The following is a 71,348-nucleotide window of genomic DNA, read 5'->3' as shown; positions in this document are numbered from 1 at the left end:
AAAAATATTATGTTAAAAAATAACACTAAAACTCAGGGTCATTTTTAATGGTTTAATTTATTGTTTTATTTTATATGAGATAGGGTCTGATGTAACTAACCCAGGCTAGATTCAAACCTGTTGAGTAGACGAGGCTGGAATTCTCATCCGTATATTCCCACTTCTCAAATGCTAGGATTATAAGTGTGCACCACCGTGCCTGGCATATGTGTGCTGGGGAGGGAATTTTTTGCAGGGCTTAGCACAGACTTAGTCAGGGACCAGCTGGGCTCTATCCCCAGACCTCTTCTTGGCCATGAAAGGCTTGGATTTGTCACAGAGATCCCAGCTATGCTAAATTCTTCTTTGTCCTTGTCCCTCCAAAAGTTTAGAATCCCAACAGAGTCTGGTAATGTCAATCTGTAATCCCAGGTACTCAGAGGCAGGAGGATTACCAGGAGTTTGAGGTCAGTCTCAAACTCAAGATGAGTCTGGGATGTGCAATGAAACCCTAGCTCAAAGGACAAAACTAACTAAATCACTGATTAATTAAAAAGTCAGAAGATAATAAAAGATACAGTTAAGAAGTAATATAATCGCCTGACATGCTGGAAGCCTTAGAAATCAGCTTGCAGGACAAAAATAAAATACATTTTAAAAGCCCAGACTTCGTTCTGGTTCTTCAAGGGTTTGGTGAGTCTTTCCTCATTTGTGTGCTATTTGGACTGAAGCTGCCCTCGCTCCTTTCCTAGAAGTTGTGCTGGTTAGTTTATGTCGACTCCATACAAGCTAGTGTCTTGGAGAGAGGGGAGCCTCAGTTGAGAAGATGCCCTGGAAGATCTAGCTATAGGGAATTTTCTTAGTGATTGTTGGGGGACTCCGAGACCATGGTGGGTGGTGTCATCCCTCGGCTGGTGGTCCTGGGTTCTGTAAGAAAGCGGGCTGAGCAGGCCATGGTGAGCAAGCTAGTAAGGAGCACCCCTCCGTGGGCTCTGCATCAGCGCCTGCCTCCAGGTTCCTGCCCTGCTTGAGTTCCAGTCCTGACTTCCTTCCATGCAGAACAGTGATGTAGAAGTGTGAGCCATACACACCCTTTCCTCCCCAGCTTTTGATTGCGGTGGCTCGACGCAGCAACAGACACCCAAAGACAGGCATGGATCTCAGTGTAGAAGGGGTACCTTCCATCTAGAAGCTGCACCATGGTGTTTTCCTATGTCTTGAAGCATTTCCCTTTTATAAAAACAACACATATACACTTCAAAATGTTTTAAGCGTAGCGGGAAAAAAAATCAAAAGATAATTTCTGTTTATAAGATAATTTTATCATATTTCTCCTGGGGATATTTTCCACATGAATAGATGTTTATTTCCTATTTTTAAATAAAGATTATTCCAGAATAGTGTTTCAATGTTAAGACAAAGCTTTTTATCTATATAATTCTTCTTTTGTGTGTGTGAAATGATAGACTGAAGCCAGTGACCTGAGCATGCTAAGCAGATCCTCTCCCCCTAAGCTACACCCCAGCATCACAAATATTTACAAATCTCGAATCTAATTTAGGTCCTTCCATTTTTTTCTCCAATCTAATTTAGGTCCTTCCATTGTTTTCTCTTTTCTTACTCACCTCTACCATTTGAATACATTTTTCTAATTTCTTATATTAAGCTAAGACCGTGGTGGACTTCTTATGCATACAGATTTCCTGAATTTAGGGTTTTGCCATTGCCAGGGATTCCTGAGGGAACTCCCGAGTCAAAGGCTGTGAAGAATTAAGAAGCTCTGGGTATCCACACTCTCCCTCGCTCCTTGGAGGTGTTTGTTTCTCTTAAACTTCTTTGGATACCAGGAATCACTCGGGAAGGACAGCTGTGAGAAATACACAGAGCAGGAATCCAAGAAACAGGCCAGGGAGGAACCTGAAGGGTGAGCTGGCTAAACTGCACAGGCTGCCTTGGAGGAGGCTCCCCAGTGTAGCATCTCAGAGGCACTTTCCAGACTGGGCATTGAAACTGCTCTGCTTTCTTTCCTGTTCCCATCACCAACTCCACTGCATGGCTTTAGCGCATTTTCCCTACAGGATTGATCTCATTGACTCATACCTGTTTGAAATCAATTATATTTCATTAGTCACTTGTGCAGACTGTTTGGCTCTATGCCCACTTCTGTCTCAATTCTCTGCGGAATTAGGAGAATTTAACCCGGACCTCTCATGTTGAAATATGATAATCTGCTAATAATGATTTAAAATATTTAACCACTAACACCAGAGGCACTAAATGCTGCATCCCAGCTAAAGTGCCAGATACTCAAATGATGCCACAGGGACTGGTCCCTCCAGAGCTACTCACAAGCATTAGAAGGGTAAGATATTATAGCAGTACCATTTACAGTAGCCAAAGACAGAAGTAACCAAAATACCCCGCAGAGGATGAATAGACGTACGAATCACAGAAGAGAGAGAACAGGGCTTTATTCAGCAACAGACAGGAACAACGTGCTGCTATGGAGATGCTCTGGGAACAGATTATGTTTAGCGATGGAGGCACAAAAGACGCAGACTGCCCCATTGCAGGTAAATCCACAGACCCAGGAATCAGGTTGGTTAGTGCTGGGGCTTGGGATGCCAGAACCGGAAGGGTTCTGATGAGTTCTGGGTTTTCTTTGCAGAGTGGTGAAAATGTCTTGGGACCAGAGATGATTGGCCATCCCTATGATGTACTAAATACTATTGCAGTTTTGGAGAGTTGTGAACCACTATGTGTGCTAGGAAGCAAGCCTGGGTCCTCTGGAAGAACAGCCAGCATTCTTAACCACTGAGTCATCTCTCCAGCCCCAGAATGGGTCATTTTATGCTCTATAGGTGTTACCTTGATTTAAAGGAAAAGGCATAGAGAAAGGTTTCTGTACTCCCATTCCCGGCACCTCCAAGCCCCCCACTTTCCCACTTCCTCACCGCCCCACTCCCCCATGCCATTCCACCCACTACCCCCGCTAATGACAGGTAGACATTGGCCTTCCTTCTTTTTAAAATCTTTGGAAATTTAGAGGTCTAATTGGTGTCTGGTTTCTCTAAGGTTTATGTCTTCTTTCGTCGGTAACAGTCAACAAATGTGTACCAAGGTCCTTCCAGGTTGCAGATGCTGTTCAAGGTGCTGGGGTCATGGGGATGAGCAATCTGCTGGGTAAAGTCTAGGGAAGGCCTAGCCTGACCACTTCTCACACAGTGAGAAATAGAAGAGATCTCGTGGGTGAACTGGGGGTGAGTGGAGATGGGAATATGAGGGACTGGGTTGAGGGTGGGTGGAGAGGGAGAGTACTGAAAGAAATGACAGGAAGAGGGGAGGCATTCCAGGATCAGGTAGAAACCTGGTGCAAGAGAAACTCCCAGGAATTTATAAGGATGACCCCAGCTCAGATTTTTAGCAATGGTGGATGTGTAGCCTGAATTGGCCATCTCCTGTGAATGGGCAGACTGGGACACTGGCCCATCCATACAACCTTTGACCTACAATCTGTCTATGGAGACTGTGGGAGTGGCCAGCTAATGACTGGTCTAGCCTTAGACCCATACCACGTGAGTGAGCCCATCCCCAAAGCTGCGTGCCAGGACCCAGGTGCTAGCAAACACACTGGGGAAAAAAGTCAATGTAATGATGCCTAACGATATTCCGCTATACTCATAGATGGGTGACCATGGTTGTTGTCCGGAGAGGCGTCATCCAGTAACCGATGGAAATAGATACAGAGATCTGCAGCCAAGCACTGGGCTGAGCTCAGAGAATCCTACTGAAGAGAAGGAGGAAGGATTGTACAATCCAGGCAGTTCAAGGACATTACAAGAAATCCCACAGAAACAACTAACCTGAGCTCATAGGAGCTCGCAGAATCTGGACGGATAGTCAGTTAGCTTGCATGGGACCAACCTTGGCCCTCTACATATGGGTGACAGTTGTGTGTCTTGGTTTACTGTGGGACCCACAGCAGGAGCTGGTGATGTCCCTAATGCTTTGGCTGGCTTTGAGGAGCCGATTCCTCATACTGCTAGCCTTAACAAGGCTTGACACAAAGGGAAAAGCTTAGTCCTACTGCAACTTGATATGCCATGCCACCCATGAGCGACCAGGCCCCTTTATGAACAGACACAGAGGAGGAATGGATTGGTGTGGGGGACAAAGGGGAAGTAGAGGGAGGGAATGGGAGGAGAGGAGGGACAGGATGTAAAGTAAATAAATAATTTTTTAAAAAGTATTTGAGTGTAGTAGTTTATACCAGATCTAATTGCTTCTCCCTCCTGGGATGAGGTTTCACTAATGTTCGACATCACTCTGATAATTTTTAATTTTTTCTTTCTTTCTTTCTTTCTTTCTTTCTTTCTTTCTTTCTTTCTTTCCTTCTTTTTTCCTTCCTTCCTTCCTTCTTCCCTCCTTCACTCCCTTCCTTTCTTTCTTTCTTTCTTTCTTTTTTTTTTTTGGTTTTTCGAGACAGGGTTTCTCTGCAGCTCTTTTAGAGCCTGTCCTGGAACTAGCTCTTGTAGACCAGGCTGGCCTCGAACTCACAGAGATCCGCCTGCCTCTGCCTCCCGAGTGCTGGGATTAAAGGCGTGCGCCACCACCGCCCGGCTCCTTTCTTTCTTTTTTAATGAGGTCTCTTTACATAGCCCTGGCTGTCCTGAAACTCACTCCGTAGACCAGGTTGGTCTTAAACTCACAGGAATCCTCTTGCCTCTGGTTCTCAAGTGCTGGGATTAAAGGTGTGAGCCACCATGTCTTCTTTGCTTTTTTTTAATACTGGGAATTTATTTTAGAGCCCCCTTTCTTCTAGGCAAGTTGCTTTGTTGCTGAGTTATGAATTGCCCAGCCAATTCTCAACCTTTTTTGCATCCTTATATGAAGTGAGAGATCAGTGAAATTCACCCACAAGGAACGATGAAATCCTGCCATTTGGATGGATGCATCAAATTTGTTCAGTGAAAGTAAGCCAGGCACCAAAAAAAAAAAAAAAAACCAAAACCACAAAAACCCAGACATACACGGAATCTAAAAACACTTATCTTGGGATTGGCGTGAAGCTCAGTGGTAGAATGATTGTTTGACATGGGATTGATCTCCAACCATGCAAAATAATCAAATCATTAAATAATTAAAATTGAAAGTTTATCACAAAGGAGTTGACTGTGGAATGGTATTCACCAGAGACTGGGGAGAGAAGAGGGTAAGGAAAGAAAGATGAGGAAAGCTAAGTCAGCATTTAGGTGAGAGAAGTCCTGGTGAGCACAGTAGGGTGACAATAATTAATATACTGTACCTTTAAAAATAACCATGTTTCGCTCATGCCACAAAGAAACGACAGCTTGAAGTGATGGATATGCTTAGTGCTCTCATTCATTTGGCCATTATGTCATACAGAGCTATTGTGGCTTGTCACCTTGTCACCCTGCACACCATAAAACATGTACGATTGTTGTGTCAAGTAAAATCAAAACAAAAATTTAAAATGCCTGAGTTCTCAACAGTGTAAAGAATGCAAAGTAAAGAGCCAAAGGGAAGAGGAAAGCAGTACCTCGTCTTTTTTTTTTTTTTTTAAGGTTCTACTCCTTACTTTAGTGTATGTATAGGTGTGTGTGTCTATGTCATACATGGCATGTGCCCCAGTGCCTGTGGGGGTCAGGATACTCTCAGCTGCTGAACTCTCTCTCCAGCCTTCCTAGTCCTCCTGTAAGTGAGAAATTTTTCTATATTTATTGCATGCAGTGTGTTTTGAAATCTGCATACGTTGTGGAGTGGCTGACATTAATTCACCTGCCTTTTTTGTAGTGAGAAGACAATCTAGTCTTCCACCACGTTCAAACCCCCAACACGTTATTAACTAGAGTCACTAGACTGTAGCTAAATCTCATGAACTCAGTCCCCCACCTAAGGAACGTTCTATGCTCTTTAATCAACATCTCTTCAGCCCCTGCCACCAGCCCCTGACGGCCATCATTTTCCCTGACAGCCATGCTTTTGTCTCTATTTAAAATTATTTTATTGTTTTACTTGTTATTAAACACACACACCATTTATTTGGGGCTAGGGGAAGAGAACTTGCTCAGAGTTCTTCCATCACTGGATCCTAGGGATCAGACTCAGGCCTGCAGGTTGCGGCAGGTGCCACTTCATGAGGCTTTTCCCTGCCTTGCCAGCTTACTTCCCCTGTCCTTCAGTCTGTAAAGACGGGAGCCCACACTGCAACCGGGACAGGGAGGGTGCATCCCTGCGTCACTCCTCCTGACTCAGTTTTCCAAATGCTGGATTTTGAGTGCAAGCTGCCAGGCAGCCTCTCTCACTAGTTCAAGTTTTTAAGATTGCATTCATGAGCGAGATCGTGCAGCATTTGTGTCTCCATACCTGGGTTGTTTCAACGAATAAAATATTCTCCAGGTTCTTTCACACTGTCACAGACGGCAGGACTTCATCCTTTTATATTGGATAGTATTCCTTTGTGTGTGTGAATGTACCCGTGTGTACATGTATCTGCATATCACATTTTCTGTATCTCTAGCTGTTGATAACCATCTAGGTTGATTTCATGTCTTGCTTATCAAGTAGAACAGCAATAAAATAGGAATTCTGGTATCTTTTCTACATGATGATGTTTTCCCTTTGGATATATACCCACTAGTAGGATTGCTTGATCATATATCAGCTCTTTTTTATTATTAGGTATACGTGTCTGTGTGGGGATATGTACCTGTGGACATATGGCCTTCAGAGGCCAAGAGGTGCTGGGTTGCCCTGGAGTTGAAGTCATTCACTGATGTGAGCCACCTGACATGGGGGATGAGAACGGAATGCTGATCCTCTGCCGTAGCAGTACATGTTCTCAACCATGGAAACATCTCTCCAGGCCCCTGCTTCTAGCTGTTTTCCATAACCATGGTGATGAAGAACACGATCGGCATCCCCATCAGCGATGCACAAGGGTTCCCTTCTTCCCATCAGTAGCAACGCCAGTTCCCTTTCATCAGTGGATAATACCAACTCTAATTGTCTCGAGGCTGCCATTTGAAGACTTCCAATGATCATAGCAACACCGAATGTCCCTGAATACCTGGTCCTGAATCCTGAAGCTGAAACGGACATTCAGAGATCTGTCACAGAGGGGATGTCTCTAGTCAAAAGTGACCACCGAATAAAAGAGGATCCTCTATGATCGGGATTCAGAGGAGGAGGAGGGAGAATGTGAATGTAAAAATGCCAAGTGCAATTGAAAACTTGCCGCTGTTATCTAACTGGAAAAATGTATGGTGGGATCCTGTTAATTAGGTTAGCATCAGGGGCTCATGGGTAGGAAATCAGAGTGGCCTTTGAACAGTATTGAGACTATGAACAGTTAGGGGGATACTGGACTGTGAGCTAAATACAGTTTTCACTGAGATGGCCATGAGCTTTCTTAGGCCAGGGCTGGAACAGCATGTCTTAGTGGGATTTGTTGGCGTGTTAAGTTCACCAGGGGGTTGGGGGGTGGACTTGCAATGGTGAATCGTCACTATTGGTGGGACTTGGTTTGGAATCACCTAGGAGACACATGTTGCATGTTGTGTCTATGATGATGTTTCCAGAGAGGTTTAACTGTGGGGGAAAGGACCCACCCTGAACATGGGTGGTACCATCCCATGGCTTGGAGGCCCAGACTGAATGCAAGGACAAGGAGTCTGATGAGTATGGGCATCGTCTGACTGACGACACAGTGTGACCAATGGGACCCACGCTCCTGTCGCTGTGCCTTCCTGCCACGACAGACTGAATCCCTTCAAAACTCAAGTCAGAGGCGCCTTCTGCCCTCCTCTAAAGTCAGAACAACGTTGGCTGCTTTCAAGTTGTGTCCTGGAACTTCCGACTTCTGGCGAATTCCATTTTACACAATTCTCATTAAAATTATAAATGTAAGGTACATGTATAACTAGCGCGCCCCTCTTGCGAGGCTGAGGCACCTATTAGGATGTGATACTTGTGAACTTGAAACATGCTGCTTGCAATTTTGCATGCCTCGTGTTTAAATGGCCTTGCAAAGACTGCCTTTTACCCCTGTACTTGAAGCAGTCTTTCTTCCCTGCTATGTACAGTCTGTTGAAGCACTATAAAGCACGTTCGTCTTTCAATGTGACCTCTGGCTCTGCACCTTCTGCTTAGAACAGCAGGTGGTTGGCATTGCGTTTCTAGGTATCATTCCTACCCCCACAGGTACCATAAGCAATAACCTGGCTGTACGTGCGGTAACTGCGCACCACATAAATATATCCTCGGAAACCCAAACTTAATTTCTCTTCAAATTTAAAGTGCCCAGTGTCCCTATGATGGCACACTTTTCAGGGGAGAGACTGGTAGAGGGACAGCCAAGTGGAAAGGGAGTAGTGGTGTCAACCAGATGTGATTGAAATTATTTATTTTACGATATTTAAAAATATATGTTGGAAAACTATGGAAGTGTCTGCCAGAGTCTTGAGAAGGGTTTTCACAGAGGAGGGCCCCCAAATCTTAGGCTTCAGCGTCTTAAGCTAAATCTCTTCCACTATGTATGTGTTGATAGATGTTTCTAAGCTAGTCCCAACAGAGGGTACCCACCCATAATGCTGGCTTCCCTTCTGAGGTCTGGCCTGCAGAACATGCTATCATGTTGTAGACTTGTGCCAACCTGACGGGTAGCGCAGAGCAGCCTGGCAAAGGTGGTCATCGCCTCTCTCGAGTTCCCAAGGGCATCCCGGGCTTAAGAGCTTTATCTCATTTTCTCTGAACTCTCGGTTTGTTTTCTTTGCTCTTTTTAGAGCATGAAGTGCCCCTTTCTTATTGATTGCGAGGTACATTTTATATATTGGTAGATTAGCCTTGTTATCTTGATAAGCCTTGCCAGGCTCCTTTTATCTCTTTGGCAATTGAACGTGATGGGCTCTCAGGAAATGAGAGAAGACAGCTGTGTTCCCTGTCCCTGGGGAGAAGACACTGGGAGTGACAGTGAACCCATGCTCCCCCTAGCAGTGAAAGCTTGGGGGATTAGCTGGGGAGCTTATACACACTCACATAGGGAAGGACAAGGGGTGTGGGTGTGGGGGGGGTGCGAGCACACGTATGCGGTGGGGATTTCTGGGCATGCTCACTTCAAGGCAAGTGGCATACTTCAAAATGGACAGATGGCAAGCCCGAAGGCATTGCGACAGAGGATTTAGCATTATAGGAAGCAAAGTTTACCCTCGGCAGCCTGAAAGAATGTGTCACCGTGACTCAGTGACCTTGGTTGATTTCCTCTTAAGTTTTTCCAAAGGGTTTTAGCTAAAACAAAAAGAAAAAGTAACTTGGAGGACCCATTAAAGGTCTTTAAAAGAGGTAGCGGATTTTTCTGTTATAAACATAAACATTTACGCCTAAAGCGCCTAACACCTGCCTCACTTTGGGGAATAATGTATATTTTACTCATATATATAAATATGTTTTATTCATATATAAATATTATATATGAAATATTTTATTACTTATGGAGAAGTACTGCTTTGGTGGTAGAAAAGAGGTCTTCCCTCCTTCAAGACTGTAAATAAATTCTTTCACATTTTCCTAATGTATTCATATTTCATACAATTATATCAAATATTTCATATTTTATCTCTGAATCTTTGATCCATGGGTTGGAAAGCTCTTTGACAGTGGTGGTTTATTTGAAGATTTTAAGACCTGAAGAAACTGGAATTTTTCAAAGAAAAGCTCTTCTTCTTAATCCTTACCCTTAAAATAAAACAAACTGCCAGGCAGTGGTGGTACACGCCTTAAATCCCAGCACTCAAAAGGCAGAGGCAAGTGGATCTCTGTGAGTTCGGGGCCAGCCTGGTCTACAAGAGCTAGTCCCAGGACAGGCTCCAAAGCTACAGAGAAACACTGTCTCGAAAAATCAAAATAAAATAAAATAAATAAAAATAAAACAAACTGCTGGTTAGGGCATAAGACATGCAGACGAAGACACCACGATGAAACCCATTACTTTGCATGCAAACCTAAAAAGTTCGTTGAAAAACTTAATCTTCTCTTCTAAGCAAGCTAATATTTACGGAACACCCACTGTGTCCTGAGCCATGAACTGTCTCTGTGTGGAGAAACACAGCCACAGAAAAGAACGAGCCCCAAGTAAAGATGAGTCCACTCTTAGAAGGAAAAGATTAAATGGAGTCCTCGGTACAACCCAGAGTAAAAATGCCTGCGTCTCCCAGAAATCTTGGGACTTACAGCACTACAGAGGGTTGTTCTGCCTTCACAGTGGAGGCCACACACCCTCTGGGGAGGAGCTCTCTCCTGGACACCAGCAGCCTTCCTTTGTAGTGCAGGTACTTATTTTCCACAGAAAGATCAAATGTTCTTCCCGGCTGGAAACACCCACCAGGCCCTGGCGTTTCAAAGAGCTGCTCTGCCGGCGTCCCAGACGTGTCCAAACCGAACCTTGCCCAGAGAAGTTGCCCTGACTTCCAATGCAACCCGTCTGTTCCTCTAGGGTTAAGAAAACATGCCAAGTGGGGGGCTGGTAGGGGAAGACACAAAGCAAAGGGTTAAGAGGATGAGCAGTTCTGGGTCTAATGGATTCAATGACGCTACAGGGGCATTGATATCATGCTGTAATGAGGAGTTTGGCTAAAAGTAGACTCCGGGGACTCTGCTTATCCCTGTGTGGGTAACTCAGATGTTCATTGACTTGGTCTCAGGACTATTTTCTCTAACTCTGTATCAAAACACCCCATTGTACACCCGAGACACATACAATAAAATGTCAATTCCCCAAAACCTATTTGCAACGGTCATGTAATAGTTGTGTGAGATTTTGGCTTCAATATTTATCACGAGTAAGAGTTCACTCTTTGCTGATGTCAGCGACATGATCCCTGGCTCATCCTTTGCTATTCAGCGGAGCTCTTGGAGCGGCTTCAGGACCACAAACCAACTTGCTCCTGAAGACATCCAGTGTCTCTGAGGCAAGATCAAGAACTTAAAGTTATGAGAGAGCTGAAAGGCACCTTTGAGATCTGTGGGTTCAGCCCCTTATTTAGAAGATAAGGTAGCGGCCCGGAGGACTTGGAACTTAACATGTTATCCATGTTTATCTCCTTATCATACTCGTATTCTTTCTTAATTTTGTTTACCTCACATATTTACTATTTAGTTTTGGTTCTATTTAGTCATTAGAAATTATGTGTATACTATAAATGTGATAACACCCTGTACATTTTTGTAGTATGTAATATTGTTGTTGTTGTTGTTTTGAGACAGGGTTTCTACGTGTAATCCTTGCTGACCTAGGACTAGCTCTGTAGACCAGGCTGGCCTCGAACTCGCATACTTTTTCACTCATACACACTTCTGAAGTTATCACAGACAGTTTATTTTTAAGGTCACAGTCACCCCTGTAGAGAAATAAGAGGTTTACTTTCAACTGCACAGCGGTAGACACCTTCTCCCCAACAGGGGCCTGGAGGAGCTGAATCAGCAGTTCCAACAAAGGGAAAGGAAACGAGTTAATTTAGGGGAGTCACTTGAGAATAAACAGCTAGATTTACAAGGTGTATCTCCGAGAACACTTTGATGCCTGCATTTAGAGAGTGAGGGTATGGAGTAATTGGTGGCTGCATTGGCAGATCAAAGTATTGCAAGCATTGCAGGCTGGGCAATGAAACCCTTCTCACTTTTCCTGCATTCAGTGTGCATATTTTGTAAGCATAATAATAATTTGTCCCTGCTCAGGGCCTTTCATCTGGGGAGGACCTCAGGGCGCTTTGAAGATGTTAATAAGAAAAAGACCTGTTAATTAAAAGTCGCTTAAGAATAAAAACTCTCCAGGTTGGCGGGGGTTGGGGGTGGGGGTGGAAGAGGGCATCGGGGTGAGGAAGAGCACAGCAAAATGACATCTACGCATGAAAATGCCCAATGAAACCTGGGACTCTGTGACCCAGAGATTGGCTGCTGCTGTTTGGTGCGATTTCTGTAACATGCTGTTGGATTTCATGGGCTGATTAAGTGGCTTTCTCTAGAAATCGCAACAGATGTTAACAAGAATAATTCAACATTCTGTGGCAATCTTGACTTGAAGAGCACACATTGACCCAGAAGCTTTCTGTAGAAAACAAAGAGGGGGGCTAAGTGGGGCATAGTTGATGAATTTTAACATTACCCGGAAAAGTTGTAGCGTGAACCCAGAAAAGCAAGCTTAAGGCAATGACTTTACAGCTTTCTGAAATTATTATTTTTTTAAAATTTGGGCTGTTGTTTTGTTTTTGAGACAGGATTTCACTAAATAGCTCAGGCTAGCACCCAACCTAAGGTTCTTCAGTCTTAGCCTCCTGAGGGCTGGGATGAAACTAGCTTGTGTTCTTCACAGTTGTTTCTCCACAAGAGCCAAGTTCATTTCCCAGAATGCTTCACAACCCCAGTTCCAGAAAATCCAAACACACCTAGCACACAGACATATATGCCAGCAAAATACCCATACACATCTAATAAAATTAACAATAAATAGTTAACATTAAAATGTGAAACAATAACAAAATGAGGGGCTGGGGAGGTGGCCCAGTGGGTAGAAAGGCTTGCTATGCAAGTGTGAGGACCTGAGTTCAAATCCCTAGAGCCCAGGTTAAAAGCCAGACAGGTAGTATGAGCATGAGAAAGCCCTACAGGGAAATGGGAGATGGAGAGGTCCTGTCTCAAATATCATGAAAGGTTAAGACGGATCCAAGAAGTTGTCTTCTGACCTCCAATATGTGCACTGTAACACTCTCACATACCTGCACTCATGCACGTGAGTGTGTGTGCATTTACACACACACAAACACACATGCATGCACGCATGCATGCGCGCACACACAGAGTTCAAATGTCAGAGCTGTGATGCAGGCCTGTTATTCTGTTATTCTTGGGAGACCGAGGCAGGAACCGCAGAGACCTGTGCAAGACAATCTCAAAATAATATGAAAATTTAAAAAGATGTAGCTCGCGGATAGTGGGTTTGTCTGGTAGACACAGGGACCTCAGGTTTACTCTGTAGTCCTGCCAATAAATAAATAACCATAAACAAACACTTTTTAAAGAGAGAAAGAAATGAAACCGCTCATTGACTTCAAGTCCGCCTTTGTTAAGCTTGCTTCAGTTGGGCAAGTGACCTAATATCCCATATTTCTCAACTTCACCGCCTTCACTCCGAACAAAGTCTCCCTTTTTCCAGAGGAAGCCTTTGGCCAATTCAAGCCAACTCCCTGGGGCATCTCCCGGGGCCCCTTTCCAGGGCCCGGCTTTTCTAAACTTGGTATACTAATGGGCTGGGACGGATTCCCTGGCTGACTCTGGAAGCTGTCAGAGCCTCGCTGGTGACTGCGCTCGACTTTCCTGGTTTCTCACGGGGCATCAGCATTTTTTGACTGTAAATCCCTTTCCACCAAGATTCAAGCAGGCAGCTTCGCTGGCCTGGAGTCCCTTCTGTTCTTTTTCTCTGGCTGTTGGATTCTCAGTTGCCTGAAACCCCCTCCCTCTAGAGATGGTCCGAAATAGCAGGCTATCTGGACCAGCTTCTTCAGTGACCTCATCGCTGGGTACCTGGTCCAACTTCTTCGAAGATCATCCTCTTGCTTTCAACAGCCCGGCAGGGGTGGGGGATGGGCTCTGTTTCCCACAGTTTGTGTGGGTTGGCTCGCTGCCAGCGTGCTTCAGTTGAAAGAAAACAACACTAAAACAGAAGGGCAAGAGGGGAATGGGGGAAAATAATGAGAACCTGTTTTTCTGAGATCTGACCTGACCTTTTTTTTTCTTACTGGAGGTGATTTGGGACTAGTCCCGGTTACACAAACTTGCCAGCCGCTCAGGAGAGAGGCGAATACCCTCTGGTGATAAAATTTGATGTCTGCAATGAATCCCCTAAGTTCCCTTTGCAGGCAAGTCGCTTACCTGCGCTTGGAGTCACACACATCTACCTTTGGACACAAACATCTACGCGTAGAGAAGCTGACGCAGAGAGGTACAGCCTTAGGAGACCCGCTCCTGAATGAAGGCCTCTTTTGTTCGGAGTTCTTGTGTAATACGTTACGCAGATTCAAATTCTGAAATTTACCACATCGCTTCACAATGGGGGGAGATCCTTATCCTGACACAGTATCCAGAGCCGTAACCGTTTTCTGTGCCTGTTGTTGAGGATGCTCTGCTTATGGCTGGGTTTGCTGCGGACCCATTTTTAGTTTTCAAAAGGCTTAGAGAATTTTTTTTGTTTAATTTTTGTAGTCGATTTATTTATTCAGTGTGTGTATTCATGTGTGCATGCGTGAGTGCAAGTAAGAATGTGTGTGCATGCAAGCAGGCATGCGAAGGTCTGCCCTTCTACAGTGCAGGCCCAGGGGTTCAAATTCAGGTGGTCAGATTTGGCAATAAGCACCTTTCCCCTCTGAGCCATCTCACCAGTCCCAGTGTGAGGATTTTTTTTTTTCTTTTTGATGCTCCCGATATGGTTCCACTCTGGTTTGTGCTTCAACATTCAGAATGTGTCCATAGCCAGGATGGCTAGTCTGCCTGTCAGGATCGCTACGCATTTCTCAAGCTGATCGGCTGCACGGAACATGATCAAAACAGACGCTCAGGCTGGGCGCTGCAGAGGCCTGGATGGAATGTTCCCTGGAAGCCGGTGTTCCTGTGGGTGCTGACCGCCGTGCCTTCCTGAGGCTGCCGTGCCTTTGGCTTTTCCTTTTGGGAATACTGCCAGAAAGGTCACTGTTTCCAGTTCAGAATATTCCTTTTAGTTTCTGCTTTGTGAGAACTCTGCTAAAAGCCTTTTCCCTTGACCGTTTGTCCTCCTCGGCCAGAGACAGCTTCCGAAGAGAGAGAGTTTAATCAAGTCTGGGCCCCTGCTTGACACCTCGAATGATTGGCTGAACTTGCCCTTGTCCTCAAAAGGTGGAACAGCCTTGTCTGGACAGAGCCTGGGGCCGGCACCTTAAATATGCAATTGCTCCTTGCTGGGATGTCCGATGGCTACCTTGGAGGACAAATGGCCTTCCTGGCTTGTCTGAGCCTTCCAGAGATGTCCACCTTCACATGTTTGGTTGTTAAATGAGGAAGAACTTTAAGCAAAGCCGGTGATTTGCTCACAGGTCCTCTGGTTCTCTTTGGTTAATTACTCTTCCTTTATGGCTGTGCCTGCCTGGCGTTATTCCTGGTGTTTCATAGTGAAATCTATGCTACTCAAAAAAAAAAAAAAAAAAAAAAAAAAAAAAAAAAAAAAAAAAAAAGCGACATCTTAAGGAGTTAACCTCAATCGAAAGGTTTCAACCATGGAAACCTGTACACGTGAGCTTAAAAAATGATGCAGACATTAGCTCGAGACAGGCAGCCCTCTACTGCTCTACATAATACCTCAGTCTTATTGTGGGCATACACCGTGCAGGCTGAAGAAGACGGTACGGCTGGGTAGCTGGGAGTGAGGAACTGCAGGGATGAGCAGGTATTGCCAGCACAATTACCAGAGTGTGGGCGGAGGAGGCCAAAGAACAAAGGAGGGCGAGGGCCGTGGGCTGGGACAACTGGGAGCGGCTGAACACAGGAAGTGGGTGCGTGGGGAGCGCAGGAGAGGAATCCAAAGGTAAAACAAAGCCTGGGCTGAGAAGAATAGCCCTCCCAAGGAGAAGAAACAGCTTCTTGTAGGCTCCCGAGTACCAGTGTGGGAGCTGCAAGGGCTGCTTTTGTCAAAACTAGATTTCCAGTGATCTGATCAGTTTAAAGAGGGCATGCGTACATAAGCCCGTGTTTCTGCAAGGTTGCTTTTCGGAGGTTATAGGCTTAGTGCACACAGCCTCCCACACAGGACACAAGTTCTCCAACCCATCCCTTCTGCCAGCTCAGGCCTGGTGTTTTCTAAAGAGTTGCTCAACTGCCATGCTTGATATTTGGGGTGCACAGAACTTGAGCATTGTCAAAGCTCTGTGTACTTACTCCACCCTTCCTTCTATTGAGTCCAGGACTGGGTGGGTCAGTCTTGGGAATATGAATGGGGAAGGCCATCTTTCATTCCTATAAATAAATGCTGGCCCAGATAACTTGGAGCACCAGCCCGTGGTTATTGTTCTCAGCAAATGTGTGAAGGTATCCACATGAAATGGCTGGAGATGACTACCAACTCCTTGTCAAGAGGCTTGGAAAGTTGAACGCAGTCTTTCAGAGGACCTGAGTTCGATTCCTAGAACCCACACAGCCGCTCACAACCATTTATAACTCTAGGTCCGGGGAATCCAGCACCCTTTTCTGACTTTGTGGGTATCAGGCATGAACATGGTATACATACACACATGCAGACTAGATATCCATATCCATAAAAGTAAAGCTAATAAACTGTAAAATCTCTAACTATAAAATGAAGCAAGAAAGAACTTGTCAAGAGCAGAATTTCAGTGATCATAGTAACGAATGGATGTAGCAAAGTAACAAAATATCACAGCACCGTTTTACCAAAAATGCCCTTTTCCTTAGAAGAATTGCAAGGTTAGGGTCATAAACCAAAACCAAAAGGATATGATAGTGGGTAGCGGGACTTGTTTGGGGGCGGGGCTGAGGTAGGAGGGGGATATCAGAAGGTGAGATTATATGAACAGAACGTATTATATACATGTATGAAACCGTTCAAGAATGTTTTTTTAAGAGAGAAGGCAGGGCATGGTAGTGCACACCTTTAATCCCTGCACTCCTGAGGCAAAGGCAGGTAGACCTCAGCGAGTTCAAGGCCAGACAGAGCGGCTCAGTGAGACTCGGGGCAGAGGAGGTGAGAGAGCTCCACTGTTAGAGGTGGGTACGGTGGTTCCTGCCTGTAAGTCATCTTGCATTCAGATTTTGCTGAAATGTGCTTTGGCCCCCCATTAGACGCTGCTTTAACCATAGCACCTGCTGCTGACCTTGTCTGAGATTTGAGGCAGTTTACACCATCTGGCCTTGATCGCCTGCCCGATCCATCTTTCTCGTCATTTCGTCCAGTTTCTTCCTTCCTCTCAACCCTGCTTTTTTTTTTTTTAAAGATTTATTTATTTATTATGTATACAGCATTCCTTCCCTGTATGCTTGCACGCCAGAAGAGGGCACCAGATCTCATTACAGATGGTTGTGAGCCACCATGTTGTTGCTGGGAATTGAACTCAGGACCTCTGGAAGAGCAGCCAGTGCTCTTAACCTCTGAGCCGTCTCTCCAGCCCTCAACCCTGTTTGTAAACGACTTCCGTCCACCCTTTGATCGACCTGAATATCTTCCTCAGCCCCCGCTGACTGCTTCCACGTTAGCCCACAGGCCTTACTTCCTTTCTCAAGCTTAGGCATGGATGACCGCCCTGGTTCTGATCCTGCGCCCTAGAACACGAACTTCAGGGATCGAGCTGAGTAGCCATGACCTCTCTCCTGGTCTTGTTTGTTTGGCGAAGACATAGTTTGGTAGTTCCCATCCCCACGCTGGGAAACTTGAAGGGAAATTCCATCGCATTACAGAGTGTGGATTGACTGGACACCCTCCTTTGTGAAAACAGTACCTCTCGTCTGTGGTCACAGGTCATTTGTCATATCTTCAGCTGAGACTCCTTCCCCCACTCTGTTTGGTGCAGATGTCCTCTTACCTCTCCTTGTCAATCATCATGCTTAAAAAAAAATTAAAAAAAAAAAAAACAACTTTGCACTTGGCTTTGCCCTTAGTGTTATCAGTTAGATCATTATCGGTGGAACTGAATACTAGGGCTTGGTGCTTGCTATTAGGTTAAAGGTTTCCTTGGAGAGGGCCCAGTTCTTTTAATCAGTTTTTGAAAATAAGAAACTGCTTTCAAAATCTTGGCTTGAAGATCCTTCCTTTGAATTAAGAATGCTTATCTCTGAACGTCTGAAAGGCCCAGGACAATATTGGTGTCTCCCAATTCTACCAGACAGCCGTCCTTGCCTGGACCTGTGTTCTGTGTCTGGAAAGGAATGTGGACAGCTACGGCAGACCAACGGCTGCTGTGCTCAAAGACGAGCTGGCATTTAGATCGGGAATGTCTAAAAAAGGCAGGGGAAGAATATTCCACCACCCCTGTCCATTTAAACACCACGGCCAAAGCCGTGCTGTTCTCTGAATGTTCAGTTAGTTCCGATTTACAGCTCGAAGCACTTTGTGTGTAGTCTTTCCTGCATTCCTTCAGATCAGGGGGCTGACAAGCAGAAATAAGCCAGCTTCCAAATGTGGATGAGAAGCACGGAGGCCTCAAATAACCAATTCAGGCAGCAATGAGATGCATGCGTAATGCTGAGGGTCCAGCCTTCCGCAGGTCTCAGAGACTGGGAAGGAGATGCAGAGTCAGTGAGAAAAACACACGGCCTTCTTGTCTGAGGGATAAAAGCTTCTCTTCTTCCTCTTATTATTCTTTCTGTTGCTTGTTCTACTCTATTTTTTGGTTCTGTTCTTTTAGCCTGATGTTCCCTTCTCTCCCTCTTCTGATAGCCCCCTTCTCTTCTACTCTTTATTTTTGCCCTTATAGCTTATAGGCCCCAGCAGAATACTTAAAGCAATATAAAAATTACCATGTGGTTTCATTTGATTTCTTAAATGAATGATTACAATGAATACAAGTAAAAAAAAAAACATGTGCCGGGAGGCGGTGGCGCATGCCTTTAATCCCAGCGCTTGGGAGGCAGAGGCAGATTGATGTCTGTGAGTTCAAGGCCAGCCTGGGCTACAGAGTGAGTTCCAGAACAGGCTCCAAAGCTACACAGAGAAACCCTGTCTCAAAAAACCAAACCAAGCAAACATAATAATAATAATAAAAACAGAAGAAAACCAACGTTTCCCGTTTTCCTTATATCATTAAACATTTTACATATTACAGGTGAAAAACAAATTATCTCCAAGAATCCACATACATTTAAACATTTATTTATCTATGAGACTTCTCATCGATCAAGAGCCTTTCAGTCATAAGCACTTACATAGGCAGGAGTTTTTTTTTTTTTTTTTGTTTTGTTTTTTGTTTTTTTTTTTTTTTTGGTTTTTCGAGACAGGGTTTCTCTGCAGCTTTTTTTTGGAGCCTGTCCTGGAACTAGCTCTTGTAGACCAGGCTGGCCTCGAACTCACAGAGATCCGCCTGCCCCTGCCTCCCGAGTGCTGGGATTAAAGGCGTGCGCCACCACCGCCCGGCAAGGAGTTTTTATAACTTCCAGAAAACCAGGTTACTAGTTTCACTTTTCATACTTGAGACTCCAGTCCAGTTATCTTTACTAACCATCCAGTTCTTTGTTTTCTAGTTTCATGAAGTCAATTGTTTAAAGTTCTATTTTAACTGTGATCCACACTGAAAACCATGAACACATTTCCCAGTATCAAAGAGAACTCGAGTTAACTCCTGGGACTCGATTGTTTCCCTTAATGTTATGATAAAAATAAAATGGTGCCATTTCCCTGAGTGGCTGCAGCAGACCACAAGACCACCGCGGGCCACGAAGGCAGCTGGTTCCAGGCAGGGGGCCACTCAGTGGGTGAGAGACAGAGATAGGCACACCATGCAGAGAAAGTGGGTATTTATTTAGTGGGTTATGGAGGGGAAAGGGAAAAGGGGGAAGGGGAGAAGGGAGAAGAGAAGAGAGAGAGGGGAGAGAGAGAGAGAGAGAGAGAGAGAGAGAGGGAGAGGGAGGGAGGAGGGGGCAAGGAGAGAAGTGGGGAGAAGGGAGTGAGGCAGAAGCTGCCTCTTTGGGAGAGAGCTGAAAAGAAAGGAACTCAGGCTAGAAGTGGAAGGAAGATCTGCTTGCCTCAGCAGATGGGGGTGGGGAGGTGGGTGGGGTGGGCATGGCTTGTTTCTTAAAGGGACAGGACAGAACCAGACCATTACATTAACCTAAACCATAGTCTATACAGCTCCTCCAGAAAGTCATAGGTCCTACCTGTGTGGCTCATCCTTGCTCCTGTTTTTTTATCCTCTGCAGCCCCTGCTTTATCAGGAGCAGGGGCAGTACTTTAAAGAGTACATCTTAAGAAGACATCATCTTCATTATAATCCACAGGTAAAAACTACCTAGTAGAATGAGTTATTTCCACGAGATAATCACACTACGTTAAAGGCAGTGGGGATCCCCCACACCCATCCATATCATGCCAAATACCAGGGGAAAATGGCAGCAGCAAACATGCAAAGGCACAGCAGTAGCAAGAGATATTCTGGAGTCGAAGCCTTTGGGGCCTTGCCTATCTGGGATTCGCCCATCAGTGCCTTGCATTCCTATGGGCCAAAGCAGAATTCAAGTGCCACTCTCTGCTCTTCTGTGTAACTTCAGGAAGACACCACAGCACTCCACAGAACTAAATATGGTAGCCTCTGCAGCACGGGACTGGCTCCTTTAAATGGAAGGCACAACGCTGTATAATAGACAGTGTCTTTCCAGAGAATACCTCCTCACCCTTGGCTCGTGGGAGGGGCTGATTTCAGCCCACACTGTCCCACATAAGGGCGCTGTCCTGAGCCACCTTTGCCCTAAGCCAACTTTCTTTCTGATAAAGACCACGAATGTGTGAAATCTTGTGCAAGAAGTGCCAGATTTCAGACGTTGGCCTTGATCACTGTGACTGTAAGCTTGCCACCTCATCCCATTGTGAGCCTGTTTCCTCGTCTGAAAGGAGAAGAATAGTAAACCACCTCGTCAAGAGTGGGTACCTCAGAAAGCGAAGAATTCATCCCTTAGAACCCGACACACACAGTAACACACTCGGTATCTTTTGTTCTCATTTATTTACAAATCTACTTGTTTGTTTTGAAACAAGATTTTTACTCTGTAAGGTTTCTCTGTAGCTTTGGAACCTGTCCTGGAACTCACTCTGTAGACCAGGCTGGCCTCGAACTCACAGAGATCTGACTGCCTCTGCTTCCCGAATGCTGGGATCAAAGGCTTGTGCCACCACCTTCTAGCCTCAGCCTCACATTCTTCTCTTCTCCGTAATATTCATTTTCTTTCCTCTTTAGATGAAGACCTCCCCCCCTAGTCACCAGAACCCATTTTTCAGGTGTCCTCTGTTATCCTGGGGACTTCTGGCCTAGCCCTCCTCACCCCTGGCCAATAGGATAATATTGTATAGACTCAAAGTGAGATGACAGAAGTTATAAAAATAGGATTTTTCTCATATAAAAGTAACACTGGCTATGTACATGATTGCTTAGTAATTATGCCTAATGACCTGCCAGCATAATAATATGGTCTGTATCATTAAATACATAAACTACCTTATTAGTCCTTATTTGGAAAGGGTATACGTCAATAATCTCAGCAGTCAGGAGTTCGACAAAGTAAGTCAGAAGTCCAAGGCTAGCCTGAGCTACATAGTGAGACCTTGTCTCAAAATAAACAAATAAACAAACAAATAAATTAAATAAACGGTGTTTTCCTGAGACCTGAGATGATGATGCTGGTGTCTCCTGCCTGTCCCTGAACTCTTACCGTCATCTTTAAAACCACAGGCATAAAAAGCTGTGAGTCTCATATTTACACTCCAGTCACACCTGATTGACAGCCTACCTTGTAAAAGTTTTTATTTTCTTGATAAAAAAAAAAAAAACCAGATAGTAGAACTTGCGGGGATGGTGCAACAGGTGAGAACATTGAGTGCTCAAACACGGATCCCTAGCAACCACATAAAAATCTGGGTGTGAGCGTGGCCTAGCTGGCCTAGCTCCAGGTCCATTTGGAGGCTCTGTCTCCAGCAATCAGGGGATAAGTATAGGACTCCTGACATCTTCCTCTGGTCCCTGCATGCTCTGCATGTACATGAAGACACACAGCCATGCGTACACACATGTGCATATACGCCACACACACATGAACACCCTTACACCAAAAGAAAAGGCAAGCATCTATGTAGCAGTTTTAAATGATGTTAAAATAATGCATCAGCAACACTGGCCAGTTTTCTTGTAGGCTGGGGACCATTTGAGATGCGTTTGAATCTTTTGGCCTTTGCTTCTCACTGGTTCATCGTCTTCTGTTTATTCCCACCCACCTGGAGATCCAGCCTCCGGCTTTGTGTGTGCTAAATACAGTTCTACCTCTGCGCCCCACCCTTGAGCTGCTCTCTTCATAGCTTTTAGTTCAACTCCATTATTTAGATTTTCCCCCTGAGCCCTTTCTTGTGCCTACATCCAACCACAGTGTCCTTTCTTAATGCCCTTCACTGAGACTCGTGCTATGGCCCCATCACATGACACGTGGGAAGTGGGGTTCTCAGTGCCTATGGGAAGATGTTTTCTCCCCTGCCAAACCGAATGGGGGTGGTTCTCACTGCCCTGGTGTCTCTGTTTCCTGCCTTGGGGTGTCATTATGTAACTGGGGTTGTGGAAGCCGCTTTGCAACTTTAGAGAAAAAGCCAGAGGATCACGGGAGACTGGCTCGGATCCGGCTGCTGCGCAGCTGCTGCATTTAGTTCATCACCAACTCAGACTTACCTGTGAGGTTCGCGGGCACTGACATCTTTATTCACTAGCTCATCAACACTCTGGAATACATACGTTTAACATGTCTTTGTATGTTCCTACCAACGCTGTCAGTCATAGGGTTTGTTTCCTCAGAGCCAGCCTCCTAACTAAATAGGTTCTTCGGTGTTAAGCACACACCCTTCAAATAGTACCAGGGTAATAACAGTTTACACAGGCACCACAAAGGTTGGCAGGAATGTCCTTAACAGAGTCCTGCTGCTGCTATGTTTTCACAGTTCAACATTCTTTCTAGGGGTCATTGGAACCTTCGGCCTTGCCGGGACTGTTGCACTGGGAGGGCGTGGAGCCTTTGGGAGGAGGGACTGCACTTTGGAAGTGGCCCACTGGGTATTCAGCCCCCCCTTTCTTTTTTTGAAATGTCTCCCATTGACTACATTTGCCAAGTAGACTTGGCCCCATAGTTAACCTGTCTCTACCTCCCAGGCACTAGGGTTATGGGTTCCACCTACCTAGCTAGCTGCTGCTGCTGCTGTTCGCTGTTGTTGTTGTTGTTATTATTATTATTATGTTGTTGTTGTTGTTATTATTATTATACATGGATTCTAGCGATCAAACTCGGGTCCTTGTGTTTGCAAAGCACAGATTTTGCTGAAGGAGCTATCCACATAGCCCTAGGGGTGGGCTTTCAAATGGTATAGCCCGGCCTCGGTTTCTGTATGCTACAACGTTATTCGTCTCTACCACACACTCCTGCTGCCGCGGCCTGCTACACCACAAGGAGCTCTTCCCATGCCTGCATGAACCAGAATTGTCAGGAGCCAAAATAAACCTGCCCCTTAAGTTGTTTCTGTCATGTGTTTATGCCATGACACACTGTTATGGTTTGAATGTAAAATGTCCCTCACAGGCGCCTGTATCTGAACACTTGGTCTCCATCTGGGGGTGCTGGTTCAGTGGGACATATAAATTATTCTGAGTGCTCAGCTCAAGATGGGCATATGCATCAGCCCCCCACTATGCAAGGCTCAGAGAACTTCAAACATTTTCAAAGAATAAAAAAAATATTATTTAAAAAAGAGTGAAATCAAGCCTCACTGAGAAGTACGGCAATAGAGCTGGCCTTTTGAAAGTTACGGCCCTGCTGGGCTTGGCGGTACACAGTTTAATCAGAGCACTTGGGTGGCAGAGGCAGACAGATCTCTGTGAGTTCGAGGCCAGCCTGGCCTACATAGGGAATTCCAGGGCTATAGCCAGGGCTACATAGTGAGACTCCGTTGCAAATAAAGCAGAAAGCAAGCTGGCCCTTGCTATAGTCTAGCTTGTGTCTTCTGCTCTGGCAAGATGGGAACACGTTGAGCCATCAGCTCTGTCTACAATGAGGTTTAGAGGTTAAGAGTGAAGAAGCCCACTCAGAGTCTGGGGATAAAAGAAAGCTGAGTCACAGCGGGAATGCTGTCATGGGACTCTGAAAGTCACACTAAAAAATATTTGTTTACTCTCTCTCTCTCTCTCTCTCTCTGTGTGTGTGTGTGTGTGTGTGTGTATGTGTGTGTGTGTGCTTGTGTGTGCGCACATGTGCATATCACAGAATGAAAGGAAATCAGAAGACAACTTATGGGAGTCAGTTCTTTCCTTCTATGTGGGTACCAGGTATCGAACTCAGGTCATTAAACTTGGTGCCACTTGGTTCCAGGCATCTTCTTCCTCCCTCTCGTCTTCCCTCCCTTCCTCCCTCCCTCCCTCCCTCCCTCCCTCCCTCCCTCCCTCCCTTTCTTCCTTCCTTCCTTTTTTTTCTTTCTTTCCTGAAACTAGCTGGTCTCGAACTCACAGAGATCCGCCTACCTCTGTCTCCCAAGTGCTAGGATTAAAAGTGTGCACCACCACCGCCCGGCATGGTGCCAGGCATCTTTACCCCAAGCTGTCTCAGTAGCCCATGAAGTTCACGTGGCATACTGTGCCACTTCCTTAAGTTGGAGGCAACTACAGTGGAATAAGCTTCTGCAAACTGTAGTAAGCTGGCTTCTCCCTCCAGGGCTTCACTATGACAAGAATACAAATGACAAGCTTGGAGTCTGGTGTGCCAATATAATTATGTCCCAGGGGGTGGATACCCCATGTGCAAAGAAGCCCTGGAGCTGTTTTCCATGAATTTGATTGACAGTCTATCTACATTCCCAAGCTCTTCTGGCCAGCAGGTTAGTAAAGATGCTGATCTCCTGTGACCCTTTTGGGTACAACCACCTCCTGAAGGCTCCTGGGTCAACACTGCTCTGGGAAGGGAAGTACCATTCTGTCCCCAAATCCTTTCAGCTCCGAGCTGCTCTGCAGACCATCAACCTGTTCCTGGAGGTGCCCTCCCTTGCTCTTTATCATTTGCAGGGCTTCCTCTCGGGGCTTTTGTCCATTTCTTGCAGATGTGGATGGGAAGCTGTTTCACAGTCCAGTCCTATCAGTCTCCAACTTAGTGTCCGTAGGGTGAACACTCCTGGTGACTCATGGCTACTGACCTAGCCCAACCAGAAGCTCCCTGAAGCCTGCAAACGAGCGCATGCTCACTCCACTCTCTCATCACGATGGTTGCACAGTAGCCCAAGAAATGCATAGCCTTGACTACCTCAGGAAGTAGTTTATCTATCTGTCCTGTCTTCTTTGTTTCTAAAGATTTTATTTAGTGTGTGCTTGTATGTGTGTGTGTCTCTGTGTGTGCGTGCATGTGTGTGTATGTGTACGTGTGTGTATGTGTTATGTATGTGTGTGTATGTGTGCATGTGTGTATGTGTTGTGTGTATGTGTATGTGTGTATGTGTATGTGTGTGTGTGTGTGTGTGTGTGTGTGTGTTTATGAGTATGTGCCACACGTGCGCAGATGCCACCAGAGGCCAGAAGAGGGCTTCAGATCTCTGATGTTGATGCTGGGAGTGGAACTCGGTTCCTCTGCAAGAGCAGAGAGTGCTCTTAACCCCTGAGCCTCTCTCTACTTCCAAGGCCTTGACTTTCCAAGGCTGCTTTCCAAGGACAAGATCAAGGTACCCAGGCCTCTTTCCTTCTCAGAACACGTGTGAGCTCTTTCTGTAAAGATGCTTTCCTTTTCTTTTTCTTTTTGGTGGTTGTTGTTAGCATACAAACAAATGGGTTTCATTACAACTTTTTCTTACACAAACACACAATTATACTTGTTCTTATTCTTTGTGCAGATACACCATCATCAATCCTCCCACCCCTACCCCTTATTTTTATTCTTATTCTTGAGCCCTATAAGGCAGTTTCCTCTACTGGAGGTACAGCTGACTTCTAAGGATAATTGATTAGAAGAAACTAGGGGAAAAAGCTGCTTTTTGTTTTTGGTTTCTTTTCAATGATTCTGGAATTAAATGTCTCCCCCATGACCATTTTGACCCCATGTCAATTAATTTTTTTCTCCCTTTACTTGAGGACAATTTTTTTTCATGGTTTTTTTTTTATATTTAAAAATTTCCATCTCCTCCCCTCCTCTTCCCCCTTCCCTCCCCTCCCCTCCACCCATACCCTCCCCTCCTTCTCCAGGCCAAGGAGCCATCAGGGTTCCCTACTCTATGTTAAGACCAAGGTCCTCCCAACTCCCCCCAGGTCCAGGAAGGTGATCGACCAAGCTGAGAAGGCTCCCACAGAGCCCGTCCATGCAGAAGAATCAGAGTCCAGCGCCATTGTCCTTTGCTTCTCAGTCAGCCCCCACTGTTGGCCACATTCAGAGAGATGAGGACAATTTTTTAAATGAACATTTTTATTTATTCCTTGAGAATCTCATACAGTGTATATGAACTATATTCACCTGAATGCCTTCTAGATTTATCCCAACTTCATATCCTCTTCTCTATGATTTAATAACTCATGGACTCCAATTTTTGTTGTTCATATACTCCTGGATGTAGGGCTGTCCTACATCCTATCCTAACGCAACCTACCAGGAGCCACACCCTTGAAGAAAACTGCTTCTTCTTCTCCCAGAAGCCATCAGTTGGGGTGGGGGCTCACAACCCCCCTTCCTATTCCCTGCTAGATTGTTGACTGATTTGATCTTGGAGCACCACTTTCTCATGGTGAGTTTTTAAATCTGGGATTCAGCTATCCATTTATCTAATCAATCATTCATTCATCCTTCTGTTTCTTCTTCCACCTTATTATAAACATATTTGCAGAAACCCTCCTAGCCTGTGGGTTCTTTACAGTGATCAACAATATAATTCTGTACTTCAGAAGCTAAGCCTTGATTGGAAAATTGAAAATGAAGTAGGCAAGCCGGGCGGTGGTGGCGCACGCCTTTAATCCCAGCATTCGGGAGGCAGAGGCAGGCAGATCTCTGTGAGTTCGAGACCAGCCTGGTCTACAAGAGCTAGTTCCAGGACAGGCTCTAAAGCTGCAGAGAAACCCTGTCTTGAAAAAGAAAGAAAGAAAGAAAGAAAGAAAGAAAGAAAGAAAGAAAGAAAGAAAATGAAGTAGGCAGAGTTCCCACACGGTATAGTAGTAATGGAATTGCCCTTCTGAGCAGTGAGGGAGGCACACGCAAATGACCTTGAACTTTCCCTTCTTTCTTCGGGGTCGACATTTCTCATCCTGTAGACTTCTGGTCCACCGATGGCATCAGACTTTTCAGAGAGGGAAATGAAATATGTTGTTCCCTTGGCTAGTGGATCAATTCACTTCACTAGCAAAAGTAATTTCTCAGGGATTATGGGAGAAATACCGACTCCCAGTTTGTGTCAGGGTCGTTCCTTTCTCTTTAAAAAAGAATTAGCTTGGACCATTGGCAAATGTTGGTATCTGAAGTGCCAGGGTCCTTAGCTAATGAATTCAAAACATATATTCTGAATCCTAAATTCCCTTTCAGAGGTTTAGACCGATGAAGCACTGCAGTGTTTACTTTGGAATGCTCCCGTTGCACATTATTTTGTTATGCTCCTTAACTCTGAGCCCGCTGAAACAGTGAACACCCCTGGAATTCTTTCTTTATGTTCTAGACACAGCAGCACACTCGTGTTCCCAGTGTTCTAGACACAGCAGCACACTCGTGTTCCCAGTGTTCTAGACACAGCAGCACACTTGTGTTCCCAGTGTTCTAGACACAGCAGCACACTTGTGTTCCCAGTGTTCTAGACACAGCAGCACACTCATGTTCCCAGTGTTCTAGACACAGCAGCACACTCGTGTTCCCAGTGTTCTAGACACAGCATCACACTCCTGCTCCCAGTGTTCTAGACACAGCACCGCACTCATGTTCCCAATGGGCTTCACTGCATCCTCTGAAGATTCCCAGAACCACCTTGACATGGGCCTGCTTTGCTTTCCCCTGGGCAATATTTTGCCTTTAATCTCACTGCTTCAACATGCATCTTAAAATAGAAGTTTGTTTGTTTTTGATTCTTGAATACCCAATTTAACCAATTCTTTGATTCTTTCCCTTTGTGGAACATCCTGATATCACAAACGCTATGAATGCCCTGACCCACTGTAGGCCTGACCCAGTAATGGCTCAGATCTCCATCTAGTTCTAGTCACAAAGCCTCTTGGGCAAAAAAGCTGATACAATCAGCTCCCAGTTGATTCTAAACACTGGACCAAGCATCTTCACCTATGCTTTTTGACCAAGTTTTCAAAATAACTATACGGTGGGCAGAAGAGTAACTGGCACAAAGTTGATGCCCATAAGACATTTGTTGAATGAATGAAGGACTCAAACCTTTATTTTACATACTAGAGAAATCATACACGAACCAGGTATGTAGCACACACTTGTGATTCCAGCACTGAAATTGAAGCAGGAAGGGCAGTTTATGCCACAGTAAGTTTAAAGTTAGCTTGGGCTAGGGGAGATGCTGGGGAGTGTATCCAGGGATTGAATATATAGTGGGAAGGGGGAAGGGTGAAAGGAATGCAAAGGAGGCAAGGAAGATCACAGATGAAAGAAATCTCATCAGTTCCAGGCTCCCTTCTTCCCTGCCCATGCCCCCTCCCTCTGTACCACTTGCCCTCAGAGCAGTAAAAGTTAAATAGCTTGAAGTCAGCCCACGTGTGTCATCAGATGGCAGCCCCGGGGCTTCCTAAATCATCACAATCAACACTGACTAATCCCCCCCAGATAACCAAAGCCCTTTAATCCTCAGCCGTGAAAGTGATGAGCAAGACACTAGCTTTCTATCTGCTCTGGATAAGAGAGCATCCTTCATCTCCTCTGTCTGGGATAGCAATTATCTAAAGGAGTGTGGAGACATGCCCAGGGAAACTCAGAAGGGAAAATTAATTGGAATGACTGTCGGTCATGTAAGGACTCATGAAGTACTGACATAATCTCGGACATGTCACCCTCTGGCTGCCTTGTGAAAGTCAAACTCCTCCCTGGGCTTTGGGATCCCTCGGAAGCCCTTCTCCATGCCTACTCCTTCCCTGCCATCCCCTGGGTCTTTGTCCTCCTCCCATCTATGGAGCTATTGTTGATAAACGGTCCTTGAACTTGACAGACTCAGGCCTCATCTGCTTTTCCTGATGATTGCTTTTGCTCGCTATAGCTTTATTGAATGTTAGTAATATCCCCTGTATAGACACCCCTGCCATCTTTATCCTTCTTTATACCGGTCTTGCTAAGGAGCCCTAGCAGGACTGAAACTCTCCTGTGTAGGGCTGGTAACTATTCTTCTGCTTGCTTGGTGAGTGTTGGAATGATGGGCCCATGTCATTACCTTGGACTCCCATCTCCATTGGCTATTTCCTCATTACACCCAGGCTTGGACTCCCATCTCCATTGGCTATTTCGTGTGCTCATCTGAAACATTCAGCTGAGTTTACCTTAATTCCCCCAACTCGTTTGCTCAAAGTCCTGGGCTCAGTCTCAGCGTCAGAATCAAACACAACAAGCCAGCAACTCGTGGCTTTTTCTAAAGTCAAGCTGAAGTTTTTATAATGACCTCAGACCTCAGCACAGCTGACTCCATGATAGAAGTACCATCCAGGCTATAAAACCCAGCACACAGACAGCATCACCAGTCAAGATGAAAGCAAAGACCTAACCCATCAAGGTCCATAGTTCTGGGAAAGTCTCTAAATGCACTAACCTTGTTTCTTGGCTTCTGACTAACTGTTCTTGTAAAACTGAAGTGTGTCCACCCAGAGCATGGGTTTTGTACTTAAGAGCTCCTCCTGAGAAAGACTCAGGGCTACACTGGGATTCTGGACACCCAGTGTAGTTATTGGCTTAAACCCATGTCCAAGCAGTTTTCTCTGGTGGCTACCCCACAACAGTTTTGCTTTTTATTTTTTTTAAGTCCAACTCTGTTACTCTCCAGCCATTTATTTTGCTGTTCCTCCCTTTTATTTTACTTTCTAGCTCTATAGTTCACTTATCCAACTCTTTCTAAACACATCTGAAAGTTGACTCTTTCCAAAAGCCTATGTATAACTACTGGTTATCTTTCTATCTGACCTCAGGTGCTATATCTTGAACCCACAGGTTAATTTAAATGTTCTTTGTTAAGCCAGAACGCCTGTGCTTACCTGCCTTATGACCCATTATATATTATCCATTGCTAAAAAATAAAATAAAATTAACCATCACAGGGAGGTGGCTTAGGTCTTGGGCTTATTAAATAAAAAACTGTTCTGACTGGTTTTATGTCAACTTGATACACAAACTAGAGCTATCTGAAAGGAAGGAACCTTAATTGAGAAAATATCTTCATAAGATCCTGCTGTTTTCATTTAGTGATTGTTGTGGGAGGGGCCAGCCCATTAAGGGTGGTGCCATCCATGGGCTGGTGTCCTTGGATCTGTAAGAAAACAGGCTGAAGAAGTCTTGGGAAGCAAGCCAGTAAGAAGCACCACTCCATGGCCTCTGCATCAGCTCCTGCCTCCAGGTTCCTGTCCTGTTGGAGTTCCTGTCCTGGCTTCCTTCAGTGATGAGCAGTGCTGTGAAAGTATAGGCCGAATAAACCCTTTCCTCCACAGCTTTCTTTGGTCATGGTATTTCACCATAGCAACAGTAACCCAAACTAAGACAGAAACCCAATTTAAAGTCATTTAAAGTTCATGTCTACGATATCAGTACTCAGGAAACTGAGGCAGGGTGATTGCCTTGAGTTTGAGACCATTCTGGGCTATATAGTAAGAGTCTGTCTAAAAAGAAAAATAAATTAAGAAAAAAAAAACCCCAGCAGTATCACCAAACTGGGCAAACTGGTACATAAACCAGAACTTCGCTCATACTGGGCAAAGGCTCTACTACTAACCTAATCCCTAGCCACAAGTTATATTTTCATGAACTCTGGTAGGACAGCTGTGGTAGTTTGAAAGAAAATGGCCCCCCAAAGGAAGTGGCACTATTAGGGAATATGGCCTTGTTGGAGTATGTATGATCTTGTTGGAGGAAGTGATCTGTAGAGGCAGGTTTTAAAGTCACATATATGCTCAAGCCATGCCCAGTGAGATAGAACACTTCCTGTTGCCTGTGAGTCAAGAGGTAAGAACTCTCAGGTCCTTCTCTAGCCCCATGTCTGCCTGTGTGCTGCCTTGCTTCCTGCTGTGACGATAATGGGTTAAACCTCTGAACTGTAAGTGAGCCACCACAGTTAAATGTTTTCCTTTATACGAATTGCTGTGGTTATGGTGTGTGTCTCTTCACAACAGTAGAAACCCTAACAAAGACAGAAGTTGGTACCAGGGACTGGAGCATTGTTGTGATATAGTGAAGGAATATAGACCTTGAGACTGGAGGAGAAAAGCAGTTGAACACTTTGAGCGTTCCTTAATGGGCCACACTAGTAGATGTATGGACAATAGCAGTGTTGAATGTGATTTGATGAAGTGTGGGGGGTGGTGGTGGTGTGGGCAGGGGACTGGCTCAAGAAGTTTCAGAGGATAAAAGTAGCATTTAGTATGCTGTCTAGAAATCTTTCTTACAATATTTTGATGAAGAAAGTGGCTGCTTTTTGCCCTTGTCCAAAGAGTCTGCCCGAGGCTAAAAAGATTTGGATTAATCCCTTTGGCAGAGGAAATCTCAAAACAGCCTAGTATCGACTTCATGTGGCTACTAGTGTTTATGCTTAGAAAGATTTATAACGAAAAGGAGCAAGTTAAGGAGAAAAGGAGCCAGGAAGGAGAATGGTGCTGAATCTTGTGTTCAAGGAGATAAACAGATTAAGAGACGGAATAAAATGAGCAGTGAACTCAGGGAAAGATCCCACCCAGCCAAGTTTCCAACCTGCGAAAAGGAATTAAAGAAAAGCTTGGAGCTGGGTGTGGTGGTGCACGCCTTTAATCCCAGCGTCTAAATGGTACAGGCTGGCAGATCTGAGTTTGAGGTTAGGCCAGCCTGATCTACAGATCCAGTTCCAAGGCAGCCAAGCTTAGGCCATGAAGGAAACCATGTGAAGCAGAAAGCTGATGAATTGAACAAGGGGGCCATGCTCCAGCCCCAACAAGCAGCAGAACTTTGTAGCAGGTCTTTTTATGGCTCACCAGCTCCCAAACTCACACAGAAACTTCTTATTAAGTATGAAAGCTTGGCCTTAGCTTGGTCTTGTTTCCAGCTAGCTCTTAAATTAACCCATTTATATTAATCTTTTTTATTGATTTTTGTTGAGCTCTACATTTTTCTCTGCTCCCTCCCTGCCTCACCCCTCCCCTTCAACCCTCTCCCAAGGTCACCATGCTCCCAATTTACTCAGGAATTCTTGTCTTTTTCTATTTTCCATGTAGATTAGATCTCTTAGGGTCTTCATTGTTGTTTAGGTTCTCTGGGACACTCCTGCATTGCTGATGGGAATGCAAGCTGGTACAGCCCCTTTGCATGTCAGTGTGGTGATTTCTCAGAAAATTAGGAAACAACCTTCCTCAAGACCCAGTAATAATAATACCAGTAATACCACTTTTGGGTATATATCTAAAGGATGCTCAATCATGCCACAAGGACATGTGCTCAACTATGTTCATAGCAGCATTGTTTGTCATAGCCAGAACCTGGAAACAACCTAAATGCTCCTCTACCGAAGAATGGATCAGGAAAATGTGGTACATTTATACAAAGGAGAACTACACAGCAGAAAAAATAACAGCATCTTGAACTTTGCAGGCAAATGGATGGAGCTAGAAAACATCATTTTGAGTGATTTACAGAAGACAACTATCACATTTACTCACTCATAAGTGGTTTTTAAACATAAAGCAAAGAAAACCAGCCCACATTTTTATTAATCTTATAGTAATGTACTTTCTGTCACGTGGTTATTACTTCTCTTCCATATTTTCCATCTGACTTGCTCCCTATCTCACTGGTGAATCCCCTTCTTCCTTCCTTCCCTGCATTCCTATCTCTGTCCAGAAGTCCTGCCTATCCTTTTCTGCCTAACTATTGACCATTCAGCTCTTTATTAAAACAATCAGAAGGTGACTTGGCAGAGACACATCTTCCCACAACAGAACTTGGCAGTTCCAGCCACCTGGTTCTGGCTTTAGAGTCAGGGATAAAAGAAAGGCATGCTGGAATCTCCCTCTGCAACTAAGAAAGAAAGCCTTTGAGGCCAGGCATGTGTCGGGGGTGTCCCTGAATGTGTGAAGGTGTGAAGTTGAAGCCTGGATTGTTTTGGAGACCCCCAAGATGTTGGAGATGCCAGAGCTGTGAGATACCTGCCCGGGAGAGCTGCTAACAGGGAGTAGAAGCAGCCCAATAGAGAGAAGTATGTTGCAGTCAACAAAGCTGAAAGGAGTTGGAGATCTGAAGAGAATTTTGACAACAAACATGGGGATGCAGAGTTTGAAGTTTGTCAGACTGAGTTTAGGTCTTGCTTTGAACCAGTATTTCCTCACTATGCTCCCTTCCCTACGTTTTGGAATGGTAATATATACTCTTTGCCATTATATATTGGAAGTATGTGATTTGTTTTTTATTTTGATTTTATAGGGGATTACGGTTAAGTGATTGCATGAACTCAGAAGAGATTTTGAACTTTAGAGTTTTAAATAAGTTTGAGACTGTTATATGAGATTATAGGGATTTTTGAAGTTGGGCTGAATGCATTTTTGCATTACAATATGGCTACAAGCCTTTGGGGAAGAGGGAGCAGAATGTGGTTGTTTGAAAAAAAAATACCCCTCAAAGGAAATGGCACTATTAGGGAATATGGTCTTGTTGGAGTACGTACGATCTTGTTGGAGGAAGAGTATCATTGCGGAGGTGGGCTTTGAGATCTCCTTTATGCTCAAGCCATGCCCAGTGTCTCAGACTACTTCCTGTTGTCTGCGAGTCAAGATGTAAGAATTCTCAGCTCTATCTCTAGCACCATGTCTGCCTGAATGCTGCCTTGCTTCCCACCATGATGGTAATCTTAAACTTCTAAACCTGTGAGCCACCCCAATTAAATGCTTTCCTTATAAGAGTTGCCATGTTCATGCTGTCTCTTCACAGCAATAGAAACCCTAAGAGAATCGTACTAATAAGATAGCTGTTTTACTTAAACCAGTTAATACTTGCTTACTGTGCTTCATTATTAACCCTATTAAACTTTAACAACGTAATGTGCCAAAGCTCAACTTTTTATAAATTAAATTTTGTTTTGTTTTTGTTTTTAGATAAGGCCTCACTCTGTGGTTTAAGCCAGCCCTTAATCACTATAAAGTCCAGGTTGGCCTGGAATGGCAACAATTTTCCTGTCTCAGCCTCCGAAGTGTTAGATTTACCACTTTAAGTCACCAGCTCAGCAACACTTCACCTTTTGAGGCTTTCCAGATAAAATGGTAGATTAGAATCTGCCTCTGGGTCATCCAGTCAGGAAGAAGACTCCACACACCAAGGAACAGATTCTACTAAAAAGAGGGAAAGAGCAGTCCATGAAGGCAGCACAAGGACAGCTGGGACACTCAAAAAACAAAGATGCACCACACAATGAAAGAAGCCAGCAGAGGTGCAGTGAAGTACAGGGATGGCGAGAAGCGTCATGCAAACGTCAAAGTTTACACTTTCCCTGGTGAAAAGAGGCTAGCCTTCACACAAGTCCCTGCATCTCCACAAGTTGTTGTCTTTGGTGAGAGAGAGTCCTTATGTTGAGAGGTCAGCTGTCCAATGGACTCCCATTTTGTTACCCTGTGTGACTAGGAAGTCAGGCACACTTGTGGAACCCGAAAACGGGATATAGTCACAAATTTAAGAGCCTGAATTCACCTTCCACAGCCCCAGGGGAAGACAGTCCAGGGCTGCAGTTTTGGGGAGCATAAGGCGGCCTGATGTGGGAGGGTCTTCTATTTTAATAAAGAAACTGCCTTGGCCAGCCCTTAGGTGGGTGGAGTAGACAGAACAGGAAGAAGGAAGTGAGGTAGATGGCTCAGACAGATGCCACACCTCTCATAAGTTAGGCAGACTGCCGTGCCTCTCCTCAGGGAGAGAGATGCAACGAAGCTCCAGCCCAAGATGGACATACACTAGAATCCTTCCCCGGTAAGACACCACTTTGTGGTGCTACACAGATTGTTAGATATGGGTTAGTCAAGATGTGAGTAAGAGGCTGAAAATAATGGGCCAGGCAGTGTTTAAAAGAATACAATTTGTGTGATGTTATTTCGGGGTATAAGCTAGCCGGTGGCCGGGAGCTGGGCAGGATGAAAAGCAGGCCTGCCCGCAGCACCTCACTACAGTGGCCAGCCAAAAAGCTACTGCAGAAGGCTGGGCTCAAGTAGTGATATAACACTCCCCCTCCCTCCTATGGCCAGAAGCAGATCTCATCAACTAAGAGCCCTGGAGGTTTGAGAGGCCTGATCCTGGGGTCAGCAGATGGCTCAACCTCTGGAGCCACCTGTCTGCCCTTGAGTGCTGCAGAGTCTGAGGGCTCTGAAGGGCATCCCTCCAGCTGAGTCACCTGTACTTAGGCCATCTGGGAAGTGCGAAGTAACCTCCCAGCTAGAACGCTTAGGAAGAACTGAAAGCAACGTTCTTCAAGCTGTTCTACAAAAAAGTAAGGGGAGCCACACTACCAAACTCCTTCTAAGCAGCCAATATTACCGTGATACCAAAAAGAGAAAAGAAAGAACATTGGAGACTGATTGTCCTGGTGAACATAAAAATTTTCAACAAAATACTTGTAAATAGAACTTAAAACACAGTAAGAAGATCATACACCGCAAGCAAGAAGGTTTCATCCAAGGATAAACAGTTGGTTCAACATACATACTCCATAAACACACTGTGCATGGTTTAAGGACAGAATGCACACGTTCTTCTCAGTAGATGCAGAACTACAAAGGTCACCACCCCTTCTTGATAAAAGTCCTAAAGAAACTAAGAACAGAACAAATGGGACATGCAAAGGTGGGGGGGATCAAATTTATAGGGGTTAGAGAGATGGCTCAGCAATTAAAAACATGGCTGCTCTTGTAGGGAATCTTGTAGGGAATTCTCAGGCCCTCTCCTGTCCTCTTTGGACACAGATGTACACACAGGCAAAACACTTACACATAAAATAAAAATAAATATTTTTAAAAAACAGGAACTAGAGAGGTTTCTAAGTGTTTAACAGAACTGGCTGCTCTTGCAGAGGACCCGAGTGAGTTCAATTCCCAGCACCCACATGGAAGCTCACAACCATCTGTAACTCTACTTCCAAGGCATTCAATGCCCTCTTCTGGCATCTAAGGGCACCAGGCACAAACATGGTGTACATACGACATGCATGCAGGTAAAACACCCATACACTAAAATAAATCTTAAAAAAGAAAAGTGTGTATTTATAAGAAAAAAGAAAAAAGACCTGGGAGAGTGAGTAGCTGAGCCTGAGAGCCTGAGTTCAAATCCCCAGCATCATACAAGATCCAGGCGTGGCTGAATGTTCCTGTGGGGGCAGACACTGGGGCAGCGCTGGGGCTGCTGGCTACCAGCATAGCTCCAGGTTAAGGGAGAAAATAGGGTGGTAAGAGGGAGTGCTGGTAGTCTTATGTCAATTTGACACACAAAGTAGCTATCTGAAAGGAAGGAACTTTAACTGAGAAAGTACCTCCAAAAGATCAGCTGTGGGACATTTTCTTAGTTACCTATTGTGGGTGGTGCCATCCCTGGGCTGGTGGTCCTGGGTTCTGTAAGAAAGCAGGCTGAGCAAGCCATAAGGAGCACCCTCCACGGCTTCTGCATCAGCTCCTGCCTCCAGGTTCCTGCCCTGCTTGAGTTCCCGTCCTGACGTCTTTCAATGATGGGCTACAATGTGAAAGTGTAAGCCCAATAAACCCTTTCCTCCCCTGCAACTTGCTTTTGGTCACACTGTTTCATCACAGCAAAAGAAATCCTAACTAAGACAGAGTAGGACACCTAGTGTCCTCTTCTGGCCTCCACATACATGCCTGGGCTTGCATATCTACACACATAGTTGTACATAAAACATGGACACACTCTCTCTCTCTCTCTCTCTCTCTCTCTCTCTCTCCCTCCCTCCCTCCCTCCCTCCCTCCCTCCCTCTCTCTCTCTCTCTCTCTCTCTCTCTCTCTCTCTCTCTCTCTCTCTCTCTCTCTCTCTCACACACACACACACACACAAGAAAGGGACCCAGAGAGATGACTCAGCAGTTAAGAGCACACACTCATTCTTTCGGTGGACTCAAGTTCAGTTCCCATCATGCATGGCAAGAAATTCACAACCTTCATGTAACTCCAGCTTCAGAGGCCTCTGGCCTCTACGGGCACCGGCATGAATGGGCAGACAACCATACCCACACATTCAAAAATTAAAAGGAATTCTTTTTAAAAAATGTGAAAGAGATGAATGACACCAATGAATGTGAGGGTGTGTGGGAAAGGAACAGTCCACAGAGCTGGTGACATACAGCCTTGCGCATCCACCTGAAACACCAAAAATGGAGCTATCGTTTGACCAAGCTACGCTGGTAACTCCTGAACATGAGCCACAAGACCTTCCTATCGTTATTACATCTCCACTTGCAATAAATAGGAAATGGAACCAGCATAGACTTCTTCCAGCATAAAATGAGCAGATAAAGAGAATGGACGTATGCACAATGGAATTTTTTTCATAAAGAAAAAGAAAATCACAATACTCACAGAAAAATGGATGGAGTCACATAGATCACTATGTTGTCAAACAAGCCAGACCCAGAGAGACAACTGTTTTCTCTCATATGCAGAATCTGGATTTTAACTGTGTGCATGGTGTGTGTGTGTGTGTGTGTGTGTGTGTGTGTGTGTGTGTGTGTGTTTAGGCTATGAAAATAGAAAAGGGACCATAAAAGAGGAGAGGCGGGAAGGGGAGGGGAGAGGATACGGAGGGTAAAGGAATCCATGTGATATGAGAGCAGAGGGAGGACCTGGGGGAGAAACAGGCCTCGCAGGAGTGGGGCAAAGGGATGGGGAGGAGAATATACACAAACAAGGAATGGCATGTCTTTATAAATATGTCAGTGAAAACCGTCAGGCAGTACACACATTTGATAGTGAATTTTAAAATTTCTTTCTTTCTTTTATTTTCTTTTTTAGGCCTGTGAACTTGTCACTGGAGCTTGAGTCCTGGCGAACCTGAATCAGACCTGGAATGTTCTTCAGCCAACCAACTTCATCTTCATGCCCCGCCCTTTCCACCCACTGATGTTGGTATCATGGACCATCCAGCGTTCCCATTGGCATTTCACTCCCCTCTGGTTGTTTAATCAGTGACTCCAGAACAGAGCACTTCTTAGCCAAGACTCAGCTTCTTCCCTTGGCTTTTTAGTCCTGGCCTCTGGGTTTGTGTTCTGCTGTCTCGGAATGGTTCCTTGTCGTCCAGCATGCTTCCCTAGGGACAAGGTTGGCCAGAGATGGATCCAGGAGACATGATAGACACTCAGTGCGTTGGGTTCTGAATCTGAGTTTCCTAAGCCACGTAATTTTGTATTACATTTATCATTTATTCAGTGTGTGTGTGTGTGTGTGTGTGTGTGTGTGTGTGTGTGTGTGTGTGGTGTGTGTGTGTTATTGTGCAGGGAGGAGGCACATATGCCACAGGGTAGTTGTGAGGGCCAGAGGGTACGTGTGTGGGTTTTCTCCTTGTACTATGTTGAACCTTACTCACTGAACTGTCTCACTGACCCTCACACCACTTTTTGATCTCCATGTGGTCCCCATATTGAAAAGCATTTGCTCTGTACACAGTAGACATCATTGATCACTTACAATTTATATTTCTCAGTATACCTGTCTTAACCTGCATTCTGTTTGCATGAACTTTTTTCCTTCTTAAAAATTTTAATTCAAAGCCGGGCGGCGGTGGCGCACGCCTTTAATCCCAGCACTCGGGAGGCAGAGGCAGGCGGATCTCTGTGAGTTCGAGACCAGCCTGGTCTACAAGAGCTAGTTCCAGGACAGGCTCCAAAGCCACAGAGAAACCCTGTCTCGAAAAACAAACAAAAAAAATTTTAATTCAAATGTAATTATTTCATTTTCCTCCTTCCCTTTCCTCCCTCCAACCCCTCCTATGTTCTCTCCCTCCAACCCCTTTCAAGTCCTCTGCGACTCCCTCTCAAATTCATGGCTTCTTTTTCTTTGGCTTGTGTGTGTGTGTGTGTGTGTGTGTGTGTGTTGTGTACACGTGTGTGTGCACATATACACAGGTAAGTATATAAACACAGCCTGCTGAGCCCGTTTAGTGTTGCTTGTATGTACATGATTCAGCTCTGACCACTTGGTATCAGATAACCGATTGGGAGGATTCGTTCCTGGGGAAGACTGATTCCCCCTCTCAGCAGCTGCTAGCTGTCTGCTGTTCTGTGTCTAGGGGAGGGCCTCCCTGAGCTTTGTCACTTGCATGGCAGCACATCCAATAGTGTTGCCACTGTTTGGGTCTTGTCTTGGCAGCCATACTGTGGAGGGATCATGGGTGTGGCTTTCCTGTCATTTCTAGGAGACAGTCTGGCTGCAGACTTCCCGGTCTTCTGACACTTATAGTCTCTCTGGCCCCTCTTCCACAATGCTCCCTGAGCCTTTGATGTTGGGTTGTATTGTAGATAGATCCTCTGGGGTTGGGCACCCCATGATCTCTGTATTTTGACTAGTTGTGGTTCTGCGGTGATCTCCATCAGGTGCAAAGAGAAACCTCTTTGACGAGGGGTGGGAGGTTACACAGATCTGTGGGTATAAATATGAGTATTTAGGATGCTGTTAGGGATTATGCTGGTCTAGTAAAGTGGCTTTACTAGGTTTTCCTCTAAGCCTCAGGTAGTGGGCAAGGTTTCTAGTACTAGGCATGAATCCCCTTCTCTTGAGCTGGTCTTAAATCCAATTAGAGAACTTTTTATTACTGCCAAGATATGAATGCCATTATTGCTGCTTTGGGTGTCTTGTGCAGGGCTGGTAGTTGCTGTGGTTCACAAACCTCAGAGCTGGGTAGGACGATTTGTGGCTTCTCCCCTTGGCAGCTTGTGTGGCATCTTCTGGTGCCATGAAAGCAAGGGAGGGGGCTTTCATTTCAGATCCAGCTCAAATATTCTGCTTCCTGGGTCTGAGGACACAGTGTCTTCAGCACTAAGGACTTACCTTCCACCTCTGGGAGACAACCAAAGGCGACAGTATTCCTTTTATTCTTTCTGAGACCCAGTCTTACGTATTCAAGGCTGGTCTTAAATTTGCCATGTATGCATTTGAAGATGACTTTGAACTCTTGATCCTTTTGCTTTTGCCTCCCAAGTCCTGGGATTACAGGCATTTACCATCACACCAGCTGTTTTTATATCTTCTTGAAGAACTGGTTTATATACAATAATCCACTTGAGAGGTTGAAGCAGGAGGATTGGTGCAAGTTCAATTGGTCTATAGAGTGAGTTCTCAGACAAACAGCTACAGGTACATATTGAGACCTATTTTAACAGATGAAAAAAATGATCCTTACAATTTGGTTGTCACTGCCATTTTTGTTGCTGAGACACGGATTCACTGTGTGTCTTTGATGTCCTAAAACTCACTGTGTAAACAACCTGGCCTCAGAATCATAGGGATCTGCCTGCCTTTGCTTCCCAAGGGCTCAAATTAAAGGCCTGTGCCTCCATGCCCAGCCGTGTTACACTGGTACTCATGTTTTTTATATTGTAAGAAAAAAAATCAAGTTAGTTTATACAAAGAAGGAGAGAGACGCCCTTATGCAGAGCAACAAGACAGACAAGACTCATGGTAATTCGTGACTAGGCTACATGACATTAAACCTTAGGGGAACTGAACCTGGAAGGTTTGGGGAGCTCTCCAGCCCCAGGAACTGCTACCTACTCTGCCTTTCATTGGCCACACGGTCTCTCTTTTTTCTGTTTTCCCCTACACAGCACGCTTCATACCGTTCTTCTTGCTACAGCCTCTACATATTCTTGGGCCGACTTCTTTGTAAATTTGGTTTACACAACCTGCCATGACCTGTCCAGCTTTTTTCTGCATCGGTTTCAATAGCTCTGTTTTCTGACTCAAGTTCTTTAGAGAGAGACAGAGACAGAGATGGCTCTGGCTCATATTTGTTTGTTTGGTTGATTTTGGAGACAGGACTTCCTTGTAACCCAGACTGGCTGGCTTCAAATGCACTAAGTAGCCAAGAATGAACTTGACTTCTTGATCCTCCTGCATCTACCTTCCAAATGCTAGGATTGCAAGCATACACACGAATCCTCTCATCTTTTAAAGCTGTGCATACAGATGCCAGCAGTTGGTCAACTCTTCTCAGTCCTTGTTAGAAATATATTCCTAACACAAGCTCTCTATCGACGCAAAAATCCCAATCATGCAGAATCCAAAGAAACCAAATTAAAAGATACTCAGGTTTAATAGGATTCCTGTGCTCTTGGGTGCCCCCCTTCCCCCTCCCCCGGGAACCAGGAAGCTGCCAATGCGACCACTGACCACCGGGAGGAAAGAGGGAAAACCAGGTGTTGACTTTCAGGGGAGCAATTTAAATAGACTAGGAGAGTGGTCCTGACCTCCTCTGGGGAGGGGTCAAGGTTTGGCGGGCTACCTTGACTCTCCTTGGGGCACAGGGGCAGGAATTTACAGTCCTCATTTTGGGTCAAACCATTACACGTCCCACCTATGCTAGTGTGGTGGCCCTCTGCTGACTCCCTTCATTTGGGTCAAGCTCCAAGCCTATGTCAGGACTGTGCTTCCCTTGCTGCCATCCCCATTCTGTCTATGAAGGACTCAGTAAATATTTAGTTTGTCATGAAGACCCCTGGTAGACAACCAGTGCCCTCATATCACAGGTGGAACAGTTCACGACACTGGCCTGCACCTAAGTTCTAATTGGCACACCTTGAGCAGATCTGTGGAGAGAGATCTATGGAGAGTCCTTTTGCAAGGGCTGGGGGTACAGGTGGGCAACATGATTGGCACTGCAAGGGGATCTGTCTTTGTGAACAACAACAACAAAAAAAACAAAACACGACCCTGGGTATAAAAAGATTTTTGCAGGATATAGCTTCCCAACCCCGGCGTGTGGGCAATGAGGATCCACCCAAAGTAATCTACGGCCCCTTGCACACCTATTGTAACAGGAGTAAAATACTAACCCTGCCACGATTTGCACAAGGCCTCTGTCAGATGCTCACCTGTCCCCTCTGGTCTCTCTCATTTCTGTCCCGCTATTTCCTTGTGCTGTGTAAGCATTTACTCTGAGATAGAAAATTCCTTCCTGCAGGGATGCTTCTTAAGCAGGAAGGTAAACAACTCAAAATAGTTTCAGGAAGTCCCCCCACAACTGACAAGATTCTCTAGGCCCCTCCCTCCCAGCGAGAGCAATAAAAGCTGCCAAGAAGACTCTGAGACCAGCTGAGCTGCCTGGAAGAGCTTTGGGACCAGAGACATTTGGAAAGGACACTGTCCAACCTGCTGAGCTTCCAGCAGACTGTGCAGTGTGCTCCGTGTTCCCAGCTTTGTGAGCTGTCTCCCATGCTGGGGTGGGCGTTAGTGGAGCATCTGTATTTGAGCCGTTTCTGCTCCTTGTATGTAACCCCTCACCCATGCATCCTCCTGTAGGTAAACCCTAATAAAACTCATTAGTTCACCAAGTCAGTCTTTGGTGGTGTCTGTACTTTGGTCTGTCGCGGCTCCTATGGGGGCGGGGTGGGGGTGTAAGTAGATGACCATGTGTAGTGTCCCCCAGGAAAGTGTTGTCGCACGATAGATACCCTGGCTCCTCAGAGACCTTCTAGTCCTCACTATTTCAGAGCTCCTGTGTTCTCCTTGTCACCCCTTGGTGTTTAGCTAAAGCGTTGCTCTCCTTAGAGAAAGTTTCAGTGGCTGCCATGCGAGGCTGCCTTCACCCTTTCACGGTATCTACCGCAAACCAGCGGTTCTCAGCCTGGGTCCTGATTCCTTTGGAAGCCGCGTGTCAGATATCCTGCATATCAGATATTTACGTTAGGATTCATAACAAGAGCAAACTTACAGTAGTGGAGTAGCAAGGGAATAATTCTATGGCTGGGGGTCTCCGCACATGAGGAACTGTGTGAAAGGGTTGCAGTATTAGGAAGGTTGAGAACTGTCATAAACTAAACTTATCTGGTACGTTGGCTTGTTAAAGCTCGGCCTCCCCATTGGAAATGGGGACCCTCTGGGTCACCTTCCATTGTGTCAAAAAGTCACTGTCAGCGTCCTCAGGACCACAGTCACTGTACTGGGGGGAGGGGGGGATTAAATGCACAGAAAGGCTCATGCTCAGATTTGTGTGCAAGATTTCTTTCTGTCTGGGCTCTCTTGTGCACCCCCCCCCCACACACACACACCTCAAATGCAGACCAGGAGATAATCCAGCCAAATGTCTATCAACAGAGGCTCCAGAGTGGTCTGCTCGCCCTAGAGTTTCCCAGGATCCTTCTCTCTGCCTCCACCTTTGACCCTTTCTCATGATGAGTCAGGCCAAAGGCAGCGCTGATGGCCTTTCTGGCTTCACATTTCCTAGGGTCACCTTGAACCTACCTAGGTCTCGGGCAGGACATGCCATACAGGAACTGCAAATATGTCCATTAGTATCCAGAATAAACAGGACAGATCAGAGTTTTATGGTCTTTGGTTTTAAGCCGTTTTATTGCCTTGATGATGCTGGTCAGGGTCTTCGCCAGTTCTGGGGATCTAAAGTTTCTGGCCAGCACTCCAGAACACACACAAGCCAAAGAGCTCGGTTTTGCAAACATTTGAATATGAATCCATCAGACTTCCCTCTTGCCAAATGACATTTGCATTTCATAATTTCACCACTTCACATCTGAATCTGGCACCCACTGTTCTGCGGGTTTGATATAAAGGCACAGAGAAAAGCCCCTGATGCTTCTAAACTCCCGCTGTCCCAACACTCTTTGAAATTGTAAAGGTTTTTGTTTGAGAAGCATCTCGGTGGTTTTGCCAGAACCTGAGAAATACCTCTGGGGGCGCTTTCCACAGCACGCTGGTATGGTGGGAGTGTGCACACGCAGATACTGGAAGTGGATTGCCTGCACAGCCGGCACATGAAGCATTTTGCGCTCGTCTGGTGGAGAGCAGATAAAAAGCCTGGATCGGACAGAATGAAATGTGGCTGTCTGGCAAGGGCTTTCCAGGGAGAAGAAAAGATCTGGCAAAGAGCTAGCGTTTGAAGCTTCAGATCTCCTGGGAGAGAGAATTGAGTGCCTGTAATTAGAAATTTTATATCAGGTATTAGATTCACAAACTGGGCAGAGAATGTTCTGGAAGCCCGACTGCCGAGGACAGGGAGTCACTGTGTGCATGTCTGCATTGGGCCTGCCCAAAGGGAATAACTTATTGGGGGTGGGGGGTGAGAACTAGACCTGGCTGCGGCCCAGCAGGATGAAGAGCAACATGTTATCCAAGAAGAGGCTGGGGCCAAGCCCCAGAGACTCCGGAAGGACAAAGAGCCGGCTGTTCTGCAGGAACAAGGACCAAGAAGCCTCCTTTAACCTCGTTGCTTTTACTCAAACAGTTAGCAGGAAATTCACCTAATGATACACATCTAGGCAGACTAGGAACCAGAGAGCACACCTTTGGATGCGTCTGAAAGTAAATGGAAAACTGGGAGTCATAGTGTTTTTATGAGGAAGACTGGATGGGCCTGGGATGTGGGGCCTTGAGGTGGATACAAGTCCGCACTTGCTGACCCTGGGCTTTTGTTTATCTCCCTGCCTTTGAGGGCAGACTATAGTGACTCATTTGTGCATGGGGTCATATAGTACTTCCGGACTGTGGCAAGCATTCAAACACAAGGTTAAGGCAGTCCTAGGCAAACTGGGCCAAGTTCACTCTATTGCTTAGCTCATCGAGTGTCTCAGGAATTAAATCAAATTCCTATACGTTTACCAAGCAGCTGTCTTCTCACGTGAGAGCTGCTGGTCCACAGCAAAGTGGTCCAAAAGGCGAGGAAATTGAAAACAAAGGGTTCGCGGGCAGTCTTCTCTGAATTGTCTCTGCGGAGTGAAAGACAGGAAGCGCAAGAACTTACCCACAGCTGAAGGAAGCTTTTCTGGGAACCGTCCGGTAGCACGGCCAAAGCAAATATTTTGATCGGGGGAAAAAACAAAGGTTGAAATGAATGCAAGAGTGACCTTCACCTGAAGGTGCTAGATGCATCCCACAGCGACAACAAGATGCTGAGCGTGGCCTAGGTGTGGAACAAACCGTACAAAGGTTAAAAGACACAGACGACGCACAAGAAGAGCAGTTTGAACATCTTATTCTGTGAAAAACAAGTCATTTCCTCAGGTGGTGCTGTTAGACCCAGGACCACACATGTGCCAGGCAAGCACGCTCCCTCTCTGCTGCTTCCCCAGTACCCTCTTTTCTTGAGGGTCTCGCTAGGTCTTCCAGGCTGGCAGAACTTGCTAGAGGGTGCAGACAGCCCTTACACTGGGAATCATCGCCCCCTCTGCCTCCCAAGTAGGTGGAATTACAGGTATGAGTTAACCACACCAGGCTAATTCTTCTTTTTTCTTTCTCTTCTTTGCCTTCTTTTCTTTCAATTTCCTTTTTAGTTCCCTCTTCCCTCACCCATTCCTCCTCTCTTTCTTCTTTTCTTCTTCTTCCTCCTTCCCCCATCCTTTTTCTCTCTCTTCTTTTTCTCTTCTTCCTCATCCTTCTCTGTTTAGGAAGAATAGGAAGAAAGAAGCAAGAAGGTTGTTGTATTGAAATCTGTGAATTAGAATTTAGCCAAGTCTGTTGTGGTCAGGTGGTGGTTAATGGCAGTTGCTCCGGTTAATTGGCTGTACTATAGCCGTGTTTATTGATTGATGGCCGCTAAGAGCAATCAGTCTCCACATTGGGTCCTTAAATTTAAAAGGTTCTTGAAGACTCTGAGCGAGCTGAGTCTGTCTTCGATCATTTTGTGATACTATTATGGAGTGCCTTGGGCTGGATCCCTATACTAAACAGAAATGCAATGGTTTGGGTTTGTGACCTTGAAGCTGGGAAGAACAGGATTTTGGAGCCACTTCTGGCAAGAACCATCTTGCTCCACATTTAAATTAAGTGGTTAGTGACTCCTGCCTTTGAAGCTAGAGGGTTGCCACGGGCCTGACACCAGCTTGCTTCCCATCATGGTGAGTAGCAGATCGGCGGGGCTGTACAGCAAGACCTTATCCAAAAACAAACAGGAATGACGGTGATAGTGATGGAGTCTTCTGTCTCTCCAGCTGGTCCTCTCTGCTTCTGCCCATCTTTTAGCTGCCTCTACCACTAAGCCCAACTGCACTTCTACTTAGGGCAGAAACCAGAAAGGTTTTAGGTACTTGTCTCTGTGTGTCACTCTCCATCTCCCTCCCCCGTCTCACTGTGCATCTCCCTCTTTCTTCTTTCTGTGCATTTGGATGCCAGAAGAGGATGCTGGGCATCTTCCTCTATTGGTTCCTACCTTATTTTCTGAGATAGGTTCTCTCACTCAGCCCAATGTGCTCTTGTCTTAGCTAGTCTGGCTGGCCAGTCAACTTCTGGATCTTACCTGCCTCTGCACCCCAAACACCAGGGTCATGGGTACACATGGCCACCCCCAGATTTTACACGAGTGCTGAGGATTTGAACTCAGGACCTCTTGTTTCCCCAGTAAGCATTGTTATCCATTAAGACATCTCCCTAAACTCCTTTAAGACCTTCCTTGTCTACTGTTAGTTTGTTCATCCTCATAAGCCTGGTGTTAGTTCCACCCCCAGAACACACATTGAGCTTGGGAAACGTGCTAGAGAATAAATGAACCTGTGCGTTGAGGCACATGCCTATAATTTCCACAATCAGAAGGCTGGGGTCGAAGGATCGGGGACTCAAGGCCAGAGTAAGCAACATAACAAGTTCAAGACCAGCCTGGGCTCCAGTAGATCCTTTATCAAAAAAGACAAAAACAAACAAAAGAACAGGTGAACCCATCAGAGGGGGATCCAAAGACACTCAACTGTCTTTAGTTACCGACAACCAGTAAATTTTCAATGAGGCCTGGAATTCCACCGAGTCGGTGAGACTTTATTTTTAGATCCGATTCATTCCAGCTGACCTTTCCTCTGAAACCAAACTGCAAATATTTAAAGAGCATGAAAGGTCTATCCTAAACAATTCGTTATCCTCCAAAATTTAAGAATGTAGGGAGTTAAAAATCAAACGCCATACTGGCCACAAGGCTACATGACTTTAATTAGCATAGAATGTGGTACAGTTGGGATCTTTTTTTCTGTATCATGGGCTTCAGGGTTTTAAGTTATATCTTTATTTATTTGGTGTGTGTGTGTGTGCATTCTGTGGTGAAAGGATAATTTGGGGGCTCAGTGCTCTCCTTTCAGCCTGTGGGTCCTGGGGATGGAACTCTGGCCATGAGGGCCAGCAGCAGGCGTCTTTAGCCGCTGAGCATCTCGCCTGCCCTGTGTCGTGGTTTTGAAACGAGGAGGTAGGTTTCTTCTGAGGAAGGTTTCACAGTGTAGCTCTTTCTGACTGAATCTTCTTAATGCACAGACGTCTGAGTTAGGTTTACCTGGGTATCTTGGTTTATGAAAAACAATATAAACAATCTAAAATCTAAACATTTTGAAGTTGTCTAATTGACTTTAAACATTGGTGCTGTTTTTTCTAAAGAACCGTACCCTGATCCAGTAGTTTCTGGTTTGTTTGTTTTTTGAGAGATCTCACTGTATAGCCCAGGCTAGCCTTGAACTTGTGATTTTACTATCTCAGCTCCCCCGAGTCTTGCCATTCCAAGCATATGCTGCCACACTTGGCTCCCGGTTGAGAGCTGACAGAGTTTCAGATACCATAAGTGGTAACTAGTAATCATGAAGCTTGACCTTTTGGGGGGTCATCTCTGGCATGGTAGTTTGAATGAAAATGATCCCATAGGCTCATGGGAACCAGCACTATTGGAAGGTGTGGCCTTCTTGTAGGGGTTGTGGTGTTGCTGGAGAAAGTGTGTCACTTGGGGTGGGCTTTGAGGTATTAGAAGATCAAGCCAGGCCTAGTGTGATTCAGTCTCTTCCTGCTGCCTGCAGATCTTAGATGTTGAACTCTCAGCTACCTCTCCAGCCCATGTCTACCTGTGTGCTACCATGATTCCTATCATGCTGATAATGGACTAAACCTGTAAGCCAGACCCAACTAAATGTTTTCCTTTATAAAAACTTTCTGTGGCCATGGTGTCTCTTCACAGCAATAAAACCCTAAGACACCTGGGTAAGCACAAGCTGAATCTTGATGTTAAAGCAGGTTTTATTTTTACCTGCGATTAGAGGCTCCGAGGTCTGTGACTTCAGGTAGAGTCTCAATGCTTCTGCTCCTTGGAGAACGGAGTTAATGAATATAGTGGGCCTGGTTTCCTTCCCTCAGTCCCAGGCTACTGGGAGAGGACTGTCTAATTCTGCTTCTCTACCTTGCCCTTGATCTTGAACAGGGGGCTGTAAACTTAATTTGGGAAATGGCTTGGGAAAGGAGCTTCTACATCAGGACTGCCGTGAGCACGTTTCTACATCCGCACCCAGCACCCTGACTATGAGACCGTCCATCTTTGGCTGAGAACATTTCACAGTGTGGAACCTGCTTTAAAGTATGGCAAAGACTATATAAAGGCAAAATATGGAAAATAAGCTTTTTCTCATTTTTCTAAGGCAAGCCGTAAAGAATCGTAATTTGTTTTTAGTGTCTTTAATTTCCCTTTGTGTCTGGTCTTTGTTGATGTGAGCATCCCTATCAATAGTCAATCCGGTATTTATTGGTGCCCACTTGCTCATTCTACCGTTGTGCAGTATCACATATGGAGGAATCGAAACAAAAAGGCAGAATTTCTGAGTCCAACACTGGCGTACAGATATGCTAGTAGCTGGGGAGCCGTGAGTGTCTTGGTCCATGCGGTGCTCCTATGACAAAATATCTGGCACTGGATAATGTGTGAGGAGCGGAAGTTTGGTTGGATTAGAAAGGTGTTTGTTGCCAACCCTGAAGACCCGAGTTCGGTCCCCAGAACCCACACAGTGGAAGGAGAGAACCAGCTCCTGAAAGCTGTCTTTTGTCTCATGGTTCTAGAGGGTGAAAAGTCCGGGACCAAGGGATTGAGTCTGGTGAGGGCCCATGACAAAAAGGCAGACGGCTTGACTGCTGGAGGGAATGGGGTTAGGGGGTTGGGGGGTTGCGGGTTGGAAGGTTGGGGGTTTGGGGGGTGGGGGAGACACACATGATATGACTCATTCCCTAGTAACTGACGCACTCCCGAAATAACAGCAGTAATCCAGTCACAAGGGCTCCCACTCACTTCCTGAAAGGCTGGGTTCTCCACAGCATTGTTGGGATGCTTTGTGTGTCAGACAGACCGTCTGTGGGTGTGATGTGAGTGGACAGGTGGGGGGGGGGGTCCACACACGATAGAGACAGGTTACGGAAGCCCTGGTCTTCTCATTCTGCCTCTTAGTGCGTGGAGTGAAGCGAGGTCCTGAATTGGGAGGGAAGGGAAAAGGAGGTGTCGGGCACTTGGAGGCAGGCAGCGATGTGTAATAATGCCAAGGATGTGCAGAGGATTTAGAACATGGATGTGGTATGATTATGTAGTCTTAGTGAGGGTCACTGGAGATTCAGGGTTTGGAGTAATGAATTTTTAGCATATCCTAGCTTGTTGTTTCCCCCTTAAGCTTCCAAAGGGCCACCTCACTGTGTCCTCACAGGGCCTTTTCCTAGTAGCTCTGGCACATCTTACTCTCCTTAGGGCACCCCACCCTAATAACCCTCATTTAATTTAATCACCGCTTTAAAGGCCCTGTCCTTAAACTTTTCGCACTTCTTGCCCACAGTAAGACTTTCATAATATAGTGAAGCATGGTGGGGCCCACTTTTAATACCAGCACTTGGGAGCCAAAGGCAGAGGGATAGGTCAGCCAGGTCTACATAGAGAATTCCAGAGCAGTCAGAACTATTTAGTTAAGAAATTGCCTTAAAAAGCAGATCATAAATGTCTGAGAAAAATTTCTTAGAGCAGAGCTACGTACCTGGTCGTTTGAGGCTTTCTCTTTAAAAATTTCTGAAGAATTTTTATTTTATTTTATTTTATTTTTTATTTTCGGGACATAGTTTTTCACCTGCATGTATGTTTGTATGAGGGTGTCGGATCTCATGGAACTGGTGTGGCAGACAATTGTGAGCTGCCATGTGGGTGCTGGGAATTGAACCCTGGTCCATTTGGAAGAAAACTCAGTGCTCTTAACCTCAGAGCCATCTCTCCAGCCCCCAGCCCTGCAGTTTTTCTAGACACCTGATGTAAATAATAACTGAGAGAAGTGTGCAAATAACAGCAAAGAACGTGGGCTTGGGCTTCATAGAACATTTAATATTCATGGATCACCCTAACCTAGGACAGAAGAAGAGCATGGGACGTTGGTGACACATAGTTCTGATTCATCATCGGAGGAAAGAAATACATACGTATAGGAGTTCAATAAAGATAGAGGGTCTACGCATCTCCTCTTAAAAATCTGGGAGCATGGGGGCTGGAGAGATGGCTCAGCTGTTAAGAGCACTGGCTGTTCTTCCAGAGGTTCTGAGTTCAATTTCCAGCAAACACATGGTGGCTCACAACCATCTGTAATGAGATCTGGTGCTCTCTTCTGGCCTGCAGATGTACATGAAGGCAAAACACTGTATACATAATACATGAATAAATAAAAAATCTTCTAAAAAAAATCAGGGAGCAAGCAACGACTCTCAAAGTACAATGGGATTTTCAGGAATGGGGAGTCGGTCTTTAGTGATTATAAGATTTACATCTTACAAGAAAAAAAAATTGGAGAGGGATGTTACTTAACAGCAGTTTGGGGGGGCGGGTTCGAGACCGGGTTTCTCTGTGTAATGGTACTAGTTGTTCCGGAACTAGCTGTCGTAGACTAAGCTGATCTCGAACTCACAGAGATCCGCCTGCCTGTGCCTCCTAAAAGGCCGGAAAAGATTCCACTTCTGTGCTGTGCCCTTTGGGGACCTTGAATTACACCCCAGTCCCCAGGATAAGCTGAAGGCGGCAGAAGAACTGAAGGCCGACCCCTTCCCCCAGCCCACAGGATAAGCTAAAGACCGGGGGACCCCTCTTTAGGGGACGTATTAGCTAATGGAGAAACCTAATTACACAAAGTTGCTGACTGCAGCCCATTCCCCCACCTGTAGTCATACAGAGAATGGTGACCACCCAACTTCCCCATCAGCTGGGTAACATTTCAAACAGCCCCTGCGCTTAGCAAATGGTCAGTAAATGTCTGGAGGACGTGGTGGGGGAGCTATTGCCATCCCCCTTAGATAATAATAACTTATTAGAAACTAACAGCTTAGGTAAAGATTAGCTTTACCTAATCTTTAGACAATTATGATATAGGATATGTAATTTTGTTTTTGAGACTGTAACCTTGTAACTGTTTTTGGGTTTTGTCTTCATAAACCCCTTACAATAGTAGACGAGGTCCTTCTCCCTCCATCTGCTGTGTCAGACTGTGAGGCAGAGGACCCGTGCTAGCCTGTACTTAATAAACGAAACCTTGCTTTTGCATTCAGAAGTGCGGCTCCGTGGTGGTCTCCTTGGGGGTCCTAGGACTCAGGTACAGCAAAAGAATTTTAGTTCCTGCCGTAAGATGTTCATGAGGGAACAAACTTGATGGCCGCCTGGGATATTACTGTGGGAATACAGACAAAATGGAAGTTAATGCAATTCCTCCAGTTTCTTAAAATCCATTTGTGACAGGCTCTAAAAAAGCTGCAGAGAAACCCTGTCTCGAAAAACCAAAAAAAAAAAAAATCCATTTGTTAGATACTTTCCATTGCTGCTAAGGAAACAGAAGACCCCGGAGACTGGGCACTGTCTCTCATCCTGGGTCCAGCAGAAGCAAGCCTGATTCGAACGCGACACAAGTCCTCCTCCGCCCTGCAGATGGCGCCAGAGCTGCAGTGCACCTCCAGGAACGTAGGCGGCGCTCTAGTGGGGAACCTCGCTCGCTCTCTCCGCCTCTCTGACTCTCCCTTCCGCCTTCCGGTCCCGCCCCTTCTGCCGCTAGCTCACACTGCGCATGCGGCGGTTGGTGAGCGACTGGGCGATGGCGGCTTCTTCAAGCGGGGAGAAGGAGAAGGAGCGGCTGGTGGGCGTCTCTGTCATGGCAGGCATCGGCAGTACACGAGAGCGGCTGCTGTCTGCGCTGGACGACCTGGAGGTCTTGTCGAGGTAACCGCGGCCTGGGAACCTGCTCGGGCCGGGACGGCTGTGGGACTGACTAGGGTAGGCGGGCTGGGGAGTCTCCGGAGTGCGAGTGTAGTGGACCTGGGGTCTGCTGCCTTCCGGAGTTTGGGGCAGCATTTCCCCACCAAGGGGACATCTCAGTGTGACAGTGACCTGGCACCCCCAGGACCGTCAAAACTGTAGTAGCCCATAAGAAAGGACCCGATTCACGGACACTCAACAGATAGAACGTTCCCTGGGGTGCGACGGGCAGGGATGCTGTAGTCACGAAGGAGCCCAGGGTCAAGAGGGAGACAGATGTGTAAAACTGCTGAGGAGCAGTTTGATAAGGGTTGAGCTGCAACCCTCTGGAGCCCACACATGGGACTCCTATGCCAGTGTTAGCAAGGCAAGCTTTCCCCCCAAAATGGGCTGTTGGCGAAGTCATCAGAGCGGCCGATAGATGAACCCATCATCTGAAAAAACAAAACAAAACCCGGAAACATCCAGGACTTGGTGGGATGGCTGGTGTGTGGTAGCGATAGATTAAATAGGGTGTCATTCTCCACATTGCCGTGCCAGCTTTAAATCTGTCAGCTGGAGCCTTGTAAGGGAAAAGCCCCCATCATCACGGCTGTCAGTGCTTTATTACAAGGAAACATTTTACATAAACTGCAACCCTTCTAGATTTGCCCTGAAGACCCACAGTCCAAGGCAGGGAGCTTTCTTGTAAACCACAACTGAGTCTTTGTGTGTACAGTCACCATGAGTGTCCAGCATGCTGGGAGGATTTTATTTACTTTGACAGACTCTTACTGCCTTCTTAAAAGGTTTCACTAAGTCCTCCCAAATACGCAGTTTACAGGCAAGCACCACCATGCCCTGATGGTCGTTTTTCTTTTAGGGAACTTATAGAAATGCTGGCAATTTCAAGAAATCAGAAGCTGTTACAGCTGGATGAGGAAAACCAGGTAAACGTGTTTTTTTTTTTTTTGTTGTTGTTGTTTTTTTTTTTTTTTTAAATCTAAAAAGCAGTGGTGGCCCACGCCTTCAGAGGCAGGGATCTTGGTGAGGCCAGCCTGGCCTACAGAGTGAGTTCCAGGACAGCCGCGGCTACAGAGTGAGACACTGTCTTGGAAAAAAAGAAATAAAAAATGAAGTAAAGAAACAGTGCTTTTAAAATATCAGTTTAAAGATTTCAAGTAACATTCTGTTTTCACACAACATAAATATAAACAAACTCTCAAATGATTTTTTGTTTTGTTTTTTTTTGAGACAGGGATTATCTGTATTGCTGTCCTTGAACTCAGAGATCCATCTGCCTCTGCCCCCGCTCCCAAGCACTGGGATTAAAGGCTTGAGCCACCACCTCCATCTTTCTTTCTTTCTGTTTCTTTTTCTTTTTCTTTTTTTTTTTTAAGATGGGTTTTTATGTATCAAGGCTTGCCTTGAACTTACTGATTCTCCTGTCTGTACCTCAGTGTGGGGATTACAGATGTGGTCAACATGCCTGGCTTGCTGAGCTGTTCTCGTGTGTTGTAATATGCATTATATCATGAGTTCTTAAAACAGTCTGGCATATAGTAGGTGTTATTAGGGAATCCTTGTTTTTAGAGGAGAAAATAGGTTTGTTGAGGATGGTGACTTTTCCTGTGTCTTACTGCTAGTAAATGCAGGGCTACAGACTGAACCCCAGACTTCTGTTGCAAATTAAATTTGCGGCATTTTGCCATATCTGCATATCATCTATTTATTTTATTTTCTTATTTGTTTGTTTATCGAGACAGGGTTTCTCTATGTAGCCCCGACTATCCCAGAACTCTGTAGATCAAGCTTGCCTCGAACATGGAGATCCACCTGTCTCCCATCCTGAGTGCTGGGATTAAAGGCGTGTATCACCATCCAACTTACTTTACTATTTTTTTAAACCACCTCATTTTCTAGGCTCTCTGCACACTAACCCATACGGGTGTGAAATTATGGCTTTAAATGTATCTCTGTTAGCTTCTAATACCTAACTTCTAATAGCTTCTCATAGTATAACTTGTATCTCAAAGTTTTTAAAGTTTTGGTACCAGCTAAAGTCACTTAAAACCATTAGATTTTGGAAGAGCTTTTAATCTCTGGAAGATGAATAAACACAAAATTTTGCACAGTATTACTTTTGAAAGATTTGTTCTGCATGGAAAAGGAATAGAATAAATGGAAATTAATATTAAGACTCTTCCCCATATTACCACAAATGGGCTATGTATATTGTTAATGCTGATTAAGAATATTCTAAGGTGTTAAAATTGACAACCTAGCTAATTCAAATATGGATTCTTTGTCTCATTGGCCTTGATTATCCTGTTGTCTGATGGAATCAACTGTTCTTTGACAGGTTTTGGAGCTGCTAATTCAGCGAGATGGGGATTTTCAAGAACTGATGAAATTAGCGCTTCATCAGGGGAACGTCCACCATGAAATGCAGGCTTTGGAGGAGGAAGCAGAGAAGAGGGACAGTGACATTCGGCAGCTGCAGAGACAGCTGAAGGAGGCGGAGCAAGTCCTGGTGAGTTGACGGCTGCCCTGAACTCACTCTGTGGACCAGGCTGGCCTCTAACTCAGAGATCCACCTTAATCCCAAGTGCTGGGTTTAAAGGCATGTGCCGCCACCACCCGGCTTTCAGCTATTTATTTTACTCAAATATTTTAAATTATAGAACTAGGAAGCTTTACTTTTATTTTGGCATAATCCGGGTTTGATATTAGTAGTTAAAATCTCTAGTTTATGAAATATTTGGGGGTCAGTAAACATTTTGTACTAGTTTTATGAATTCTTGAAAATTTTATTTTTTGCCTTCCATCTTAAGGTAGGCAAGTTTATTGATCAAGGTTCTAGACTAGGTTTTCCTTTGTTCTCTACTATTTAAAACAAATTTTAATCACATTTTTAAAAGTAAAATATTTTTATGTATATGAGTGTTTTGTCCACGTAAATGCACCAGATGTGTGCAAGGCTGGCAGAAGCTGGCGGAGGCATCAGGCCCCTGGAACTAGACTTAGAGATTATTTGAGCTGCATTATGGGTATGGTTGCTGGGTACTGAACTTGGCCTTCTGCAGTTGGTCTTAACTGATGAGCCATCTCTCTCAGCTCTTTGTCTTTTTTCTTTTGCTTTGAGATGGTCTCCCTAAGTAGCTCTAGCTGGACTAGAATTCTCTAGACCAGGCTGGCCTCAAATTCAGAGCTATCTACCTGCTTCTGCCTCCTGGGTGCTAGGATTAAAGGTGTGTACCACCATGCCTAGCTTGGCTACTTCTTTTGAAGAAGTAATTTATTTGCTCTGAGAAGTCCAGTTATTTTGCTAGCTGCAATCATAATTGTCCTATGATCTTATTACAGAAACAACTGAGTTTGACTTTCATATGACTCAATGAACTGCCATTCTTGTTGCTGATGTACAGCTTCCAAGTGTGTCACAGTGGGCTCCAGGAAAGGGTGCCTCGGTGGTTTAGGATAACTTAGAGCCCCCCAAAACAGAAAAACCCCAAGTAAATGCTTTGGGGGTTTTGTTTTGACTTTTAAATAAATTGTCGGAGACCAGCTTTAACAAAGATACCACTTACCAGGGTAGGGACATGGGGATTAGAAAAGTAAGTAAAGAGTACCAGAGCACAGGATAGTACCAGGAGGGGTTCCTGCCCAAAAAGTAGGAGTAAGAGTAAAAAATAAAAATAAAAAAAGCCTTTATTAGCATGATACAAAGAAATGAACATACCAGTTGAAGGTTGCGGACTACACACTCCCTGGGTGGAATTCATTGTTAATCTCCCTCAGGGAGAGTTGGATCCTTAGATTTTCTGGGGGAGAGGGAAGGGTATACAAGGGCTGGATGTTAGCCACACCTGTTGACAAGAACTCTGACTACAACTAGGTGGGACCTTTGAGGTAGAAACAAGCAGTGACCTTGAAGGAATATAAGTAAATTCCCACTCTCTGACCTTTGGTCCGAGTGGAATGGCAACAACTTGGAGCAAGCTGAAACTCTAGCCTTCAGACAAGGTGAAATAGGCTCACGGCTTCCACCATAAAATGCTTTTTAAAAATTGATTATTTTTCCTTGTGAAAGTAATATTTACTTGCCAGGAAAAATCAGAAAATACAGAAAAGTAGAAAAGTGAAAAATTGCTTTTTGTTTCATAGCTCGAACAATGGCACAATCCACATTTTTGCTATATTTGTTTGGTTTGTTTTTGGAGACAGGGTTAATCTTTGGGTTCCAAGCATAGTTTTACTGACATCCATCCCTTCACCTTTCTGCCCCCATCCTCCTACCCCATCTCTACTTAAACCCTCCCATCGCTAGTATTCCTTCCTGTCCTTTGATGTCATATATTCCTAGCAGCTGCTTATTAGTGGGAGACTAACTCATGAGTATATTTCTTTCATTGAACATAACTACGATGTAAATGACACCAAGTGGTGTTTCAGAAAAGCACAGAAAAAATTCAGGGATTTCCAAGCCTTGGAAATTGTTTCTGTGGGTGAGGAACCTTGTGAATGAATCTAAAAACTGCTTTGTTATAGTTAAGAATAATTTGTACTTTAAATTTTGTTTAAATTAGGCAACAGCTGTTTACCAAGCAAAGGAGAAGCTCAAGTCAATAGAGAAAGCAAGGAAAGGTTGGTACCATGGCAACCTGCTGACTTAAAGCAAGGCTGTGTTGTGTCTCTTGAAGCTGAAGCTGATTAAGGTCCAGGGAGATGGTTCAGTGGGTAAAAGCGTTTTGTTCATGTGTGATCCCAGAGCCATCTAAAGCTGTTCGCACGTGTACATTCTCTCATGTGTATACTCGTAACCAAGCTGATAGAAATACTGCTAATGAAGCTGTTAAAAGGGTGCCTAGTAGTTCTCATTGTAAAGTGTGTTCTTGTATTGCAGTTGGCATCCCAGAGAGGGTGGACATACCTTACAACCCTCCTCTAGTTGTAAGAACTTGTGCTTTTTACTCACCCGTATAGTAAAGACAATGATCTGTAAAACTGTTGAGAAAGAAAGAGGAGTGGGGTTTACATAAGTGTTTGAAGGCTAGGCAGAGAGAACACGTGACCACGGTAAACTGAGATGGGAGAACCACCTGCCTGCCCTCTGCCCACTTTAAAGCCTTACGTCATGAGCTATGGATCTTCAGATACTTAGAGGGAGATTATGGTTCCTTGGCTTTAATGCTTGTGCATTTGATTTACAGTTAGTCGTCTCTGATTTGTTTTCCTCCTGCCCATTTGGAATCTGCTTTCTGACTGTTATTGAGAGATGGGTGGACCTCTATAGCAAGAAGCAAATCTTTAGGGGAGATGGCTGAGTCTGTCAGTGAGGTTCATAGTGCCTTTTAAACGGGCCTGAAGTTTATAGCATGAAGAACTCTTCCCGTTCCTTGGACTCTGGTGCGTGGTCCATTCAGAACCCTCTCAGCTGTCACAGAGGATGCGCACTGCTGACTTAGCTGGGACGGAGTGCTTTCCCTCATTTTGTTCCTCGCTGTGGTGGTCAGAAGAGTTCTGCATTTGCTGGCGGCTAGTAATTGAGACTATTGAGCATTATCAATGCAGCTCTCGAATTTATGTTAGCTGATTTTGCTGAATGGTGTCTTGGTTCTTTAGTTTGGAAATCTTTAACACTTTCAAGGTGTGTGCTGGGGTTAGGGAAGAGAGACAGCTGAAATTAGCCTATTTTCTGATTAAGTATAATGTGTGCCTGTGATGTATGCTCTTCTAAACTTGTATTTATTGGTGTGAACTTTCTCTTCCCCCCTCAACTCAGGTGCTATCTCATCGGAAGAAATCATTAAATATGCACATAGGATTAGTGCAAGCAATGCTGTGTGTGCACCATTGACTTGGGTTCCAGGTAACAATGCTTCTTATGTAAGAATAAAATGATTTAAATGTGGAATGTACTTCCCTAAAATAACACCTGCTAATAAAGGGATTTTCTTCAGTGTCATAGTAATGCCGTCTGAGACCTCAAGTATGAATCCTTGTTAATGTTTCTTACTAAGAAATAGAATTAAGTTGGAAGAATTGAGATTGCTATAGTTTACCTACTTCTGCCTCCTGGAGGCTGGGATTAATGGATGTGCCACCATGCCCAGCTTGAGAATTTTAAATGTAACCAGGCAAGGTGTGGTAGTCCATCACTGTAAAGACAACAGCTAAGAGGCCTCGGCAGGACTGCAAATCTGAGGCCAGCATGGGCTATGTAGTGAGACCCCTGTCTCAAAGAGTTTGAGGTTTTTAGTGTGCACCAAGGAAAGTTAATATTTCAAAGAACATAATTATTTTTTGAATTTTTAATTGATTTTATTGAGCTATACATTTTTCTCTGCTCCCCTTCCATCCTTTCCCCTCCCTTTAAACCCTCTCCCATAGTTCCCAAGCTCCCAATTTACTCAGATCTTGTCTTTTTCTATTTCCCAGGTAGATTAGATCCATGTATGTCTCTCTTAGGGTCCTCACTGTTGTCTAGGTTCTCTGGGATTGTGATTTGTAGGCTGGTATTCTTTAAAAAAAAATTTTAAGCCTGCATTAAAAGCTGTCTTTATTGTTTTAGGAGACCCTCGGAGGCCGTACCCAACTGATTTAGAGATGAGAAGTGGATTGTTGGGTCAGATGAACAATCCTTCCACAAGTGGTGTGAATGGCCATCTCCCAGGGGATGCCCTTGCAGCAGGCAGGCTGCCAGGTACTGCTGACGGCAAGGGTGGTGTGCTCAGACAGACCAAGGTTTTCAGAGGCCCGCGGGGCATCGTCTCACAGCGAACCCTTGAGTCCAGGCCCAGCCTTGTCTGCCTGTCCAGGTTCCTTGCCCATTTGTTCTGTGCCAAAGACCCTGCAGTGGCGTGCATGACACTAGTCTAAGCACTTCTGTCCCTGTGCATCTCCGCCACCCTCCCCAGGCTCTGGACCTGCCCTTATTACTACTCTGAAGAACATTGTTGCAGTTGAGAGGCATGCTCCCCAAATAGACCAAGCATGTTTTGTAGGTGCCATGTTTTAATGTGGAAGAACCTTCCTAAACGAGAAAGGACCTAAGGGGGGACTGCTTTCTGAAACCCAGCTTTAGCTATCACTTCTGTGCTCAAGTGAGAATTTGGGAACTCTGTTTATTGATCCCAGATATTGTCGTTCTCACTGCAATTGTAGTACACTGTTATGATCCCTTTGAGAGACAAACCACACCAGTAACTTGAAAAGGAAAATCGAAAGAACTATTAACTAGTAACAGATAATGGATGAATAGCTATCATAGAGAGAACCATGGCGCAGGACCCCTGGGGGGTTAGATGGATGTAGTTTGTGTTTAGCATGTGTGAAACCCTAATCTTGTTAGATCTTTGGTACTACAAAGTAGGTGGGTAGATGAAATTAAGTTACTTGCATAATGGGAGGGTGATTGATTACATATCAATGGATTACAAATAGAACTGATCCCATGTGCTTTTCTCCAGATGTCCTTGCTCCACAGTACCCATGGCAGTCAAATGACATGTCCGTGAACATGCTACCACCAAATCACAGCAGTGACTTTCTGTTGGAGCCTCCTGGGCACAACAAGGAGAACGAAGATGATGTCGAGGTTATGTCTACAGACTCGTCAAGCAGCAGTAGCGACTCTGATTGAAGAAGGTGTGTGGCTTATGCAGGCTCCAGTGCTGCAGAGTTCTCCAGAGGGAAATGCAAACCACACACCCCTAAGGAGCAGCCCTCTGCAAACCAACTGGGGTTTCTGTCTCATCTACCAGGCAGCTGTTTGCCGATTAGTCAGAATTACTGTTGTGTTGGGTTCGTACATAGCAGCTCTGGAAAAGAGACTGAAGGACATGACACATAACTTGAAAGGACACTGAGCCAGGCATGGCAGTGCATACCAGTAATCCCAGCACCCGGGAGACTGGGGGATTGCTGTGAGTGCGAGGCCAGTTTGACCTATATAGTAAGCGCTGAGCCATCTGAGCCAGAGCAGCCCTGCAGAACAAGGCCGCAGAGCTCTGAGTGTGCTATTGCAAAGTCAGAGTGCTCACTTGAGAGCGGAGTCGGCTGCGTCGCAGCCACAGAACTATCACTATTTATATGTGGTAAATACTGTAATTTGTGTAAATAAACTCTTTTTTGTATTTTTTTTCAATTGTCTATCATTTATTTATATGTATTTAGGTACATCTTCAGTGTAGGAAGGAAACATTTAAACCCAGTTGCATTTAAACTGGAGAGTGGTGGCACATGCCTTTAATCCTAGCATTTATTCAGAGGGCAATGGTAGACAGATCTGAGTTGGAGGCCAGCTTGGTCTATAAAGTGAGTTCCAAGATAGTGAAGACTACACAGAGAAATACCTGTCTTGGGGGAAAAAATTGAGTTGCATTTTATAATATTCAAATAAGATTCTGGTGTATATGAGAACATACAAGATAAATTGACTATATCTTTTTTTTTTTCCAAGTGGGTGCTGGGAATTGAACCTGGGTCCTCTGGAAGAGCAGTCTGTGCTCTTAGTCACTGAGCCATCTCTCCAGTCCCATACTTTAAACTGTTTTTAACTTCAATCAGTTACCGTCTGTGTCTAAGATATTTGTATAATTATCAGTTTTTTAGACAAGTTTTTTATTAATGCAAATGTAATATATATTATTTTAGAACATTTAAGAAACAGCATAAACTGGGCTGGTGGTGGTATACACCTTTAAATCCCAGGAAGAGGAGAAGGATCTCTGAGTTTGAGGTCAGCCTGGTCTACGAGAGCTAGTTCTAGGACAGGCACCAAAAGCTACACAGAGAAACCCTGTCTTGAGAAACCAAAACAAGAACAAAAAGTACTAGCATAAAGCATACACTTGGTCTTCTACCAGCATTAGTGCCAGTTAACATTTAAAGATTCTAGTTAAAAATCCACATGTGCATGCTGGGCAGTGGTGGCACATGTCTTTAATCCCGGTACTCAGGAGGCAGAGGCAGGCAGATTACTGAGTTCTGGGCCAGCCTGGCCTACAGAGTGGGTCCTAAGACAGCCAGGGCTGTTAAACTGTCTCAATAAAGCAAACAAACAAAAAAATGTGTAGGAGAGATGACACAGAGGTTAAACAGCACTGACTGCTCTTCCTGAGAACCCAGGTTCCATTCTCAGCACCTACATGGCAACTCACAGCTGTCCATAGCTCCAGTTCCAGGGGATCCAGCACTCACACAGACATTTAGACAAAACACCAATGCACATAAAATTTAAAAAAATGCACATGTGCCAGGCATGGTGACAGGCAGATGTATGTATATTCAGGCCAGCCTGGTATACACTGTGAGTTCCAGGTCAGCTGGCTCTTTAAGACCCAGCAGCACCTCCCTGGCCCCAGAAGTCTTAGGAGCATACATGGATCAAATTTGAACACAAACATTGAGACAATGTAGGTGTAAGTAAGATAAAATGGGGTTTATTAATAGGTGTAATTTAAAAATTTTTTTCCATAACAAACATCAGAATAATAGTGTTTTAAAAGAGCAAAATTCAGTTAGAATCTTTGGGCAAGGATTCAAAACACCTTTGATTGCCATTTTTTTTTTTTTTTTTTAGTCTTTTGTAATTTTTTCTTGGAGCTGAGGACTGAACCCCGCCTAGCAAATTCTCTACCACAGAACTAAACCCATCTCCGGAGCCCTTAGGTTTTTGATCCCTTTATAAATTCCTGAAAAATCAGACTTTATTTTTATAAGCTTTTATGAAATGATATTTAACATTAGAAATTTAAAACGAGAAAAGTTTATTGACCACATAAAAATTGAATCCATGCTAACAGCAAACAAAAACTAACAAAAACTTGCCAGTGAGAAAGCCGTCATCTTACCCTGGAGCAAATCTCCCGGCAGCAGGAAGCTGGCTCTCTTGCCTTCACAGTCTGTTCCAGCACTTGCCCATCACATGTGAAGCGCTAGGTTCAAACCCCAGTACCTAAACCATTCAGAAATGAACCATGCACCAGGGGCTCTGGACAGCTGCTCTGCACACTTAACAAGAGGATGAGGAGGGATGCAGTTGGACTCAGCATCAGGGAGGCTGAGGTGGGAGGATCAGGAGTTCAAGGTTATCCTCAGCTTCAGACACTGAGTTGGAAGCCAACCTGAGTTATATGAGACTGTCGAAAAGTAAGAATGCAAAAATTTGCGATAGTTGGATATTACAAAAATAATTCTGGATTATGTAACAACATTCTTCAACCATCTGCCAGGGCTGTGCACAGGAGGTGCTGCTGCCTCCCCCACCATCTTCTTTGTTTTTGCTCTGATTAGAAGAAATTAATCTGGGCAGTGGTGGTGCACGCCTTTAATCCCAGCACTTGGGAGGCAGTGGTGGTGCACGCCTTTAATCCCAGCACTTGGCAGGCAGAGGTGGGCAGATCTCTGACTACGAGGCCAGCCTGGTCTACAGAACAGGTTCCAAGACAGTCAGGGCTACACAGAGAAACCCTGTCTCATAAAAACCAAAGAAAGAAAACAGGTAAACCAGGATTGCTATTGAAGGAACAAGAGCCCAAAGCACAGGATACAGAGCTCAGGCGGCATCGATGCAGCAGAGGGGACTGGAAAATAACCTCACAGGAAGAGCTCCCCAGGGCCCTGGGCAGCAGCGGGAGCCAGTGACTGGAGAAACATCAGCCAGAAAACCATGCTCTGCCTGACTAAGATGAGACAGCACATGCACTCCAGGGCTTGGCTGGATGCTGATCACCGTGGGCTTCCGCTATTAACATTGGCTGTGCCCGGGGTGATCCTTACACCAAGAAGGTGATTTTTCCACCCCCACCCTACCCCCAAGGCCAGAAGCAGGTTAAAATCCAAACCAGCCTTCATTGCAGACAGGATGCAGCCCTGTGCATGCAGCCCTGTGAGACATTCACTGTTCAGTCTCTCACAGGAAAGCTTTACAATTTGCTGGGGGGTGGTGGGGGAATGGAGGGGAGAGCAATCAACCAACCAGCTTTTGCCCTTGGTGCCCCTACAAAGTTCTGGATGACCTCTGGGAGATCCCCCACACTCAGAGACCCAGTGCATCGCTCTGTGTAATGCCACCACACAAGGACACATACAAGATCTCAGGCAGAGAGAGGGAAACGCAGCTAGCTTGACCTTTAGCAGTAGGATCCAAACTTAGTCTGTCTCACATTTAGCACAGATTCCCTGTCAGAAATCGGGGAAGTACAGCCAAACACACGTCATGACTGTCACATCATCGTTTAAAAATTCTTCTCAAGTAAGAGGAGAAAGGACAGCAACAAGCACAGACGAATTTTGCAGTGGGCAAATTGCTTCCAAATCTGAATGACCGTATTTGAATTTTGACCTCTATTTGAATTAGAACAGCAAGACAGAATCTGTCACACTTGCCTCCATGCAGCTGACAAGAGTAACTTACAGCAGTAGATGTAATTAGCCACAAGCTCCTGTTCACCCTACTCAGGGACACATTCCAGGAAGGTTTTCTTAAGGGTTCCAGTTACTTTAGGAGACTAAACAAACTAACGACCATGCGGCTTTGCAGATAAAATGGGAGTTGTCCTGAAACATGGAATCTTTCATTTACTAAAGTTTTGTTTTAAATCAAGGAATTTTCTTGGCTCCTTCGAGATGCTCTCCTCTGTACCCATGCAGGTGGTTCAGGTCCTCTCTAAATGGGTCATAGCCTTGCTCTTTTAAGCAACGGAGAGCCCAGAAAAGCTGGTCTGATGGAGGAAATTCTTCCCAAGGAGTCCACTCCCAACCTAGAAGAGAGGGGTGATCAGTGCACACAGAGAGCAAGGAGCTTTCATTTGGCGAACTAAGCTATTATTTACTCAGAAAACCATTAGTCGACTTTACAAGTGGCCTAGCACTAATCAAAGCAGCAGCGACCTAGGGCTAACTTGGCTGTGCAAATCAAACTTGTTTAGAGCGAAGACCGCTGGAAGAGAAGGGTGATCGGTGAAACCCTGGGCTGTTTTGTTTCCAAGTTTGGAGACAGGGTTTCATGCATCAAAGCATTTAGTCCTTAGATGAACTCATGTGAGGTGTCTACTGCTCTCATACGTAACTTGGCCAGGGTCACAGAGAACAATTAGGTCCAAAGTGGGCCCCCAAAATGGCAGTGCCATGGACTATGTGGCAATTACAATCTGGGCTCACCTCAGGCTGGTCTCTGACCAGGTAATCAGAAGGATTGCTGGTGTAATGGTCTGTCCTGTCCCTTTAAGAGACAAGCCCACCCCACACCCCCACACTCCCCGCTGAGGCAGGCAGATCTTCCTTCCACTTCCAGCCTGAGTCCCTTCCTTTCCATCTCTCACCCAAAGAGGCAGCTTCTGCCTCGCTCCTTTCTCTCCACTTTTCCCCTTCCCTCTTTTCCCTTCCCTTCCATTATCCACTAGATAAATATCCAACCTCACTCTGCATGGCATGTGCCTATCCATCTCTGTCACTCACCCGCCGTGTGGCTCCCTCCCTAAGACCAGCTGCCTTCATGACTGTGGCCTTGTGGCCCACCGCCTACTGCTGCTACTTGGGGACCTGTAGCATCTTGGTCCAGGCCACTCAGGGAATGACGCCATTTTATTTTTACCATAACAGCCAGTATATAAACAAAAGTCTAAGATCAGCATTCCTTAAAAACCGGTTCTCAACCTTCCTAGTGCTGCGACCCTTTAATTCAACTCCTCACGATGCGGTGACCCCCAACCATACAATTATTTCACTGCTGCTTCACAGCAGTCATTTTGCTAGTGTTAGGAGGGAGCCTGAAAAGGCCAGTTCCTATAGCCATACTGATGAATTTCTTGCATATCACCATAGAACCTCCACCTGACGATAGATGAAGAAAATGACAGAGCCCCACCTTGGAGCACCGGACTGAGCTCCCAGGGTCCTGATGAGGAGCAGAAGGAGAGGGAACATGAGGGGGAAGGTCAGGACCGTGGGGGAGCCTCCAGCTGGCGACAGATGGGGAGGGTGACTGAGCCCCACGTTGGAGCGCTGGACTGAGCTCCCAGGGTCCCGATGAGGAGCGGAGGGAGCGAGAGCATGAGGGAGAGGGTCAGGAACGAGAGGGGTGCGTTCACTCATGGAGACGGTGGGACAGAACTGATGGGAGATCGCCAACTCCAGTTGGAGTGGGACTGATGGATCATGCGACCAGGCCCGTCTCTCTGAGTGTGGCCAACGGCGGGGGCTGACTGAGAAGCAAGGGACAATGGCTCTGGGCTCTGATTCTTCTTCATGGACGGGCTCTGTGGGAGCCTTCTCGGCTTGGTCGATCACCTTCCTGGACCTGGGGGGAGTTGGGAGGACCTTGGTCTTAGCATAGAGTGGGGAACCCTGATGGCTCCTTGGCCTTGAGAGGGAGGGAGGGGAGGTATGGGTGGAGGGGAGGGGAGGGAAGGGGGAGAAGGAGGGGAGAGAAAGGGGAGAAGGAGGGGAGGGAGGGGGGAGGAGGAGGGAAGGAGATGGAAATTTTTAAATATAAAAAAAAATAAACCATGAGAAAAAAAAAATAATTAAAGAAAAACACAAAAAAAAAAAAAAAAAAAAAAAAAAAAGAATCCTGACGTAAACATCTGTGTTGTGGGAGCTCCTTCTGCTCCTTCAGCCAATAGCCGCTGAGATACCAGCCCATTGGGGCATGGTCTCTCTCTTTAAAAATGCAGCCACTTCCCTCCGCTCGCTCTCTGGCTTCCGGCTCTTCTTCTGATGACTAGGCTCTCTTCCTGATTGCGCAGAGGGCTGTTGTCTGGGCCGGTAATCTGTAAGTTTTTCCCCTTTAAATAAATAACCATTCTATTAATCACAATTCCAAACTGGTGTGGGATTGTTTGTGATTTACGCCATCACATCTGTGTTTTCTGGTGGTTCTAGGTGACCCCTGTGAAGGGCTGTTTGGCCCCAAAGGGGTCGATCCCACAGGTTGAGAACTACGGCTTAGAAACCTGTGAATAAGACTTCTTTCTGTCAGGAAGAGCCATTGTTTCCCATATCTGCCCCTACAGCTCCATATGGGGCACCTGGTTCCATATTAACACAACCCTGTAACACACACTGAAGTCTCTAAACTAGACGGTTCCTTCTCCTTCCCTGCACGGGTGCCCCAACTCTAAACTTCCAGGCTATTCCTGCTTTTAGGCTCCCTCCTATCACAGCCTAGTTCTTAAAAACTGTCAAAGCTTTCTGTCTTTTGCTGTCTTCTGTCCTCCCTCCTACCCATGGAGACAGCCATTTCTCCAAATAATCCTTTCTTTCTACACATGGCGTGACCCAGCTCAGTGGTTTTACTGCGTCCTCACAAGAACACAGTGTAAGATCCATAACATAAACCCAGGCAGTCTGTATTTTATCTATGTATTTTCACATCTCTACATTGTCTCTGTCTGCATGGTTGTAACGGGATAGCCTACACTAAGTAGCTTACACACAAAGTTATTTATCTCATACAGTTCTGCAGGTTGGAAGACTAAGATCAAGATGCTGGCAAGACATGATGTCTGGTAATGACCCATTTCCTAATGTAGGACCCAGGGCAGCTTGGTACACACCTGCCAAGACAGGTTCTATAGATCAATAGGAAGGCAGGCCTGAGTCTCAGTTTACCCTAAGGTAATACCTGGTTCTAAGAAAGACCACACCTGAGAGACCACCCATGCTCTACCCAGGAACTGAAGTCCCTTAGCGCAGCACACACATGTCCCCTTTTCACCAAGGAGGAAATTCCTAATGTTCCAACCATTGCAGATAGGATCATTGTTTCCCATATCTGCCCCTACAGCTCCATATGGGGCATATGCAACCATTGCAGATAGGATCACCTGCCAGCACACACCCATCGCTTTTCACCAGACACGCTTAGACAAATGTCAGCCAATCGGGAGTCCTGAACCTTAGAAATCCCTCACCCCTACCTTTGCTACTATAAAAACCCAACCCCAACTGGGCTCAGAGTGCTCCGATTGAGTCACTACCTTGGGCACACAGAGAACCCGAGTTGCGAACTTGTGTAAAAATAAAGGCTCTTTGCTTTTATATACAGGACTCGGGACTCGGTCTCCTTGTTGGTTTTGGGGGGTTGGACTCTGTGGATCTGGGACTAATACTGGCGCATGGGACAGCCATACTCGTTTTGTATGCTTATATGGAAGACGCTGTGAGGATCTCTCTTTCATGAGAGCATTAATCCCATCTGTGATGGCTGCTATACTTACATACACAGTTCCATGGGTCAACTGTGGATCCCAGCTCCTGCTGCTATTTTCGGAGGTGATGGAAACTTTAAGAAGTGTGGACTGTGTAGATGACGACACTGGGATGTGCCTCAGATGGCTACACCGGGTCCTTCTCACACTGCCTCTCTGCTGTGGAGCTGGCAGGTGAGAAGGCCTCTATTATAGCGTCTCTTTGACATTCCACCTCACAGAGGGCCCAGAATCCATAAAGCCCAGGACCATGCACTAAAACCTAGGAAACCAGAGCTAAAGGAATCTTCTTCCCTATGTTGCTAGTGTTGGGCGTTTTGTCAGAGCACTGCAAAGGCTAAGCTTTGCCCTCATGACATAACCACGCCCCCAACTCCCCATCTTCTGTTTCCATCACCTTGAGGATTACAATGTCAACACAGGGGTTTTCATTTTTAATTTTCTGTCTTTTTTTTTTAAGACTGTATCTTTCTACATAGCTCTAGCTAGCTTGGAACTTGCTATGTAGACCAGGCTGGCCTCAAATTTACAGAAATCTGTCCTCTGCCTCTGAAGTGCTGGGATTAAAGGCCTCTGTCACTACCCCTCGCTCCAACTCGGGAATTTCTGGAGGGGCAAAGACAGAAATCTGAGAATCCAATTCTCTTCAGAAAGCAATGATACTCGTAATGATGTGTTTCTTTGAAGAAACACCTTATTATATACGATTCTCTTACCTTCATTTTTTTCCGGTTCCATGTTCTTCGGCTCTGACTCATGCGCCGTGTCCACCTCCCCTTTCATCAGTATGGTGACATAATGGTAGTTCCCCTCCTCGACGAAGGAATTCACCACGGAGGCGAAACGCACGTCCTTCAGGCGGAGCGCAGCCTCTTCCCAGGTCTCCCTTTGAGCACACTCTTCCCAGGTCTCACTGGAGGAAGAAACACAGCCTGTTCAGTGTACACACAACATGAGATTCTTGGGGGAAACGTGGTAGCATAAAATAGAAGCAACACTCATTAGTTTATGCTTTAAAATAAGGAAAACCCTGAATTGACAGTTTGCATATTCTATATTTAGTGATTTGAAGACTCAAAGAGCTTTATATTGGATGAAGATCAGCATTTAACCACCAACATTAATATCTCTGACTGGAGCTAGACCTAGGCAGCTAGGGGGTGGTTTGGTGTGTCTGGCAAAAGCCCAGGCTTTTAAGTCAGCTGTACCCAAGCTCTTTCTATCTTAAATAGACAAGGGAAACCTTAAATTTCACATGGGGTTTTTAGCCTTCACAAATGTATTAAATGGCTTCCGAATTTCAGTTTAAGCCTCAAAACTGAGGCCATTTGGAGTGCTCAGAGTTTGGGGGGTTGAGCAGGAAGCTAGAACAGTGGGCTCCCAGGCCACATAGGATGGACAGGTTACCTTCAAGAGGAAAGAAGTTGTGCATTTTTAGCCTAGTAGAAATAGTTCTCTTCCTTATGATGGCAAGCCAGTGAGAGACACTGCCAATGAATCCGTCATGCCTCAATCACTACGCTCAGGAAGCTGAGGCAGGAGGACCAATGTTAAGTCCAGGCCACCCTCCGTTACAGTGAGATTCGGGCCAACATGGGCCAGAATAAGACTCTGTCTCAAAAACAAAACCAATAAATAACAAAACTCCCAAACACAAAATCAAACAGAAAAAGAGTCAGTCACAGAAGCTGGGGGATACTGGTACCTTACGTCCCCTGTCAAAGGCACATTGAGTTGCCCAGCTTCATAAGGCTTGCCCAGTGCACTGCTTCAGAGTGGAACTCACTGGTAAATCTGACTGCACGGGAACACAGAGACTGGGGGAATTCCACAGTGGAAATTTGGAAGGAGACAGCTATGTGGCATAGGTCCCCAGGGTTAAAACAGAGAAGGGCAAGCACGAACAAGCATCACGTTCACCTTGGAATGGATGTTCCCTTCCGACTAAGCAGATGCCACAAGAGACTGGTAGGGTCTAGTGCGGTGGCGCATGCCTTTCACCCCAGCACTCAGGAAGAGTCCTGGGCAGAAACAGCCAGATCTCCGTGAGTTCCAGGTCAGGCAGCGCTACATAGTGATATCCTGTCTCAAAACAAACAACAACAACAACAAAAAACCAAAACAACAACAACAACAACAACAACAAACTATTAGATAATACTGACCCACGTATTTATAGATAATAGGAAGTCTAGGATTTCCTTTTAAACAGTCCAGAAAATCAAGTACATGTTGGCTAGAAGGAGGCGTAAGTTTGAGCATCCACCTTCCATATAAAGTGTTTTATATTCTTTAACATTACTAAAATGAGCAACCCTGGATCTTGGGGATTTAGGTACTCTTATCCCCACTCTGTTTAACCACACTCTGTTTAGAACACACTTATGAACTCTAGGTCAGGATTTCTTTGCCTTGTATTGAAACCGACTTAACCACTCTTCCCACTTTGTGGGTGTGGGACATCCACCGCGGAAAACACTCCCACAGGCAAGGCGGCCAGAAATGAAATATATCTAAAGTACATGGGGGCAAAGCGAAGACTCCCAGGTTTTCATAAACATCCACTTTCTCTGTCAGCACCAAGACATACAGACGACTCCCACCTGCAGCCAGGGGAGGGCGGAGCGAGGACCGAGGGAGCGAGGACCCTGGCACAGCGCCCCCTCCCGGCGGGAGACTGGAAGACCCCGAGTCCGTAGAGAACACACGGAACGCAACTGCGCACTGACGCGCCACACGGACGCATTTGTCGAGAGGACTGGTGCTACTCTCACAACTTCCGTTTTCCCGAGGTCGACCCGCTCACCCGAATTCCAAATGGCCCCCAGGAAGCTGGAAACTGCCGGCTCCAAACGACCCTTTCCTCTTCCCCAGAAGGACGCAGCGAGGATGCTCGCAGCTCGTCACCACCACGCCGACCCCAACTCCGGGGCGCCGCCTCGGCTCCGCGTTGGCGCTCATAGCTCTTGGCTGCCCCCGGAAGTGATTTTGACTGGTCCACATCCGTTTTCAAGCTGTACGGGAGCCCGCTGGAGTCCCCCTTACTGCTTCTGTGAGTGTTGTCTGTCGCAGACCTCAGGTGTCGCCTGGTGGATAGATCATGTGGAAACAACCCATATAAATAACTGATTTAAGAGTACTCAGCCGGACGGTGGTGGCGCACGCTTTTAATCCCAGCACTCGGGAGGCAGAGGCAGGAGGATCTCTATGAGTTCGAGGCGCCTGGTCTACAAGAGCTAGTTCCAGGATAGGTTCCAAAGCTAAAGAGAAACCTTGTCTTGAAAAACCAAAAAAAAAAAAAAAAAAAAAAAAAAAAGTACTTAGATGATTTGGAGAAGTAAATAAATTCAGCTAGGACAAATTATGTATTTAAGACCAAAATATACCATACCAGATAAAAAATACGCGTCAATTAAAAATGAAATATGAAAAGGAAAATACTCTCAGGGAAATCAACTGTAGCTAAGCAAATTTGACATCTTACATCTCTGCGTGGGTGGGTTTACTTTAAAAGTATTAATTTATTTCTACTAAAATAATATTGTGTCATTTTAGGAACTCAATGGTACAAAAACTACCAACAACACGGTCTCCTTTAGTCCTGCCTCCAGAGACAGATTTATCTCTTCGAAGTGTTAGTTTTTATATTTGCACACATATTTCTAAGTGTATGTGTGTTTTATATACGTAGTAATCCATTAGAAAATTACAATATCAATGACGTATGCTTAGCAAAGTCCTAAGTTTTGCTAACCAACAAATATGCAAACGAATTGAATAGACAATTTAAAACAATAGAGACAGGCATAATCACTATTTTAAAAAGTGCTGGGTATCTCCATCGGGGAATTTTATACCAAAACTACTTTGGTATACCCCCTCACCCCCTGTCAGAATGGCTGTCATCAAGAGATTTTACAGCAAATGTTGGCGAGGTTGTGGGGAGAGGGGAACCCTTATTCACTGTTGGTGGGGTGTAATCTAGTACATTATGGGGAAATGTTTGGCGGTTTCTCAAAAAAATTAAATATGGACTTA

At 45.4% G+C, this 71,348-nt stretch overlaps 2 protein-coding genes across 2 annotated transcripts; one reads left to right on the top strand and one right to left on the bottom strand.

Moving 5' to 3' along the window:
* The first annotated feature begins 51,920 nt into the window (after positions 1-51,920).
* Positions 51,921-60,235, top strand: Med4 (mediator complex subunit 4). The gene is made up of 7 exons (XM_038310062.2): positions 51,921-52,077; positions 52,976-53,042; positions 54,455-54,625; positions 56,682-56,739; positions 57,878-57,964; positions 58,667-58,798; positions 59,565-60,235. Exons 1-7 carry the CDS (start codon positions 51,926-51,928, stop codon positions 59,735-59,737), a joined length of 840 nt encoding a protein of 279 aa, XP_038165990.1. The 5' UTR covers positions 51,921-51,925; the 3' UTR covers positions 59,738-60,235.
* A 2,247-nt stretch (positions 60,236-62,482) lies between these two features.
* On the bottom strand, positions 62,483-70,308 carry Nudt15 (nudix hydrolase 15). Its single transcript, XM_038310326.1, has 3 exons — positions 70,117-70,308; positions 68,027-68,223; positions 62,483-63,860 (listed from the first exon to the last, which is right to left on the bottom strand). The coding sequence occupies exons 1-3, from the start codon at positions 70,269-70,271 to the stop codon at positions 63,700-63,702; spliced, it is 513 nt and encodes a 170-aa protein (XP_038166254.1). The 5' UTR covers positions 70,272-70,308; the 3' UTR covers positions 62,483-63,699.
* Positions 70,309-71,348: the final 1,040 nt, after the last annotated feature.

The sequence above is a fragment of the Arvicola amphibius genome, chromosome 13 (assembly GCF_903992535.2).
Source record: "Arvicola amphibius chromosome 13, mArvAmp1.2, whole genome shotgun sequence".
NCBI classification, from domain to species: Eukaryota; Metazoa; Chordata; class Mammalia; order Rodentia; family Cricetidae; genus Arvicola; species Arvicola amphibius.
This window is presented reverse-complemented; position numbering and strand designations above follow the sequence as displayed.

Coding starts and splice junctions, on each gene's coding strand:
- Nudt15 (XM_038310326.1), bottom strand. CDS start 70,271: ATGAGCGCCAACGCGGAGCCGAGGCGGCGCCCCGGAGTTGGGGTCGGC. Junction 68,224..70,116: donor GGGGGCCATTTGGAATTCGG/GTGAGCGGGTCG, acceptor TTCTTCCTCCAG/TGAGACCTGGGAAGAGTGTG. Junction 63,861..68,026: donor GGAACCGGAAAAAAATGAAG/GTAAGAGAATCG, acceptor CCTCTCTTCTAG/GTTGGGAGTGGACTCCTTGG.
- Med4 (XM_038310062.2), top strand. CDS start 51,926: ATGCGGCGGTTGGTGAGCGACTGGGCGATGGCGGCTTCTTCAAGCGGG. Junction 53,043..54,454: donor AGCTGGATGAGGAAAACCAG/GTAAACGTGTTT, acceptor GTTCTTTGACAG/GTTTTGGAGCTGCTAATTCA. Junction 54,626..56,681: donor AGGAGGCGGAGCAAGTCCTG/GTGAGTTGACGG, acceptor TGTTTAAATTAG/GCAACAGCTGTTTACCAAGC.